Source organism: Urtica dioica, chromosome 1, assembly GCF_054948205.1.
Source record: "Urtica dioica subsp. dioica isolate 48M chromosome 1, U.dioica_male_clone48M_v1_H2, whole genome shotgun sequence".
Lineage (NCBI taxonomy): Eukaryota > Viridiplantae > Streptophyta > Magnoliopsida > Rosales > Urticaceae > Urtica > Urtica dioica.
Window position 1 is genome coordinate 55,982,567 of NC_142756.1, and position 72,089 is coordinate 56,054,655.

A 72,089-nucleotide genomic window follows, 5' to 3' on the forward strand; every position below is an offset into this window, starting at 1 on the left:
CGGGACTCGTCTCGAGGAGAACGGCTCGAGGCTCGACTCGAGGAGCGACTCGAGGATCAACTCTACGAGCACGACTCAAGGCTCGACTCGAGGAGAACAACTCAAGGCTCGGCTCGAGGAGAACAAGTCGAGGCTCGACTCTAGGAGAATGACTTGTCTTAAGGAGCAAAGCTCGACTCGAGGAGAATGACTCGACTCGAGAAGTGAAGCTCGACTCGAGGAGGATGACTCGGCTCGAGGAGCGAAGCTCCACTCGAGGAAGATGACTCGACTCGAGGAACGAGGCTCGACTCGAGGAGAATGACTCGACTCGAGGAGCGAGGCTCGACTCGAGGAGAATGACTCGACTCGAGGAGCGAGGCTCGACTCGAGGAGAATGACTCGACTCGAGGAGCGAGGCTCGACTCGAGGAGAATGACTCGACTCGAGGAGTGAGGCTCGACTCGAGGAGGAGGACTTGTCTCGAGGAGCAAAGCTCGACTCGAGGAGAATGACTCGTCTCGAGGAACAAAGCTCGACTCGAGGAGAATGACTCGACTCGAGGAGCAAGGCTCGACTCGAGGAGGATGACTCGACCCGAGGAGCGAAGCTCGACTCGAGGAGGATGACTTGACTCGAGGAGCGAAGCTCGACTCGAGGAGAATGACTCGAGGCTCAACTCGAGGACAGTGATTTGACTCGAGGAGTGAAGCTCGACTTGAGGGGAATGACTAGACTCGAGGAGCGAGGTACGACTAGAGGGGAATGGCTCGAATCGAGGAACAAGATTCAACCCGAGGAGAATGACTCGACTCGAGGAGCGAGGCTCGACTCGAGGAGAATGACTCGACTCAAGGAGTGAAGCTTGACTCAACTCCAGGAGCGACTCGAGGAACATGATTCAACACTAGGAGAATGACTCGACTCGAGGAGCGAGGCTCGACTCGAGGAGAATGACTCGACTCAAGGAGCGAAGCTTGACTCGAGGAGAATGACTCGACTCGAGGAGCGAGGCTCGACTTCGAGGAGAATGACTCGACTTAAGGAACGAAGCTCGACTCGAGGAGAATGACTCGACTCGAGGTGGAAAGCTCGACTTCGAGGAGAATGACTCGACTCAAGGAGCGAAGCTCGACTCGAGGAGAATGACTCGACTCGAGGTGGAAAGCTCGACTTGAGGAGAATGATTCGACTCGAGGAGGGAGGCTCGACTCGAGGAGAATGATTCGACTCGAGGAGCAAGGTTTGGCTCGAGAAGATTTTACATGACCTCACTCGTCGCCTGGGACTCTTCTAGGAGGAGCATGCTCGAGCGAAGTCTCAGCTAGCTCAGGCCGAGCAAAGTTCTTGCTCGGAGGCGGAGTTCATGAGTCTTTGCGAGCAGCTTCAATTAGCTCACGTGGAATGGGGAGTCTCCAAAGGCGAGTGTGATCGTGCTCAGTTGGCGGTGGCGAAGATGGCAGGACCTACCCCTTGTATGGCGGTTCAGGTGTGCCTTGTGGCGACTCCAAGTGCATTGCGATTAGTCATCACATACAACGCCTTGGGGTGACTCAGAGGGCGTCGTGAGAGACGGTTCTGTGCGTCGTTTAGTCGTCATAGGCACGTTGTGAAGGATTGCCTAGATGCGCCACGTAGGCTATTTAGGTGCGTCGCGAGGGACAACGTGGTTGCGCCATGTAGGCGTCTTACGTGCGCCATGTAGGCGTCTTAGGTGCGTCGCGAGGGACGACTTGGTTGCGCCATATAGGCTTCTTACGTACGCCATGTAGGCGTCTTAAGTACGCCATGTAGGCGTCTTGGGTGTGCCATGTAGGCGGCTTTTGTGCGCCACGAGGGACAACTTGGTTGTGCCATGTAGGTGGCTTTGGCGCGCCATGTAGGCATCTTAGGTGTGCCATGTAGGCATCTTTGGTGCGTCGCGAGGGACGGCTTTGGTGCGCCATGTAGGCGTCTTAGGTGCGTCGCGATGGACGACTTCAGCCTGCATCCCTGGGATGTCTTATGGCGCGCCGCGGAGGCGTCTTAGCCTGGATCTTTGGGGTGTCTTATGGCACGCCGCGGAGGCGTCTTGGCCTGCATTTCTGGGATGTCTTATGGCGCGCCGCGAAGGCGTCTTCAGCCTGCATCTCTGGGATGTCTTATGGCGTGTCGCGGAGGCATCTTCAGCCTGCATCTCTGGGACGTCTTATGGCGCGCCGCGGAGGCATCTTTAGCCTGCATCTCATGGATGTCTTATGGTGCGCCGCGGAGGCGTCTTTAGCCTGCACCTCATGGATGTCTTATGGCGCGCCGCGGAGGCGTCTTAGCCTGCATCTCTGGGATGTCTTATGGTGCGCCGCGGAGGCATCTTAGCCTGCATCTCAGGGATGTCTTACGGCGCGCCGCGGAGTCGTCTTAGTTGAACGCTCGTTCCCGTTTGTGTTCGGGTATTTTGTTTTGGTGGAGCGTACTTTCTTTGGGTGGAGCGTACTTTCTTGAGGATTTTGAGTGTATTTACCGTTGCCTATGTCACTAGCCCCCCGAGTTTTTTGGTTTATAAACGTTATTGAAAAACTTTGATAAAGCGGATTTTGAAAGAAAAACCTCGAACTTTATTAATATTGAAGAAATTTGGAATCATAAAACATTGGCTCGTAGGCCTTATTGAATGTTGGAAAGCAAAGAAATAAAATGGGAGGAAGCGCTGGCTACTGGTAGTACTGCCTCAAGTGTTCTGCATTCCACAGGCGACGGATCGGTGTCTCGTCCGTGTAGTATGTCTCGTCATGTATGACTTGGGAGACGTTGTGGGGTCCCTCCCTGTTTGGGATGAGGACGTCAGCACCTTGCACTTGGGTGTCATGCAGATGTCTTTGTGGATTTTGCGGAGGACCTTGGTCGACTCGACGCTATCTCTAAGCTGGGAGATCGTGTTAACCGTCTTTCTAGCGGTCTTTCCATTGATTCCTTGGATGTAGCATATTCTGGCTTGGGATTGGTCTCCAGCCATGATGCCGATTCCATCCTCGGTGGGGAACTTCACCAGTAGGTGGTATGTTGAAGTAATAGCCCTTAGTCGGTTCAGCGTGGGTCGCCCAATGATTACATTGTAGGGCGACTCTTGATCGACCACTAGGAATGGGACCATGTGAACGACTTCAATACCTACGGGAGTTCCGAAGGTGACCGGCAAATCGATGATGCCTTCGGTCATGACTCTCTCCCCAGTGAACCCGAATAGAGGCGTTTGGGTCGGAGTTGGGTGTAGCCCCCCGAGTTTCATGCGCTCTAGGGTGGACTTAAAAATTATGTCGGCAGCACTGCCGTTGTCGATGAGAACTCTTTTCACCAAGTTATTTGCCACTTGGGCCTTGAGCACAATCGCGTCATTGTGCGGATGCACAACTCGCTTGGCCTCTTCGTTGGTGAAGCACATCGGAGGTTCTTCATAGGTGAGGTTGACGTGCATAGCAGCATCTTCTTGAGCTACGGCCCTTAGGAATTTCTTCCGTTGTCGGGCTGAATCTCCATCTTGTGGGCCTCGCAATATAGTGGTCACCACGTGGAGCTGTGGATTGGCGTTGGCAGTAGCCGCGGTTCGGTCGGCAGAAGCGGCTGTTCCTCCTCCTTGGCCAGACTGTGGTCTGTTCGTGGTTGGGCCCGCAGCGCTAATCATGCGTAACACAAACTCTTTCAACTCACCTCGTTGGATCAATGCCTCGATCTACCTTTTAAGACTGTAGCATTCAGAGGTCAAGTGACCGTATTCCTGATGGAACTCACAATATCTAGATCGATCGCGAGTTGCAGGATCCTTTTTCATTGGAGCCGGGGGCGTGAACTTGTCACACGCCAGAGCCAGGATCCGTTCTGGCGCCGTGTTCAGCGGCGTGAACGATGAGTACCCTTTGAAGTTTTCCGCAAGTCGCGGCTTTTGGGGCATCGGAGGTCGACTATTAGACGTCTGACCTCCTCTGTTTCGTCTTTTACGGGAGTTGCCTTGCTCGTCGCTAGACTCATCTCGGCGGTGAGGGCTTTGATTATTGCTGTTGCGGCCATCGAGGTAATCTTCGACTCCCATGAAGGTCTTGGCTCGAGTCATTAACTCGGCCATGGTAGAAGGGACACGACCGACGATGGACTTAAGGAAATCACTTGTGCGCAAGCCTTCAATGATGGCAGTGATTGCGTCTTTGTCGTCAAAGCGGTCGACCTTATTCGATTCTTCAGTGAATCGGGCGAGGTATCGTCTAAGAGACTCGCCATTCTCTTGCCTGATTGACCACAGGTACGTCTTGGTCTTCTTTTGGACCATAGATGTAGCGAACCGTGCTAGGAACATGTCCTTCAGATCTTTGAACGAGTGGATGCTTCCTGGTCTTAAGTTCTTGAACCACTCGAAGCCGGGCCCGGCGAGGGTAAGACTAAAAGCTTGACACATAGCACCAGGAGAGACACCATGCATCGTCATCCAGGTTTCATAGTGCTGGATATGGAAAGCGGGATCTGCTTTTCCATCATAGGGAGCGAGGTTCGGGAGTTTGAAATTTCCCGTGCATACCTCGGCCAATATCTGAGCCGTGAAAGGCGAGGAATTCTCCTCAATGACCCCATAGGTGCTTCCACCTACTCCGTATTCTCGGAGATCTCACACCTCATTCCGAAGATTATGGATCATAGTGACCACATCGAGACCGGTCGTTGGAGTAACCCATTGTTCAGGAGGAGTCACCTGTAGCCTCTCGTTAGACCCTTGACCTACGCGACGGTTCCCGTTAGTTGGGGCTGCCAGCGAGACGTTGGGTCTAGAGCTTAGCCGCTCTCTCAGATCATTGCCACGCCCAATGCGTTACGCAGTAAGGCGGTCCCTAAGGTCAGGGCTGGTCGTACGAAGGCGCAAGCTTCATCTGCGACGGCGCGCTCTCCGCGTGCCCTGACTTTGCGCAACATTCTCCCTTGGACCTAGTCGGTCGAGGGCTGAACGTCGGGAATTCCCCTCTTGAGAAGCTGCTGGCGCATCGCCTGTCCGGGGTAAGGGATTCGATGGACCGGCTTCAATCACGGAGGGGAGTTCCCCGTCCTTCGTGAGAGAAGTCTCGATATCCTCCGACTCACCAGTACCCTCGTAATCAGGGTCGCGGTCACAGCTTTCCTCGTTGAGGTTCTCAGGATCCCCGTTGGGGGTCATTGTGTTATACGCGGGTTGCTTCGCAGCCAGTCGGCTGTGGTACCTCGCGTTCTTTGCCTTCAGTTGGCGGACATTCTCCTCCAACTCCAGGATGCGGTCGTCCCTGCTATCTGGAGATGGAGATGGTGAGCGGGTCGAGCTCTTTTCTTGGAGCGACTCTTCGTCACCATGCGCTCGAAAGCGCAAGAAGTACTTTTTGGTCCTCGTGATGTTATCGGGGTTGTTAACGCCCTCAGAACGTACGGGTGGTTGACTACTCATCTTTTCTCAACTTCGAGAAAGTTGAGTTTGTAGAAGAAAAGAAGAAGATGAACAGAAGGGATTTCGGGCTGAATAGGTCGGGAAGTCCCCTCCTTCTAGCGCCAAAATGTTGTCGCACGAAAATGAACAACTATTTAAAACCTCGGGCGGTTCGATCCAAGGCCGGACCAAGTGATCGCACCCGGGCCAAGAGTGTGAACTCGAAAGTCTCGAGCTAGGTTTTCTCCGATCAACCCGCCTCTCGGGAGAGGTAGGGGGTGAGGAGGAGGAGTGACCGTGCCTTGGGTGTCGGCTGCCTACGTACCCGTGTGTGGGATCAGGTCAGAACGTAGTTCAAGCGTGTAAGACGTAGTATGAGGCGTAGAACCTTGGTGGAGAAGCGTACTCGACGAAGGAGACGAGGTGCAGAGGAGTCCTCTGCGGCGTCTCAGAACTTCGGAGATCGCGTGCGCGTCTGGCGTGTTAGACGCGCAGAGGGACTCTAGTCGAGAACCCTAGGGACGTTCTTGAGCACCGGGGGGCGTTCGGTCAGAGGGAGCAACGTCCGAGAAGTCCCCGTGAGTGCTTTGGAACCTCTGAGAACGAGAAATCGAGGAGAATCCGCTTCAGGCCAAGGATGGCATCTAGAGAAGCAGAGAGAAGTCTCAAGTTCCTTGAGAATGAATGGGATGGCTTTCCGCTCAATGAGAGGGGGTATTTATAGGTGTTTGAGGGCCTTAGAAGGTCCCTTTTTCGTCCATGTGGGACTAGGGGTGCGCGCGCCGTCAAGTGGAGGCGCACGGCGCGCGCGGCGCAGGGGGCGCGGCGCGCGGGTCATCAGCCGCGGCGCGGGATACGCGGCGCACGGGCGCGCGGCGCGTGGTCTTCTGGCGCGGCGCGCGGCCTGCTGGCGCGGCGCGCGGCTTGCTGTGTGGCCGGCCGGCGCGGCGTGCTGCGCGCGCGACGCATGGCTCGTCTCGTCGGACTCTTGTGAGCCTTTAGGGGTCTTTTGGATATCATGCTTTCCACGTGAAATATGAAGGTTTCTACTTGACGAGAGTGACTCGATTTGAGGAGCAATTCGAGGCTCGACTCGAGGAGCGACTCGATGCTCGACTCGAGGAGGACGACTCGAGGCTCGACTCGAGGAGGGCGACTCGAGGAGTACGACTCGAGGAGGACGACTCAAGGCTCGACTCAAGGCTCGACTCGAGGAGGACAACTCGAGGCTCGACTCGAGTAGGACGACTCGAGGAGCGACTCGATGCTCGACTCGAGGAGGATGACTCGAGGCTCGACTCGAGGAGGACGACTCGAGGCTCGACTCGAGGAGGACGACTCGAGGAGCGTGAGATTTTGGCACGAGGACTTGCCAATCGACTCGTGACAGAAGGCTCGCCGCTCTTCAGGACCTCCGGCCTGACCATCGGCCCTTGGAACGGCGTGTCTTCTTGGCGTCTCAGGTTTTATGAAAACGACCGACAACATGCAGCTTACTAAGGAGGGAGAACCAATGGATTATCCTAAAAGATATAGAAGATTGGTCGGCAAGTTGAACTACCTCACCGGTACTCGTCCAGACATTGCATACTCCGCCAGCATAGTAAGTCAATTCTTGGCGTCCCCGAAAATTGATCATTGGGCAGCATTGGAATAGATCTTGTGTTACTTGAAGGGAGCACCAGGACGTGGAATCTTATACTCAAATCATGGTCATACTCGAATTGAATGCTTCACAGATGCAGACTATGGAGGGTTTAAGATAGACAAAAGATCAACTACTGGATATTGCGTATTTTTCGGAGGAAACTTGGTCTCATGGAAGAGCAAGAAGCAACATGTCGTATCAAGATCAAGTGCGGAGTCGGAATACAGAGCGATGGCCCAAGGAACATGCGAGATAATGTGGATACATCAGCTATTGACAGAATTAAGCTTCAACGTTACTTTGCCAGCGACATTATGGTGCGACAACCAAGCAGCCATCCATATCGCATCCAACCCAGTTTTCCATGAGAGAACAAAGCATATTGAGATCGACTGTCACTTTGTTCGTGAAAAGATTCAACAAGGCTCGATTTCCACCTCATATGTAAAAACAGGCGATCAAATAGGAGACATTTTCACGAAGGCACTTAATGGGATTCGGGTCGAATATCTTTGTAACAAGCTGGGCATGATTAACATATTTGCTCCAGCTTGAGGGGGAGTGTTATAGAATATTACTTAGTTATGATAGAATATTATGTAATTACGTAGGAGATTATTACGTAGTTATTAGAGTATATTTTGTTACCAATTACGTTATTACTTTTGTATATAAATACCTGTAACCATGAATGAGAAATACACAACTTTTACTCTCAAATTCTCTCTGATTACAGAGTCTAATAGAGGCGACATGTCGCATCTAAAAGGAGACCCGAGTTTAAAGATAAAGTCATTTTAAATTAGATTTTTAGACTTTATATGCGACATCTCGCATCTAATACTTAGAAGTGGTTTAGATAGGACATGTCGCATCTAATTTTCTTAAAAAATTTAGCAGGTCAAATTTCTCTCATTTTAATTTGACACAACTTTTAGATGCAATATTTCGCATCTAATGTTGCATTTAAAAGCTATGTCATATCGATTTACAAAATTCTTCTTCCTCGCCGAATACATTAAAAACATTTCAGAGCAAAAAAAATTTACCTATATCTCAAAATCTTCGCGACAACCCTCTCTCTCTCTCTCTGGTACTTTGTCGTGCTTCTACCCCTTCAATTATACGTATAATTCTCTCTTTCTCCCTCTCTCTCTCTCTCTCTCTCAAGTATCTATTGTCGTGCTCTTCGCCGCCCCTCGGCATCGTGCTCTCTCTCACATCACGCTCTCTCTCAGGTAAGCATTATCTCCCTTCCAGCTTCTTCTATTGCTCTCTCACACTCTCTCTCTATCTATCTCTCTCTCCATTTTCAACCATTCATGCACCCTCTGTTAATGCTCGAAAGTGGATCAACATTAAAGATCAGACTGGTTCGATCCAGGACTGGACCCTGTGACCGCACAAAGGCCAAATTAGTACGAGAATCTCCAACCCAAGCTCCACGTAGAGGAATTGTGTAACAGTTCATGAGTTTGCTAAGCTATGAGGATAATCTAGCCTTGAGGACGCTCCAGCCATGAGGATGCTCCAGCTTTGAGGAGGCTACATCTATGAGGATGCACTAGCCAATAGGGCACTCCAGGTGTTGTAATAGATCTAGGATTAAGAAAAGATTATCACTTCTAGCAAGCGGCGGAATATAAAAATTTCTTTAAAAACTCGTAAAATGTTTTTACTACCTAGACAAAGTGCATGAGCGTATAATTTAAAATTTAAAAACTACTTTGAGTTTTCACTCGGTACCAACCTTGAGAAGAGCTTGAGCGTTGAGAAGCCTTAGGAAGGTTGAATCGCTCATCTCCCCACTTCGCTTGTCTCCCTCGAGTCTTCTTGAACCTGTGAGTAACAACGAACGTTTCTACCACCAGAGTCTTTCGCGTATGCCTAGGATTTAATGTGTGCCACTTTTAAACACTATGACTCGAGAACTTGTCTCGGAGCCAAAGAGCTAAAACAAAACACTAGGTCTAATGAGAACCTAGGTGCCAAAACAAAAAGGCAACAAGAGATAGAGAGAGAGGGATGGGCGGCCACTTATTCTAGAGAGAGAAGCTCTCAATCTCTAAAATTATGTGTTGTGAATTGTGAATGAGGTGGGGTATTTATAGGAGGAGGATTGCCTTGAAGAGGTAGTTTCCTCTTTTCTATTGAATATGAAATATTCATGAGCATAATATTTATTTCCCATTCCTATAAAAATACCAAGGTTGGAAGTAGTTTCCTCTTTTCCTCATAGCCTTGGACGTCAACTTATTTGCTTCATGGAGCAAATTTGTTTCTTTTTTTTTCTTTTGGCAAGTAGCTTCATACATCAATGCACAAAATAATTTCTCTTTCTTCCTTAAGGGTGCACGAAATTGAGCTTCCAGAACATGCTTCTAGATGTTTCTTTATTTGTTCATGACAATATAAGAAAAACCCATGTAGAATTTTCACATAAAATTTCATGAAATGAAATTCAATCCTCAAGGCCCAAATTCAATAATGTTGGCCGTGTAGACTATTTCATTGTCATCATATGACCATGTAAAAAAACTTATTTATTGACATTCATACCATCTTATGTCCTAATGGACAAAATTACTCTTTAGACAATTTTCGTAAAACTTGTCTAGTTCAACATTTGAACTTGTTTTGACTTCGCTTTCTTGTTTAACTAATCCTACTCTAATGACTTGTGGTAGTGACCTCATGGATACAAATGAATAAAGCTTGAGCTAGCATACTTGGACTCAAAAGTTCACAAACCTTTTCCAAGTTCTAGCTTAATGTCAACTGACTCCACTAAAGAGTTGACACTGAAATCTCTCGGTTCAAATGAATATATTTTCTACTCAAGAATTCTTCTTAATTCTAATGAGTAGATCCTTTGAATATTATCTATGTTTACCCTTCATGAATATCATCAACTAAATGAGATTTACAAAATTACCATTTTACCCTTTTAGTTGTATTTCCTCATCTCATTTGCCGCTTGTGAATAAGTTAGAAACAATGTATTGACAAGGAGCTAACAAGTCACATTGATTCATCCAAAAGAGTCATGACTCAATTTGGACACTGGCCAGTTCATTTATTCACATTCCAAGGAACAAAGCATGAGGTGATATACATTGCATTTCAGCAATCTCTCGTACATGAATTCCGTATCTATGAGATCTTAACAAAGTTGTTCATGTCGTCTTCATAACTTTGTACTTCACCAATAAGTCTTGTCTATATCACTAAGTGAATCTAGAACTCTGACTTTCTCAAATGAAAATACATAAGCTATGAAATGACTAGTCTGAGACAGAAGAGGTTAAATGGTTTGTTCTTACAATGTCTCTAGAAGTGCACTGGTCAATTTAGTACCTTCAGAAGATACCTAGGAAGAACTATAGAGTCTCCAACTCTCTATGTCTCCTAACAATAATACTGAGATCAATAGCCCTTTGATCATTGGATTGTGAATACACTGTTTTAAGCAAACCATGAAGATTTTGTTTATGCAAATCTATATTTGACTCTTCATTTGTTGTTAGGTTTGTTTAAGGAATAAAGGCTATAGTTTATCATAAAGCTTCAAACAGACAATGAAGAATGAATGACTGTTTCAACTTTTATTAATTATTCATCAGTTACAAGCAAGTGTCTTCGTGAGACTTTATTACATCAAATGTATAAAAGTAATGACCACTACTCTTCTTGTGGGCACTATTGACAACATGAGGATGGTCCACCCATCTCCAGCAATGCTTATGTGCTCCGAATAGACAAAAACACTTGAATTATTGGGGTGCGAATGCAGTGCCTCTGGTGCGCTCTCCGACGGTCAATGTTAGTGTGATTACATAGGTTTCTTATGAATTCTCATGGAGCAAGGTCAGTGAGAATCAATTTCAGTAGAGCTTAGGTATAGAGAGTTATCGTTACCTCACCCTTCGTTGAGAGGGACTATAAAAGGCGTTCGAGGAGTTAGGGACTCCTTGCCCTTGTCTTGGGCGGCAACGTAGTGGCCAAGTCGGCGATGTGTCAACGGGTCGACAAGGAGATGGCTGACTGGTCTACGTTATGTGGCCGGCCGATTGTAGCAGGAGAGGGGCCAGCCGATGCCAAGTGACCGGTTGGCTGTGTCAAGGTAAGGCCGGCTAAGGCTTAGGAGGCCAGCGTGGAATGGAGCTGGCGTGGCTTGGCCGGCCATCCATGAGGCCGGCCATGGAATGAGGCCAGCCAAGGCATGAGGTCGACCAAGGCTTGGGAGGCCAGCGCATCAAGGAGCTGATGTGGCAGGGCCAACTTGAGGCCGGCCAAGGCTTAGGTGGCCGACTTTAGTGCGTGGTGAGAGACGGTTTTGATGCGCCGCGACGGACAGCTTTGGTGCGTCGTGAATGAAGGCTTGTGCGCCGTTAAGGGTGTCTTAATGTACCCTATATATAGCGGCGTACATGCACTGTGTATGGAAACTCAAATGCATCGGAGTCCACCCGAGGACTCGCTTTGAAGTCTCCACGAAGACTCGATAGTCAACACGTGGACTTGAGATTTGACTCGAAGAGTTGAGAGTCGACTTTAGAAATCTTCTTTAGAGTCAGCACCAGAACTTGAGAGTCAATTTGCGAACCCGCTTTTGAGTCAACACGAGGGTTCGAGTGTAACCTCATGGCTTGCCTGGGGTTGTCATGAGGATTTAAGAGTCGACTCATGGACTAGACTTGAGGTCGGCAGAAGGACTCTAGAGTCGACCTGTGGACTTGGAGTTTGACTCCAGAAGCATCTTGAATTAGATTCAACGAGAGGAAGAGATAGTCGACTCGTGGACTTGAGTAGGTGTCGTCACGAGGATTCAAGAGTTGAATTGAGGAATATTTCTTGGACGCCACTTGAGGACGTCAAAGTTCACTTGATGACTCGCTTTGATGTCGCCACGAGGACTCGATAGTCAACTTGTGGACTTGAGATTTGACTCGAGAAGTTGGAAATCGACTCAAAGAATCTTCTTTGGAGTCAGCACGGATTTGAGAGTTAATTTGTGAATCTTGCTTTTATGTCGACACAAGGACTCGATAGTCAACTCGTGGATTTGCTACTAAGTCAACACAAGGAGTAGAGAGTAAACTCGTAGACTTGAGATTCGACTCGATGACTCACCATTCGACTCAAGGAATCTTGCATCTAAGTCCACACGAGGACTCGAGAGTCAAATCGTGGACTTGAGCTTAAGTCAACACGGGGAGTCAAGAGTCAACTCATGGACTAGCTCCTAAGTCAACATGAGGGTTCAAGTGTAACCTAGCGGACTTGCTCCTAAGTCGACACGAGGACTCGAGGGTCCTTGTGCACGAGATTTGACTCGAGAACTCGCTAGTTGACTCGAGGAATCTTACTTTATGTCTACACGAGGACTCGATAATCAACTCGTGGAGTCGTTCCTAAGTTGACAAGAGAACTCATGAGTCAACTGGTGGACTTGAGTTTCGACTCGAGGACTCGCCAATCAACTCAACGAATCTTCCTCTTATGTCGACAAGATGACTCGATAGTCAACTCGTGGATTTGCTGCGAAGTCCACACAAGGACTAGAGAGTGAACTCGTGGATTTGGGATTCGACGCGAGGATTCGCTTGTTGAGTCAACGAATCTCGCTTCTATGTCAACACGAGGAATTGAGAGTCAACTAGTGGGTTTGAGCCTAAGTCAACACGACTCGAGAAACAACTTGTGGATTCGCTCATAAGTTAACACGAGGACTTGAGAGTCACCTCATGGACTTGAGATTCAGCTCATGGAATTGCCAATCGACTCGAGAAATAAGTTGACATTGTTGGGAATTATTATCCCTATAACCGTGCACAATATAAATAATTACGCTACTATGGCTAATTAATTAAACGATTATATAAACAATCTATATTTGCTAATTGAATACTAACAAGTGTTGTCGCACGAAAATGAACAACGATTATATACCTCGGGCGGTTCGATCCAAGGCCGGACCAAGTGATTGCACTTGGGCCAAAAATGTGAACTCGTGGACCTAGTTGCACCCTCCCGACCCTGAGATGTGTTTTGGAGGGTGTGAACGTGCCAAAGGTAGGCTGCCTACGTACCCGTTTGTTGGGATCAGGTCAGAACGTAGTTCAATGTGAATGTGGGGGGCTATCTTGGGCTCAGAGGTTGAGAATCCAAGGCTTTAGAGAAAGACCTGGCTCGTAGCTTCTAGAGAAGATTTTAGAGGGGTTGCTTGTATCGTAGCTCGGAGTTCTAACTCAAGGGCCAAGAAGCAGGAGTGCAACTTCTGCACTGTAGAGACTCGGGTCACAGAAGAGGAGCGCGCTCCCTCTCGTGGAGGGGAGTCCTTGAGTTTCTGAGCGGAGGGAGGAGGAGAGCGCGCGCTCTTGGAATGTGACAAGAGCGCGGACAGAGAGGAGAGTTCTTCAGAGGACGCAAGCTAGAGGTCCGAGTGAAGAAGAATTGGTGTTGGGATTTTTTGGATGCCCTTTCGCCCCCTCCCCCCCCCCCAAAGGGGGGTATTTATAGGTTTGGAGGAGGCCTTGGGCCGGCCCCCTTGAGGCCCGCCTGATGGCCGGGCGCGGGGCGTGATGCCTGGACAGGCGCGGGGCGCGCGGGGCGTGACACTTGGACGGGCGCGGGACGTGATGCCCGGAAGGGCGCGGCGACCGACAGGTGTCGGGGATGCCTAGCCAAGGCGGCATGGACGCTCTGCCGAGGCAGCAAGGGCACCCGGCCGAGGCAGCAGGAGCGCCCGACTGAAGCAGCAGGGCACTCGGCCGAGGAAGCAGGAGCACCCGGCCGAGGCACCAGGGCGCTCGGCCGAGGCAGCAAGAGCACCCGGCCGAGGCAGCAGAACACTCGGCCGAGGCAGCAGGAGCACCCGGCCAAGGCAGCATGGGCGCTCGGCCGAGGCAGCAGGAGCTCCCGGCCGAGGGAGCGCTGTGCGCGCGCAGGAGAGGCGGCCGGGGGCGCAGGCGCGCACGCAGGCCGGATAGCCGGGAGCGTAGGTACGCGCGCGGGCCAGACGGCCGGGGGAGCACTGGTGCGCGCGCTGGCCGGAGGGCCGAGGGCGCTGGAGCGCGCGCGGGCCGAACGGCCGGGGGCGCCGGGTGCGCGTTCGGGCCGGTGCGGCCGGGGGCGCAGGTGTGCGCGCAGGCCGGGGCGTGAGTGCGCTAGGGCACGCGCGGGCCCAGTGGGATGGGGGTGCGAGTGCGCTAGGGCGCGCGCGGGCCCAGTGGGCCGGGGGCGCGGGTGAGCCAAGGCGCGGGTGAGCCAGGGCGCGCATGGGCTAAGTGGGCCGGGGGTGCTAGGGCGCGTGGGGTGTGACGCTTGGACGGGCGCGGGGCGCGCGGGATGTGACGCCCGGACGGGCGCGGCGACCGACTGGTGTCGGGGTTGCTTCGCCATGGCGGCATGGACGCTCGGCCGAGGCAGCAAGCTCACCCGGCCGAGGCAGTAGGGCGCTTGACCTAGGCAGCAGGAGCACCTGGCAGAGGCAGCAGGGCGCTCGACCGAGGCAGCAGGAGCACCCGGCCGAGGTAGCAGGGCGCTCGGTCGAGGCAACAGGAGCACCCGGCCGAGGCAGCAGGGGCGCTCGGCCGAGGCAGCAGGAGCTCCCGGGCGAGAGAGCGCTGTGCGCGCGCGGGCGAGGCGGCCGGAAGCGCAGGCGCGCGCGCGGGCCGCGTGGCGAGGGGCGTGGGAGCGTTTTTTAATTTCCGGTTTGCTGAAAACGACCGGTAACAACAAGTGGAGAGCAATTTTAACCATGCGATGTATAAGAGACGAAGGGATTTTTAGAATACTTACGTGTTTGGTATTCAGCTACTAAAAACTTTGTTAGAGTTCTTCGTGAACCAACTATGAGCTCCAATTACTCAATCTTTAATCTTTGATCTTCAGTCTTGAATATTTGCTTTTTATGAATCTGGTTCGCCTTTTTTTATTCTGAAACTTTGGGAACGTTGACAGGACTTTCGTCGATATGATCTCCAATGGTGACACCGTAGTCTTCCAAGCTGTAATCCCCCGTCTCGCCTCCTGGACTAGCCCCCCGCCCGCTCCGGTACGTCCCCCTCTCTCTCTCTCCATCTCACCGTCTGTCAATCTCTCTCTCTCTCTCTCTCTCTCTCTCTCTCTCTCTCTCTCTCTCTCTCTCTCTCTCTCTCTCTCTCTCTCTCTCTCTCTCTCTCTCTCTCTCTCTCTCTCTCTCTCTCTCTCTCTCTCTCTCTCTCTCTCTCTCTCTCTCAGCCAGCCCCCTGCCCCGCGCCCCGCCGGCCGTGACCAGCCTCCCTCACCCCACCTGCCTGCATCAGCCCCTCGCCCCCCCCCCCCCCCCCGCCTGCACCAGCCCCCGCCCCAACCGACGCGTACTTGACCCGAGCCACGCGCCTCAGCTGAGCCCGACCCCCGCGACGAGGTATGGGTTCCCCTCGTTGATGTTTTGGTCTCGGAATTTGTTTTGTTGGCCATGTAGTTTAGGAATTGATTTTGGATTAGACTTTTTTTTGGAACATGAGGTTCTTAATGCTTGGGTAAGGATTAACAATCATGTTTTGATTAGATTGGTTAGAGATTTTGGATTGGTGAGATTTTGGATTGGTGAGGTTAATTCGTTACGTTTATGTGAAGTTGAATTGGAATGTTTAATTTAGTTTTAGTTTTAGATTATCGTAATTATTTGAATTGAAATGTTTATGTGATTGTTACTTAGTAATTTCGTTAGTTAAGTTGAATTAAAATGTTTAATTTAGTTTCGTTTTAGATTATCGTAATTATTTGAATTGAAATTGAAATGTTTATGTGATTGTTAATTAGTAGTTTAATTAGTTATGTTGAATTGAAATGTAAAATTTAGTTTAGTTTTAGATTATCGTAATTATTTGAATTAAAATTGAAATTGAAATGTTTAGATAGGTTAATTAGTAATATATATGAATAGGATAGTCTTGGTTGGTTAGATATGTTGTTTGTTTTTAAATTGCAGATTTTGGTTAGTCAATATTATAGGGGAAACTCTGCCGAATTTCTGGTAGAATAAAACGTATTTGTCAAAAAAACTAACTCTTTCGACAATATGTTTTAACGAATTAACTAATTTTTCGAAATTGGTTAACTCGTTATTGAAATCAGTAGAGAAGTGAATTTGTATTAATGATTCACTCTCAATTTCATAACAATTCACTCTAAATTTCAAATATTAATGATTCACTCTCAATTTTACCTCTCAATTTCTTAATAATTCACTCTTACAAAATGAATTCTAACGATTCATTTTTATCTCTCAATTTCCTGTCTCATTCAGCAAAATGTCAAATCCAAGTACAGATTGGATTACCGAGAACAATCGGTTGAGTTTGCAATATAAAACATGGATTAACGAGTTTATCCGCCTCGCAAGCAAACTCCCGAACGAAAACGGTCATTATCGTTGTCCTTGTAAGTCTTGCAATAACGTGAGATGGCTGGCATCGGGGTCGTAAAAAATCACCTTTTGAACAAGGGGTTTACCCCGGGATACACCGAATGGTATCATCAAGGCGAACATCATGTGCTTACCCAAGTAGAAGATGCCAACGAAACTAACCAGAGAGGAATCGGTGGATTGCACGATGCTCTCCATGATATAATGGATCACGATGACTTCGACAATTTTACGGATCTGACTCCGAGTGAAGTGTGTGTAGAGGAGCAAGTGGAAGAGTTGTTCGTCGAGTTTGAAGCAGAATTGTACCCTAGATGCAAAGAGTTTTCGTCTTTGTCGTTCTTGGTTTTGTTGATGCACATCAAAGTCACGAACCATTGGAAGAACAAGTTGTTTACAGAATTGTTGCAGCTCTTGAGGAAGTCTCATCCAATTGGTAACTGAATTCCGGAAAAACACTACGAGGTAAAGGCGAAGCTGAAGCGTTTCGGCATGGGATACGATATGATCGACGCGTGCATCAACGATTTTGTGTTACTTCGAAAAGATCTCGAGAAAGCTGAAGTGTGCCTAATTTGCATCGAGAGCAGATGGAAGCCAACCGGGAAGAATGTATCACAAAAGATATTACGATACTTTCCCTTGAAAGATCGATTGAAGCGATTGTACGCTTATCGACACACGTCGCTTGAGATGCAGTGGCACGAACGAGATCGCGTCAAAGAAGAAGGCATTTTGCGACATCCTACGGATGGTTCGACGTGGAAGAATCTAGACGAGAGATACTCAAATTTTGCTGCAGAGCCTCGTAACGTACGTCTAGGACTAGCTTCTAATGGGTTCAACCCGTTTGGGGAAATGAGTCTAGCGTATAGTATGTGGCCCGTGGTACGAATTGCGTACAACTTGCCACCTTGGTTGTGCATGAAAAAAGAGTATTTGATGCCGACGCTTCTGATACCTAGACCGTGTTTTTAGACATGGACGTGTTTGATGCCGACGTCCATGGGATACGATATGACCGATTGGAAAAGACATGGACGTGTTTTTAGAACCATTAGTTGAAGAGCTGTAAGAATTGTGGGATACTGAGTTCCAAGTACAAGATGGGGCGAACGATGAAGTGTTTTTGTTACGTTCCGCAATTCTATGGACAATAAATGACTTTCCGGCTCGATCGTATTTGTCGGGATGGAGTGGCCAAGGGTATCTTGCGTGCCCCGTGTGCAACCTTGAGACGCCATCTATGAAATTCAGAAACAGGATCATCTACTATGACAATCGTCGATTCTTGCATACGCCTCACCGATTGAGAAAAAGCATTGATCACTACGTAGATTGCCACGAGAAGCGCCGTAAACCTGTAAAGTTGATTGGGCAAGACATACTCGATCAGTTGGCTAGTGTTTCTTCCAAGACAACTGACAAAAATGACGGTAAACAAAAACGTGTTGAGTGCGAATTGAATTGGACCAAAAAGAGCATCTTCTATGAGTTGTCTTACTGGTCAGAGTTGGAGTTGAAGCACAACATGGACGTCATGCATATAGAGAAGAACGTGTGCGAGAATCTTCTCGGGACGATGCTCAGCTTGGAAAAGAAGAACTATGATACGGAGAAGTCGATTTTTGACTTGATGGACTTGAAAATCAAGTCTTCTCTGCACTTGAGACAACAAAGGAATGGGTGGTACAAACCGCCAGCAGCGTACACGTTAACCCTTGAGCAGAGAGTCTGGTTTACCGAGTTCCTCTAATCTGTTAAATTCCCAGACGGGCTCGCTGGAAATTTGAAGAAAAATGTGACTGCTGACGGGAAGCTCACAGGGTTGAAGTCGCACGATTGTCACGTGATCTTGCAGAGGCTGTTGGCTGATGGTATTCGCCCTTTTGTGCCAAAACCGATACAGGAGACGGTCTCCAGCTCTGCAACATTTTCAAGTTGATCAGTTCTAGAACCCTAAGAGTGGAGGATCTCGAAAAAGCGCAAGATTCAACCATTGAGATATTGTGTAAGCTTGAGATGATATTTTCCCCAGCTTTTTTCACGATCATGGTTCACGTGGCAATTCATCTACCAGATGAAGCGTTGTGTAGCGGTCCGGTGCATATGCGATGGATGTACCCATTTGAGAGATACCTTGGAACGTTAAAAAAATTTGTCAGAAATAGAGCTAGGCATTGACATTTGTTGTGAAGGCTCCATTGCGGAAGCGTACGTTGTAGAAGAGGCATTGACATTTGTTGCAAGGTATCTCGAAGATAAGAAAACTCTCGATGAAGTCCAAGTGCGGGAACTTAATGTTTTCCTGTCCGAAAACTGTGTGCCTTACGGGATGATGAAGCCGATAGTTTTAGACGACGACCAGAAAGAGAAGGCGGAGTGGTACAGCTATACCAATTGTCCAGAAATCGATCCGTATTTGATGTAAGGGAATCGTTCATTTAAATATGTACATTATCTAGCTCATTGATTTACATCTAATTACGTAACGTTAACAGTGAGCATTTGGAACTTATACAAAATAACTCTAAAGCGGGAACTGCATATTCTCATATCGAAGCAATGCATAGAAAAGAATTCAAAATTTGGTTTGCGAAAAAGGTAAACTGAAATGATTCATTTGCTGAAAGCATACTAAAACTGCTAATGACATCATCTTAATTTGCATATTCCAGATTTATGACATGAAAGTTAGTGGTTCCGACGTGTCTGAAGAGTTTTACGCAGTCTACGGGATCTATGCAAATTGCTCACTAGTATCCGAGTTGCTTTGTGAATGGCGTGAAGTTCATCACTCGTCGTCGTGATAACCAACGAATCACCCAGAATAGCGGTATTTGTGTGCCCGTGAACGAGTTCAACTTTTACAGTCGAATGGAAGACATAATGGTGTTGAACTATACACATAACTGTCGTGTCGTACTGTTCAAATGCATATGGTATGGTGACAAGTATAATTCAGGAAGTATAGTGCACGTTGATAAGACCACCGGATCGGGACGTTCCAAATTCGTTGATCGGGACGTTCCAAAACCGATTAGGAAACCTGATCAAGAGTACCATTCTAGTCGACCTCCCAGACTGGAATCATGTGCCTGCGCAGAGTGTGGCGGCTCTTATGAACTCGATTCATAACAAGTACCGCTTCGTTTACGCTCATCCCGATACTGGCGAGCTTGTGTCTGCATATCCTATTCGCAACGAGATTGATATGGCTATCATTCGCGATGCGAAGAGGATGCGCCGTGACCAGAAGTCGAGGTTGTCGCAGCTCTTCTTCAAGACGTTTTGCAGGAGTAAGGATCTCGCTTAAAATGAAACTCCCAAAGGCTATAACCAGGAAGCCTGGTTGAAGGCAATAGAGATGTTCGATTCGCCGGAGCATAAGGTATGAGTTGAACTTCCGATGGTTATTTGAATTTCTTAATATTGAACTTAACGAATTTATGTCTCGCATGCAAAGTCTATCCGTAACCGGGAAAATACGAAGAAGAAGAAGACGAAGGCGAGACAATGGTCGCTTAGTTTTTTTGGTCATCGCTCGAGGAACGTAAGTCGCTTAATATTAATATGCAATATATATGTGATTCATATTTTAATGTTGAAAAATTACAGCGAAAGGAAGATGGGAGTATGGGCTCGGCTTTGGCGATATGGTCAGAAAAACACCATGACGCTAAGGGATCGTGGACGACGGACTTCGCGCAGTCGCAATTTGTAAGTTATTTGTTTTATTTACTATATTTAATTACTTAAATTATTCTTATCTGATAAGTTTTTGTGGTTTTTGTTTTTTAAGGATCACCGCCCAGACAATAGATATTTTGCGGCAAACGGAGGAGCAAAACACCATGATCTCCTAAGAAGATGCAGAGATGTACGTGATGCGCGACGTTTTGGGAGTACGCAGAGACTGGGAAGTCGGTTTAGGGCCATCGCTCCCAAGGTCATCGATGGGTGTTGCCCGAGCGCTAGATAGAGGCTCGTCAAGTTCGTCATCTCAGACGGATCCATAGGTTGCCGAGATGCAAGCTCAGATGGATGCCTAAGAAGCCGAGCAGCAAGAGATGCGGTAACAGATCGCCTTCCTCACCCAGATGCACAACCAGCCTCCTACGCCTCTGCAACCTCCGCTTGCACCACAACCAGGTGGTAGTGCTCAGCAGACGTCAGGTTCCACGCCAGGTTCTACTCCTGGTTCTATGGATTTCTTGCGAGACCGTCCTTACGGAAGCGGCGGAACGAGCGGCAACGCGTCAGGCAGCGGCGGACGAGGACGCGGAAGTGGTTCCCGAAGTTCTGGCAACTTTTTCGGTAAAGGGAATTCTACTATCGATAAGTTGTATAGAAAAAAAAATTAGGAATTAATTTTTTTCGTTTTTGTTAGAATGAATTTGTATTTTTAATTAAGAATTCTATTTTCATAATATTATTTCCAATTTAGAATTTTTTTTAATTAATTTTTATCTAATTCTAGATGAATTTTGATTTAATTTTCTAATTTCTAATTTTGTAATTTTTTTAATTAAAATAACATATTCGGTGCGACATGTCGCACCGAATATTGTAGCGGGAAGAGTATTAGGTGCGACAATGTCGCACCCGATATGAATTTACCCGCCAATTTTTATAAATTTGGCATGAAAATAGCTTGGGCATTTGGTGCGACATGTCGCACCTAAAATTGTCATACCTAAAGGTATGATTATTCGGTGCGACATGTCGCACCTAATGCCTTTAGCGACGGACTTTTAGGTGCGACTTTGTCGCACCGAAAATCGCACCTAATAAACTATTTTTGTCCTAGTGAGCGTGAAAGCCCTAGACATCTGCAACGCCGCCAGGGACGGAATCGAAAAAAGTCCGACAATGCCAGAGGCACCTCGATATCGCCCTCTCGGCTCTGGGCCCACCAAGCGGCCGGTCCGTCGGCGAGGCCCAAATCAGCCAGGCTCACAAAGCCCTCCTCGACCTCGCTCTAGCCATGCTCGCAGGAAAGAAAAAAACGCAGATGCAGAGAACAAAAGAAGAAGAAAGGAGAGAGAGAGAGAGAGAGAGAGAGAGAGAGAGAGAGAGAGAGAGAGAGAGAGAGAGAGAGTAATAGAAATATTTAATTATTTAATAACAATTAATATATTTGATAACAATATTTAAATCTTAAAAGTATTTAGAATAATAGAAAATACTATTATACCATTTTAAATCTTGTCACGTCATCAAAACGTGAAACTTAACGTTCAAATACTGACGGAAGTGAGACTTTGTAACACGTGTTTGAGTTGTGAGTTGAGTTTTGCAACATTTTCGAGTCCAAAGGGCGAAATGTAACTGAGATACGAGTGCAGGGAGTAAAAATAAGATTTATTCTATTATTTATTAGAGGTGTCTAGTCACGTTTTTTTTTTTTTAAATTCTTAGTTATTATTCCCAATTATTCAAAAAAAAAGTTATTATTATGATTCCCCCTTCACACAAACAAACAAAAAAAAAACATTATTTTTCAATACTATGGTGTCGTTTTTCGTGTAAATCATTATAATACCATTTTTACGCAGAATAAAGTAGGGTCAAGCGGCTAAATGGCCAAATAGAACTTAAGGATTTGCAAAATAGCCAAAGTTTATCAAGTATAAGCAAAATAGCCAAGCTGCGATTATTAATCCAGGCAGGATTAAATTTAATCCAGACAAGATATCGGGATTAAATTTAATCCAGGCAGGATTAATTTAGTCCAGAGATTTTATTCAGCCTTAAAATTTAATCCTCGACCTTCTCCGATCTTCTTCTTCTCAGACCTCCTTCCAGTCACTGCAATCGCACAGATCTTACCTCCCGTCGGACTCTCCGTCACGGCGGCGAAGGCGAGGAGATCGACGGAGATTCGTGACTCTCCGTCACGCTACGGCGACGAGGCGGGTTTCCTCGCTGGAAAGGTTCGTCGCCGGAGCTCCTGCCCTCCCTCGCCGGCGAGATAGTCGCCGCCGCCCGCCACATGGCCGACCACCGCCCGCGGTCGGGCCCCGCGGTGCTGCGCATGGAAGTCGAGATGGTCCTCCCGGTCGACAGAATCCCCGGCGGCGAGGCGATCGAGAATCTGCAGAGAGTGGTGGCTATTTTGGCTAACCTAATGAAACTATGGCTATTTTGCAAAAACCATAGTTTGAATTGGCTAGTTCATGCCATTTTTCCAATAAAGTATTGCAAGTTGTCGTTACCACGGTCCACCGTAAAATAAGGTGTACACTTCTTTCTTTCTTTGTAAAACTAAAGTATCTATATCGAAAGAGTGTTATTACGTATCTCCTCAACTACTACATTAAATATTCTCAAAATGGTTATTTTGTTTTCCTGAAGCAAGATTTCTCAATACGATATTAAATGTCATTAAAGTATCAATATATCAAGCTAATAACTCACTTAAACAATTTAAAATATGTATCTTTATAGTTGTTATTTATCGTAAAATAGTACTGCTATAATTTTTTATAGAGAAATAGTACTACTATATTGTGTGTTTTTCTTAATATGATATGCATCCTTATTTGAGCATTACTACTCTAAAAAAAAACAATTATTGTAGTGGTTAAAGTATACACAGGGTAATACTGATAAACAACTTTTTTACTAAGGACTAACTCAGTGGTAAGAAGATTGCCCCCTCAATTGCTCCGATGACCATCTTCAACCCCACGCCATTTTACCGTGGTAAGTGATGAGTTTAGTGGTGATTTTGTTTCAACTCACACTATTTTTTACACCAAAATAATAATAAAAATGGTGTGTTGGATAATGTATCACAAAATTTAGTGTTACACGATTCACCCATATTATTTTAGTGCAACAGTTTTTTTATTTGCACAATAATTCCCAAAAAATATACTTTATAATTTCGACTTATTTTATGAAATAACTTACATATCATTAACTAAAAAAGAGTAAATAACATCATAATAATAATGTATATAATGTATTACATTAATTAAACCACAATACATATTTAATAAAACACAAGTGTATCGAATATAATATTAAACTTTATGTAATGTTTAATATATAAAAATGTGATTAATTTATATAAATGTAATATTTAATATTATTAAAAAGAGAATAATATAATATTTATAAGTTTATTATTGACATAAAAAATTAATAGAAGAGTTTATATGCAAATGAAAGGACGTGATTTCAATCCTTTTATATTTTTTTTATGTGAAAAATGTTGTCGCACGAAAATGAACAACTATTGAAAACCTCGGGCGGTTCGATCCAAGGCCGGACCAAGTGATCGCCCCCGGGTCAAAAGTGTAAACTCGTAAGTCTCGAGCTAGGTTTTCTCCGATCAACCCGCCTCTCGGGAGAGGTAGGGGGTGAGGAGGAGGAGTGACCGTGCCTTGGCTATCGGCTGCCTACGTACCCGTGTGTGGGATCAGGTCAGAACGTAGTTCAAGCGTGTATGTAACGCAGTGTGAGGCGTAGAACCTTGGTGGAGAGGCGTACTCGACGAAGGAGACGGGGCATAAGGAGTCCTTGGTGGCGTCTCAGAACCTCGGAGATCGCGTCCGCGCCTAGCGTGTTAGACGCGTGAGGGGGACTCTAGTCGAGAACCCTAGGGGCGTGCTTGAGCACCGGAGGGCGTTCGATCAGAGGGAGCGACGTCCGGGAAGTCCCCGAGAGTGCTTCAGAACCTCTGAGAACGAGAAATCGAGGAGAATCTGCTTCAGGCCAAGGATGGCATCCAGAGAAGCAAAGAGAAGTCTCAAGTTCCTTGAGAATGAATGGGATGGCATTCCTCTCAATGAGAGGGGGTATTTATAGGTGTTTGGGGGCCTTAGAAGGTCCCTTTTTCGTCCATGTGGGACTATGGGCGCGCGCGCCGTCAAGTGGAGGCGCACGGCGCGCGCGGCGCACAGGTCACTGGGCGCGGCGCGGGATGCGCGGTGCATGGAGCGCGCGGCACGGGCGCGTCTTGGTGCGGCGCGATGAGGGCTGCGCGGCGCGCGGTCGGCGCGCTGCTTGCTGTGAGCGGTGGCCGGCGCACGGCCTGTTTTGTCAGATTTTTGTGGGCCTTTAGGGGTCTTCGGATACCACGATTGCCACGTGAAATATGAAGGTTTTTACTTGACGAGAGTGACTCGATTCGAGGAGCAATTCGAGGCTCGACTCGAGGAGGCCGACTCAAGGAGAACGACCCGAGGCTCGACCCGAGAAGAATGACTCGAGGCTCGACTCGAGGAGAACGACTCGAGGCTCCACTCGAGGAGAACGACTCGAGGCACTGAGGAGAACGACTCGAGGCTCGACTCGAGTAGAACGACTCGAGGAGCGACTCGAGGCTCGACTCGAGGAACGACTCGAGGCTCGACTCGAGGAGAATGACTCGAGGCTCGACTCAAGGAACGTGAGGATTTGGCACGAGGATTTTCCAGTCGACTCGTGACAGAAGGCTTGCCGCTCTTCAGGACCTCCGGCCTTACCATCAGCCCTCTGAACGGCGTGTCTTCTTGGCGTCTCGCGTTATCCGAAAACGACCGACAACATTAGCCCCCCCAAGTTTATCGCTCGGGAGGCCCGGGCGGTGAACTTTTAGTTGTTTCCGCCGGGTGTTTGAGGAAAATTTATCTCCCAGGGCTTCGCCGTCGCGAAGCTTTTGAGATTTATATAGAACGTTCTCACAATTGCAAGTGCTTTCTCTCGCTTTTCCGTCTCTCTCAACACGAGTGTGTGATCAACATGTGGAGGAGGATCCAAGCGGATGAGAGGCGTAGCTCAACGCGGGCGAGGCTGACACGTTCGCATCCATCGCTCTAGCCCCGGAGCAGCGGGGACATGCGCAGGCAGGTAGGGCATGCATTCCTGCAGAGGCGCGCCGGCGTGTCGTGGCTTGTTGATCTTTTGGTGAGATTACGCTCAAGTCTTTCTTCGATCGCGTTTTGTTTGACGATACCTTCGACCCGGAGTCCATGGGACTCGACGGTGACTAGCAGGGCGACGATTGTGTAATCGTGACCTATTAGGAAAAGATCATGGCTTCTGTCTCGGCCAGCTTGGAAGGCGACTGCACTTTTGCGTTTGTTGTGGGCTGATGCTTCGAGAAGACGGAGTGGCACCTGGCGGAAGCCTCTGCCGCACCGGAGGGTTCGACAGCTCGGGGATCAGTACTCAAAGTTCGATCACGCACCGAGCATAAGTCGGTCTCACGGGGTATCCGCCATTCCAGCTTTGGTGACGCTTCCCCGTCTGCATTCGAAAGATCGGCCCTTATTCCCCAGGCGTGAGTGCGAGTCTCTGTTAAAGATGCGGAGGGACATTGTAACGAGTAATGATGTAGACTTCTCTTGTCATGGCGTTTTCCACGCTCAGAGGGCAAGTTTTCCTCTGTTTGTCTTTTTGCTTTATTTTGCAATTGTCTTGCTTCGGCTAGCCTGTTCTTCAAATCGTTACAGGTGGTTACTCGAGGAACGGGACTCGACTCGAGGAGAATGGCTGGACTCAAGGAGCAAGGCTCGACTCAAGGAGAGTGACTCAACTCGAGGAGCAAGGCTCGATACAAGGAGAATGACTCGACTCGAGGAGAAAGGCTCGACTCGAGGAAAATGACTCGACTCGAGGAGCGAGGCTCGACTCGAGGAGAATGACTCAACTCGGGGAGCGAAGCTCGACTCGAGGGAAATGACTCGACTTGAGGAGCGAGGCTCGACTCGAGGAGAATGACTCGACTCGAGGAGCGGAGCTCGACTCGAGGAGAATGACTCGACTCGGGGAGCGAAGCTCGATTGGAGGAGAATGACTCGACTCGAGGAGCAAGGCTTGACTCGAGGAGAATGACTCGACTCGAGGAGCAAGGCTCGACTCGAGGAGGATGACTCGACTCGGGGAGCGAAGCTCGACTCGAGTAGAATGACTCGACTCGGGGAGCGAAGCTCGACTCGAGGGAAATGACTCGTCTTGAGGAGCGAGGCTCGACTCGAGGAGGATGACTCGACTCGGGGAGCGAAGCTCGACTCGAGGAGATTCTACACGACCTCATTCGTTGCTTGGGACTCTTCCGAGAGGTGCTTGCTCGAGCGAAGTCTCAGCTAGCTCAGGCCAAGCGAGGTTCTTGCTCAGAGGCGGAGTTCGAGAGTCTTTGCGAGCAGCTTCCATTAGCTCGCATGGAATCGGGAGTCTCCCAAGGTGAGTGTGATCGCGCTCAGCTGACGGTGGCAAAGATGGCAGGACCTATGCCTTGTATGGCGGTTTAGGTGCGCCTTGTGGAAGTTCAAGTGCATTGCGATTAGTCATCACATACAACGCCTTGTGGCGACTCAGAGGGCGTCGTGAGAGACGGTTTTGTGCGTCGTTTAGGCGTCATAGGCACGTCGCGAAGCTTGGCCTAGATGCGCCGCGTAGGCTATTTAGGTGTGTCGCGAGGGACGACGTCATTGCGCCATGTAGGCGTCTTACGTGCGCCACGTAGGTGTCTTAGGTGCGTCGCGAGGGACGACTTGGTTACGCCATGTAGTCGTCTTACGTGCGCCATGTAGGCGTCTTAGGTGCATCACGAGGGACGACGTGGTAGCGCCATGTAGGCGTCTTACGTGCGCCATGTAGGCGTCTTAGGTGCGCCATGTAGGCGTCTTAAGTGCGTCGCGAGGGACGACTTGAGTGCGCCATGTAGGCAGCTTTGGTGCGCCACGTAGGCGTCTTTGGTGCGCCATGTAGGCGTCTATGGTGCGTCGCGAGGGACGGCTTTGGTGCGCCATGTAGGCGTCTTAGGTGCGTCGCGAGGGACGACTTCAGCCTGCATCTCTGGGATGTCTTATGGCGCGCCGCGAAGGCGTCTTAGCCTGCATCTCTGGGATGTCTTATGGCGCGCCGCGGAGGCGTCTTAGCCTGCATCTCTGGGATGTCTTATGGCGCGCCGCGGAGGCGTCTTCAGCCTGCATCTCTGGGATGTCTTATGACGCGCCGCGGAGGCGTCTTCAGACTGCATCTCATGGATGTCTTATGGCGCGCCGCGGAGGCGTCTTAGCCTGCATCTCTGGGATGTCTTATGGCGCACCGCGGAGGCGTCTTAGCCTGCATCTCTGGGATGTCTTATGGCGCGCCGCGGAGGCATCTTCAGCCTGCATCTCTGGGATGTCTTATGGCGCGCCGCGGAGGCGTCTTCAGCCTGCATCTCTGGGATGTCTTATGGCGCGCCGCGGGGGCGTCTTAGTTGAACGCCGTTCCCGTTTATGTTCGGGTGTTCTGTTTTGGTGGAGCGTTCTTTCTTTTTGTGAAGCGTACTTTCTTGAGGGTTTTGAGTGTACTTGTCGTTGCCTATGTCACTAGCCCCCCTAGTTTTTGGGTTTACGATCGTATTTTGATGACTGAAAATCTTTGATAAAGTGGATTTTGAAAGAAAAACCTCAAACTTTATTAATATTGCAAAAATTTGAAATCCTAAAGCATTGGCTCGTAGGCCTTATTGAATGTTGGAAAGCAAAGAAATAAAATGGGGGGAAGCGCTGGCTACTGGTAGTACTGCCTCACGTGTTCCGCATTCCACATGCGATAGATCGGTGTTTCGTTTGTGTATTTGATGTAGTAGGTCCCGTCATGTATGACTTGGAGGACTCTGTAGGGTCCCTCTCTGCTTGGGATGAGGTCGCCGGCACCTTGCACTTGAGTGTCATGCAGAGGTCTTCGTGGATTTCGTGAAGGACCTTGGTCGACTCGACGCTATCTCTGAATTGGGAGATCGTGTTAACCGTCTTTCTAGCGGTCTTTCCATCGATTCCTTAGATGTAGCGTACTCTGGCTTGGGATTGGTCTCCAGCCATGATGCATCCTCGGTGGGGAACTTCACCAGTAGGTGGTATGTTGAAGTAATGGCCCTTAGTCGGTTCAGCGTGGGTCGCCCAATGATTACATTGTAGGGCGACTCTTGATCGACCACTAGGAATGGGACCATGTGAACGACTTCAATGCCTCCGGGAGTTCCGAAGGTGACCGGCAAATCGATGATGCCCTCGGTCATGACTCTCTCCCCAGTGAACCCGAATAGAGGCGTTTAGGTCGGAGTTGGGCGTAGCCCCCCGAGCTTCATGCGCTCTAGGGTGGACTTGACAACTATGTCAGCAGCACTGTCGTTGTCGATGAGAACTCTGTTCACCAAGTTATTAGCTACTTGGGCTTTGAGCACAATCGCGTCATTATGCGGATGCACAACTCGCTTGGCCTCTTTGTTGGTGAAATGCATCGTCTTGTGAGGCACGGACGGAGGTTCTTCATACGTAAGGTTGACGTGCATAGCAGTGTCTTCTTAGGCCACGGCCCTTAGGAACTTTTTCCGTTGTCGGGCCGAATCTCCATCTTGTGGACCTCCCAATATGGTGGTCACAACGTGGAGTTGTGGATTGGCATTGGCAGTAGCCATGGTTCGGTCGGCAGAAGCGGCTGTTCCTCCTCCCTTGCCAGACTGTGGTCTGTTCGAGGTGGGGCCCGCAGTGCTAATCATGCGTAACACGAACTCTTTTAGCTCACCCCGTTGGATCAATGCCTCGATCTGCATTTTAAGACTGTAGCATTCAGAGGTCAAGTGACTGTATTCCTGATGGAACTCACAATATTTAGATCTATCGCGAGTCGCGAGATCTTTGCTTATTGGAGCCTGGGGAGTGAACTTGTCACGTGCCAAAGCCAGGATCCGCTCTGGCGGCGTGTTCAGCGGTGTGAACGACGAGTAGCCCTTAAAGTCTTCCGCAAGTCGTGGCTTTTGGGGCATCGGAGGTCGGCTATTAGAAGTCTGACCCCCTCTATTTCGTCTTTTACGGGAGTTGCCTTGCTCGTTGCTAGGCTCGTCTCGGCGGTGATGGCTTTGATTATCGTCCTTGCGGCCATCGAGGTAATCTTCGACTCCCATGATGGTCTTGCCTCGAGTCATTAACTCGGCCATGGTAGAAGGGACACGGCCGACGATGGACTTAAGGAAGTCACTTCTGTGCAAGCCTTCAATGATGGCAGTGATTGCGTCTTTGTCGTCAAAGCGGTCAACCTTATTCGATTCTTCAGTGAATCGGGCGAGGTATCGTCTAAGAGACTCGTCATTCTCTTGCCTGATCGACCACAGGTACATCTTGGTCTTCTTTTGGACCATAGATGTAGCGAAGCGTGCTAGGAACATGTCCTTCAGGTCTTTGAACGATTGGATGCTTCCCTGCCTTAAGTTCTTGAACCACTCGAAGCCGGGTCCGGCGAGGGTAAGACTGAAAGCTTGGCACATGGCGCCGGGAGCGACACCCTGCATCGTCATCCAGGTTTCATAGTGCTGGATATGGTAAGCGGGATCCGTTTTTCCATCGTAGGGAGAGAGGTTCGGGAGTTTGAAATTTCCCGTGCATACCTCGGCCAATATATGAGCCGTGAAAAGTGAGGAACTCTCCTCAACAAGCCCATAGGCACTTCCGCCTATTCCATGTTCTCGGAGATCTCGTACTTCATTTCGAAGATTGTGGATCATTGTGATCACATCGAGACCGGTAGTCGGAGTAACTCCTTGTTCGGGAGGAGTCACCTGTCGTCTTTCATTTGACCTTTGATCCGTGCGGCGGTTCCCGTTAGTTGGGGCTGCTACGGGGATGTTTGGCCGAGAGCTTAGTCACTCTCTTAGGTCATCGCCACGCTCGATGCGTTGGGCGGTGAGGTGATCCCTAAGATCAGGGCTGGTCGTACGGAGGCGCGGGCTTCGTCTATGACGGCGCGCTCTCCGCGTGCCCTGACTTTTCGCAACATTCTCCCTTTGATCAAGTCGGTCGAGGGCTGAACGTCGGGAGTTCCCCTCTAGAGAAGCTACTGGCGCGTCACCTGTCCAGGGTAGGGGATTCGATGGACTAGCTTCAAACACGGCGGGGGGTCCCCCGTCCTTCGTGAGAGAAGTCTCGATATCCTCCGAATCGCCAGTACCCTCGTAGTCAGGGTCGCGGCCGCGGCTTTCCTCGTTGAGGTTCTCAGGATCCCCGTTGGGGATTATTGTGTTATGCGCGGGTTGCTTCGCAGCCAGTCGGCTGTGGTACCTCGCGTTTTTCGCCTTCAGTTGGCGGACATTCTCCTCCAACTCCATGATGCGGTTGTCCCTGCTATCTGGAGATGGAGATAGTGAGCAGGTCGAGCTCTTTTCGTGGAGCGACTCTTCGTCACCATGCGCTTGGGAGCGCAAGAAGTACTTTTTGGTCCCCGTGATATTATCGAGGTTGTTAACGCCCTCAGAACGTACGGGTGGTTGACTACTCATATTTTCTCAAGTTCGAGAAAGTTGAGTTTGTAGAAGAAAAGAAGAAGATGAGCAGAAGGGATTTCGGGCTGAACAGGTCGGGAAGTCCCCTCCTTCTAGCGCCAAAATGTTATCGCACGAAAATGAAAAACTATTGAAAACCTCGGGCAGTTCGATCCAAGGCCGGACCAAGTGATCGCACCCGGGCCAAAAGTGTGAACTTGAAAGTCTCGAGCTAGGTTTTCTCCGATCAACCCGCCTCTCGGGAGAGGTAGGGGGTCAGGAAGAGGAGTGACCGTGCCTTGGCTATCGGCTGCCTACGTACCCGTGTGTGGGATCAGGTCAGAACGTAGTTCAAGCGTGTATGTTACGCAATGTGAGGCGTAGAACCTTGGTGGAGAGGCGTACTCGACAAAGGAGACGGGGCACAAGGAGTCCTTGGCGGCGTCTCAGAACCTCGGAGTTCGCGTGCGCGCCTAGCATGTTAGACGCGTGAGGGGGACTCTAGTCGAGAACCCTAGGGGCGTGCTTGAGCACCGGAGGGCGTTCGATCAGAGGGAGCGACGTCTGGGAAGTCCCCGAGAGTGCTTCAGAACCTCTGAGAACGAGAAATCGAGGAGAATCTGCTTCAGGCCAAGGATGGCATCCAGAGAAGCAAAGAGTAGTCTCAAGTTCCCGAGAATGAATGGGATGGCTTTCCCCTCAATGAGAGGGGGTATTTATAGGTGTTTCGGGGCCTTAGAAGGTCCCTTTTTCGTCCATGTGGGACTATGGGCGCGCGAGCCGTCAAGTGGAGGCGCACGGCGCGCGCGGCGCGCGGCGCGGGGGGCGCAGCACGCAGGTCACTAGGCATGGCGCGGGATGCGCGGCACATGGAGCGCGCGGCGCGGGCGCGTCTTGGCGCGGCACGCGGCCTGCCTAGCGCGGCGCGATGAGGGCTGCGCGGCGCGCGGCCGGCGCGCTGCTTGCTGTGAGCGGTGGCCGGCGCACGGCCTGTTTTGTCGGATTTTTGTGGGCCTTTAGGGGTCTTCGGATACCACGCTTGCCACGTGAAATATGAAGGTTTCTTCTTGACGAGAGTGACTCGATTCGAGGAGCAATTTGAGGCTCGACTCGAGGAGGACGACTCGAGGCTCGACTCGAGGAGAACGACCCGAGGCTCGACTCGAGGAGAACGACTCGAGGCTCGACTCGAGGAGAACGACTCGAGGCTCGACTCGAGGAGCGACTCGAGGCTCGACTTGAGGAATGACTCGAGGCTCGACTCGAGGACAACGACTCGAGGACAACGACTCGAGGCTCGACTCGAGGAGAACGACTCGAGGAACGTGAGGATTTGGCACGAGTACTTGCCAGTCGACTCGTGACAGAAGGCTTGCCGCTCTTCAGGACCTCCGGCCTGACCATCAGCCCTCTGAACGACGTGTCTTCTTGGCATCTCGGGTTTTCCGAAAACGACCGACAACAAAAAATAGTGTCATAGATCGGAGATAACAATTATTTTCGTGCAAAGTTGCACCACTTTATTATAAAAGTTGTATATTTTTGTGATGTGAGTTGGAGATAGTAGGCTATTATTCATAAAGAAATAAAATATTTTTAACAAAATAGTTTATTGTTAAAAATAAAAATAACTATGTGATAGATAGATAATTAGAAGAGTTAATAAAGCTGCGCATTTAAAAACCATGCACAACCAAATTGAATGTTTACCTTCATGAAAACAGCATCATCTTTGGGCACACTCTGAAACATATCACCACATGGCCACTCCGGGATACTCTGGCGCGGTGGCGACCACGGGAGGCAGATCGAAGTTAATACCTTCCACGCACGGATTCGCTCTGACGATCTCCGACCGGCATTTTCGGTCCCACCACCGACCTCAATCCCCGAAACCCTTGGTACTGCACGAGAATCGCCTTCATCAGCGCCCTAGCCATACACTCCATACCCTCATTGAACATCATATTAAACCTTGGATTCTCCGCCGCGTAGTCCCATATCTCCTTCCCGTGAGCCAGCTCAAAGGCGGCTCCCCCATGCTTGAAGCGGTCGGCTAAGATTCCCAACGGAGCCATTAACTCAGCACCAGTCTCCATCAGGACCTTAAAAAAAATGAAACTATATAAGAAAAAAAGTAAGAGTGATAAATTAAAAGACAAAAGAAGTGTAGGTAGATCTTCCTCTAACCATGGGAGTGAGGGTGAGCCTTGTCGATGACGTGTCGTCGTTACGAAGGAGCCACGTGGAAGAGGGCGTGAGGCCGTAATGGGGCTCTGATTCTTCGTCACTGTGGGCAGAGAAGATTTTGCGGCGGACGAGGAGTCTCATTATGCGGGCGAGACAGGCAGTGTCCGGCGAGGCGTCGCCGGAGAATTTGGTGGCTATCTGGGTGAGTGTGATCGGACCGCCGTTGGGTGAGTTTTTTATGATGTCTGGTATTCAAAGCTCCACCGCACATCTCAACGCCATAGAGTCTACAAAGCCGAACATTAACTTCCATATATCGGCTTGGCCGACAACACTTGCGTTGCCTTGATCGGCTGCCATAGTAGTAGTATTTATGTTGGCGTATTCTTATCTTACATCTTCGTGTCTCTCACTTCAAGAAGTATAAATAAGCTCACGTGAACCGTGGTTAGGCCGTGGCTCTCTTTCAAAGGTTAAATTATCCAATTCACAAACATAAATATACAATAAATTAATTATTTTGTTTATAAATTAGTATAATTACGAGAATAAACTGAATTTGTGGGAGAGAAGAGAGAGAGATGATGAGAACGATGATTGAAATTCTCATTAACCTTCTTGAGCAATTGTCAACATGAAATAATACTAATTACGAGTCGGTCAACTTAACTAGCACCTAACAACTAACCAATCAGAGTATAGTTACGATTCAATGGCCATGTAATAGACTCATGTTCACTAGTTGTACAGGCTGAGCATCTTGAAGCGAGCTTCAGGTAATGACTTTGTAAATAGATCAGCTAGCTGATCCTCTGTTGGAATGTATCTAATCTCTACAGCTTTGTCCACTATCAAGTCCCGAATGAGCACATCAACTACGATGTGTTTAGTTCGAGCGTGGAATAACGGATTGGAGGCAAGAGAGCCTATGTCTTGGTTATCACACCAAATAACAGATGTGGACGATGAAAGAGGGATGTTGAGTTCATCGAGAAGTGAGCAAAGCCACACGACTTCATTGCTTGTTTGAGCGATGGCTCGATATTCTGACTTGGTGCTGGACCGAGAGACGACTTTTTGCTTTCGAGCACGCCAGACCACTAGTTTGTTGAACGTCGATCTAATACGGCCCGAGATTTGGATCTTGTAACAGGAGCCGTGTTTGTGAGTGAATGGTGTTTGTGTGTGAACTGTGTTTCTTTCAAAGAAAACCTAGTCTTTCTTATTCTAAGAAAGACTAAGTTTATTTGGCTTAAAGATGGTTTTCGAGTTAAATTTAAGGTCTCTGAAATAGACATACGTTTATAACTTAACGGGCTGGCCCAAACCATGTACCTAGTTGCATAATAAAACTCTAAACTTACTTAATTAACTTAAATTCGTAATGATAAAAATACATAATTAAAAATCCTAATTGCAAGATTTAAAAACCTTAATTTAAAATTTAAAAGCCCTAATTTTCTTATTTAAAACCATAAATAACTAAATTCAAACTAAGTACGTATCATTACTCTGACAGCCCAATTTGTTCTCAGTTTTCTTTTAGCTTGTCCTCAAGCTCAAGCTTCGATTAAGAGCAGTAATCTACCCTCGTCTTCATCTTCTACCTCATGCTCTTCCCACTTCTCGCTCAGCACAAGAAAGAATAACCTCATGCAGCGATGACCCAAAGTGAACAATTCGTCACAGTTGAAACAAAGTTCATTTGTGCAACGATCGGCCATCTCTTGGTTGTTGATCTCCATAAAGATTTACGGCTCACCACGTTTCGGTGACGATATCCGCCTACTAGACGCATCTCCGCTTTGCAAGTACATATATTTACTAACCTAGACAAAGAGCAAGTACATATAATTTAAAACATTAATGAGCATTATATATTTACCAACCTTTGAGAAGCTTGAACGTTGAGAAACCTTCGGAAGGATGAAACGTTCGTCTCCCCTTGCAGCACGTCTCTCTTTTTTCCTCGGGAACTCGAGCAACCACGAAAGTTTTTATCACTAAAATCACTCGAGAAAGAAAAGAATTAGTGTGTGGGCACTTTTAAACATGACGACTTGAGAACAAGTCTCAAAGTCGAAGAGCTAAAACACTAGGTCAAATGTGGACCTAGGTGCCAAAACAAAAACGAAATAAAACTAGAGAGAGAGAGGGAAGGGGCGGCCAAGCTAGAGAGAGAAGCTCTCAATCTCTAAAACTTGGGATGAATGAAATGTGAAGAATGAGAGCTATATTTATAGGAGAGGTTTTACCTTCAATAAGGTAGTTTCCTCTTCTATAGAATATGACATATTCATGACCAAAATTTGCTCTCCTTCCCTTTATTCCACACGGCCAAGAGAGCTTCTAGAAGCCCTTGGATTTGTTTCCTCTTTTGTTCCCTCCCTTGCCTTGGCCGCATTCCCTCTTGCCTTGTAGAGGAAATTTGTTTCCTCTTTTTCTTTTGGCAAGTATCTTCATGCATTAATGCACAAAAACTCTCTCTTTTTCTCCATGGGTTGGGCGGCCAAGAAGGTGTTTCTAGATTTTCTTCACTTGTTCATGACAATATAAGAAAAACCCATTAAGAATTTTCAAGTAAAATTCTATGAAATGAAATTAATCCACAAGGCCCAATAAACTTGTTATGGCCGAGTATTAATATGTCATCATATGACATTGTCAAAAAATTTATTGACATTCATTTCATCTTATGTCCAAAAAGATAAAAATACCCTAAAGACAATTTTCGTAAAACTCGTCTCGTTCTTGTTTTGACTTCGCTTCTAGTTTAACTATTCCTACTCGATATGATTTGTGATAGTGACCTCATGGATCCAAATGAACAAAGCTTGAGTAAAATACTTGGACTCAAAAGTTCAGAAACTTTTTCCAAGTTTAGCTTAATGTCAACTGACTCCACTAAAGAGTTGACACTAAGAATCTCTCGGTTCAAATGAATTCATTTTCTACTCATGAATTCAACTAAATTGTGATGAGTGGATCCACTGAATATTATCTATGTTTACCCTTCATGAATATCATCAGCTAGTCGGGATTTACAAAATTACCATTTTACCCTTCTAGTTGTTATTTCCTCAACTCCTTTGTCGCTTGTGAAAAAGTTAGAAACAATGTATTGACGAGGAGCTAACAAGTCACATTGTTTCATCCAAAAGAGTCAAGACTCAATTTGGACACTGGCCAGTTCATTTATTCACATTCCAAGGAACAAAGCATGAGGTGATATACATTGCATTTCAGCAATCTTGTACATGAATTCCATATCTATGAGAACTTCACAAAGTTAGTCATGACATCTTCATAACTTAGTACTTCACCAATAGGTCTTGTTAAGAATCACATAGTGAATTCGAACTCTGACTTTCTCAAATGAGAATACGTAAGCTATGAAATGGCATGTCTCATTTCAGGATTGAGGTAAGCATGATGCAATTCATACGTAGTGACCTCGAGACATAAGAGCTTAAATGGTTTGTTCTTATCTTGTCTCTAGAAGTGCACTGGTCAATTCAGTACCTTCGTAAGATACCTAGAAGAACTATAGAGTCTCCAACTCTCAATGTTCCATAACCAGACATCATAGATTCTCCTAACAATCATACTGAGATCAATAGTCCTTTGATCCTTAGATTGCGAATATATTGTTTTAAGCAAACCATAAGAAGTTTGGTCATGCAAATCTACATTTGTCTCTTCATGTGTTGTTAGGTTTGTTTATGGACTAAAGACTAGGGTTTTTATCATAAAGCTTCACACAAGGAATAATGAATGAACATTTCAACTTTTTACTAATAAATAAGCAATTACAAGCAAGAGTCTTCGTGAGACTTTATTACATAAAATGTACAAAAGTAAAGACTACAACTCTTCTTGTGGGCACCATTAACAACACTTGGCTTTTACAAGAAAGTCGTACACATATTTGGACTGTGTAAGAAGAATACCATCAGCATCACGAATCGATTTGAAGGTAAGGAAGTGGCTTGACAAGCCAAGAGAACCCAGGGACTTAAGGGCAAATGTCTAATTTAAATCAGTGATAATACATTAAATTTATGCAGAATCACTGTCGGTAATGAGAATATCTTCGACGTACACTATCAAAAATAGTGTTGTATTGCCCTGGCCTCAGTGAAACAAAGAAGTATCACACTTGGTATTGAGAAATCCCCAATCAACGAGATCATCACGATGTTTATCATACCATGCTCGCGGAGCTTATTTAAGTCCGTAAAGGGCTTTAGCAAGCTTGCAAACATGGAGTGGCTACTTCGGGTCAGAAAAACCATTGGTTTGACAAGTGTACACCATCTCTTGAAGATCGCCGTACAAGAAGGCGTTGTTGACGTCGATTTGTTGAATATCCCACTCATTTGTTACAACGAGAGTGAGAATAATTCTTATTGTGTATTGCTTAGTAACCGGATGGAAAATTTGAAATGGTCTAGGCCAGCAGTTTGTTATAAACCTTTTGTGACCAATCGAGCTTTGAACCGGCTCACATTCCCATCTAGTTTGTATTTAACCCGATAGATCCACCAATTCTCAACAAGCGGCATATCAAGGGTATATGGGACAAGATACTAAGTCGATTGTTCTTTAGAGCAGTGAACTCATCAAGCATCATAACGTTCTAGCAAGAATCATCAATGCTAATCCAAACTGGTAGGGAAGGATTTAGGTTTGAAGATGACATCTTTGGTTCGAGTGGTCATTTGATGGTTAAATTTTTTTAATGGTCGAAATATGGAGGGAAAATGGATTCTGATGGGTAGAATTTGATGTAGATGGGATATGTTGTAGAACAGGGACAATAGCAGTATATGATAGTTGAAAGGGTATGGTATTATCATCATCATGGGATGGGGATGAGAGAGGATGAGATGGTTGCAGAGATGTCGAGTCAGGGAAGAGTAAGTTTGGATTTGTGGTGGTGTCATTTGTTGGTAACTTTATAGGGTGGGAGTTTTCATTTGTGGCTTGTGTTATAGGATTTGAATAAGGGAAGCTTGATTTGTATGGATAAGCTAGTTCATCGAAGATAATAATGCGTGCAATATAAATCCGACCCGAGGGAGGGATGAAGTCATTGAAGATAATAACCTTTCGTGGAGAGTGGTACGAACAAATCACACACGCAATCGTACGTGTCGCCCAAATTATATAGTGTATAAGAAGTACGAGTATAGATCCCACGCGGACTATTAATTTTAACGATATCTTTAGTTTGACGCGAATCGATTCCAAAAGTAAGAGTAGGATTATTTTAAACGATTACAAAAATAATTAAAGCAAGAGACAATTAATCTAACGAGTTTAAACAAAGAGAAATGCAGGACCACGACTTCACCACGAACCGACTACGTTAGCTATCCCTAATTTGTCTATTGTTTCCTCGATCTTATGTTACCAATCTCACTTTTTCTAACTTATTCACTAGGCTCTCTCTAGTGTTCATGCAAACCTATGCAATTGAAAAATTACTATCATCTCGGCCTCTAATCCTATTAAAACAATCCCACGCATTAAGAACAAGAATTCAAATTGCGATTGCATTTTCGCATAGAGTTTTCTACTAACCTAGTTCGATCATGAAGATTATAGCAAAAGCATGATAAATTTACTCTCTATCGAGTAGCAAACAAATCATGTAGAATAATTCAAATGTAGCTAATCAATGAGTTAAGACCAAGCATGGCTAATTATCAAGCAAACAAAATTAGGAATGAGCAATAGACAAGTATTAGAGAATCATCAATGTGTTAACATCGCCTTCGGCTACATCGCAGTCCCATAAAAATCTAGCCACTAAAGAAATCCAAAAACGAAGGCAAGCATAAAATAATAATCAAAAGAAAAAGAACAAACAATAAAACCACAAAAAAAATTCATATGAAATAAACGATATATAACAATAATCTTGAGCAACTAAATAAATAAAAGAACAGAAGAAAGAAGAACAATTGAGTTAGAGTTCAAGAGATTCGTCAAAGGCGTCGATTTGAACGAGGAACATTTTTTCTCACTTCAAAAAATTCCGCAAAGTAGCAAAACACAATAGGAGAAACTAAACTAATGCCAAATAAATGTTTTTTAGAGCCTAAATTCGTATATAGGTTTTGGGTAATTTTTGGAGCTATTTGGACACTTAGATAAGATTTTAGGGTTAAAATCACTTAAAAAATCGGGAAATTGACAAAAACAGGGTTTTTTTGGCATCGCAGCGCGGTGATGGTCGTGTCTCGGCACGGTCTGTCTCAGTAATTTCAGCGGAGCGCGATGGAATCAGACAGCTTGGCAGTGATTTGGAATTGGCCGTAAGTTCTTGCTCCAATGCCCGATATCATAAATAAACATGTGTTGGAATGCTACGAGAAATCTCTATCAAATGGTGTAAATAATTCATCCAAGATCTTCACTTCAAAATCTTAAATCATGTAGAAGAAGATGCCATATTTCTTTATTAGCTCCCGAAAACTCTTCAAATCATCAAAAATTGCTGATTGTTCTCAAAACACTTTATGCTCATAAAAAACCTATAAATTCATAGAAAAATATAAAAATATATAATAAAAAAACCTAAGGATTCTCTCCTATTCAAGCCTGGAAACGAGCAATTTATACGTATAAAACACACTCATTAAATACCCCAAAACTTGAACCGTTGATTGTCCTCAAGTAACACACAAAACTATGCAATAAATAAACACACCAAAGAAGTTATACTAAAAAAGAATAGTGATCACAAAATTAGCAACGGTGTCAAATATTTTATTTAATGCCTCAACCTATAAAATTTTCGAATTTGAGTCAATTCGCATGTGAGATAAAAAAAAAAGAGTTAGATTGACTAAGTGGCCTTTGAAACATATTTCTGATTAAAAAAATCTCGTGTAAAATGTGTCCCAAAAATTGAAAGTTATGTCATGCCCTCTAATGTCTAATGCTCAAATAATAAATGAAATACGTGACTCGAACACCATAATGTTTTTCGCCACTCACTCTCCACTAATGCAAGACACTTACCGGTGAAATCAATAGGGCTTCGTCGGCTTGTAATGTTAGGCCAGGGTCAACGGTAGGATAGGATAAAATGTAAATATCAACCTAGCGACTCAAATCTCACCAAAATCACCAACTCTCATATGAATATTATTACTCACCCCGCATGAAATTTCTCCTTTATAGAGCATTTTCTTTTCTCGAGTCTTTATTTTCCAGTGTTTTGCCCCAAATTTGAACTATGCAACGATCTAGTGTCTAAAACTAATATCACATAATACCACGCCAAAAAGTAATAATACATAGATTAAAAAAAACGCAAAAATTAAGCATATTTTTTTTTTCTTTTTTTTTTCTTTTTCTGATACAAAATAATAAAATTAAAACAAAAAATACCGGTGTGGTGTCTTATGAACTATAGAACATGTAAAGACTAGTAACAAAATATGTCAAAACCTCGAAATAAAATTCACTCAGAAGTCGCTCAAGAGTCGCTAAGTTAACGTGGTTTTTTGTGGGATTTCAAACGTTTTTGGCTCAACTTTTTTTACTAAGTATCGAGAAAGGAATATCGTTTGTTTGTTTGTTTTTTCCCCTGAAAATGGTGCTCAAGGATAGTAGTACGGATTGGCTTTTTGGCTCTGATCGGTCAAAATGAGGCCTATATCATCTTCCCAAGGTTCTTGTCAGGTTATTTCACCTCGAAGAGCGCTAGAGCGGTTCTTAATGTCCGTGAGCTAAAATTCATTTAAAAACATGATCGAACCCCTAAAATACTACTCAAACCCCGGGATGGATGTGTGTGCATAAACGTGAAAAATCAACCAAGATAGTGCTACTGAAACCACTAGTCAATCACAATGAAACACAAAAAATTTAAAAGTGACTCAAACTCGGATTTCTTCAAAAATTTGGTATCATAGGAAAATAACGAGAGAGAACACTTTAACACTATCACTGACAAGTAATTACCAACCAAAATTAAGAAAATACAAATTAAATAAAAACAACATAATCTAACAAAATTCTCCCGCAAAGTAGTTCATCCCCCCAAACTTAATATTTACATTGTCCACAATGTAGACCCATAAAAACACGTCACAGAGAAATCTTACTTCGCGGGGGTGGTTGAACACCCCTACTCATCGTCGTTGCACTCAAGTGGAGGTGAACTTCTTTTTAATCTTGGCGCTCAATATAATCCTTTTTTCTTCTACCTCTCTTTGAACGGTGTCGACCACTTTCCTCGCTATGGTTTGAATGGAGGCTTCTATTGTCAATGGTGCCCACAAGAAGAGTTGTAATCTTTATATTGTACATTTGATGTAATAAAGTCTCATGAAGACTCTTGCTTGTAATTGTTTTATTCATTAATAAAAAGTTGAAACGTTCATTCAATCTTCCTTGTTTCAAGCTTTATGATAAAACCTTAGTCTTTAGTCCATAAACAAACTAAACAACTTACGAAGAGACAAATGTAGATTTGCATGAACAAACTCTTCGTAGTTTGCTTAAAACGATATATTCGCAATCTAAGGGTCAAAGGACTATTGACCTCAGTATGATTGTTAGAAGAATCTATGATGTCTGGTTATGAGACATTGAGAGTTGGAGACTCTATAGTTCTTCTAGGTATCTTCCGAATGTACTGAATTGACCAGTGCACTTCTAGAGACAAGATAAGAACAAACCATTTAACCTCTTATGTCTCGAAGTCACTACGTATGAATTGCATCGTGCTTACCTTAATCCTGAAATGAGACATGTCATTTCACCCCTTAGTATTCTCATTTGAGAAAGTCATTGTTCGGACTCACTATGTGATTCCGAACAAGGCCTACTGGTGAAGTACTATGTTGTGAGAATGTCATGAGTAACTTTGTGAAGTTCTCATAGATATGGAATTCATGTACAAGATTGCTGAAATGCAATGTATATCACTTCATGCTTTGTTCCTTGGAGTGTGAATAAATGAACTGGCCAGTGTCCAAATTGAGTCTTGACTCTTTTGGATGAAACAATGTGACTTGTTAGCTCCTCGTCAATACATTGTTTCTAACTTATTCACAAGCGACAAAGGAGTTGAGGAAATAACAGCTAGAATGGTAAAATGGTAATTTAGTAAATCCCGACTAGCTGATGATATTCATGAAGGGTAAACACTGATAATATTCTGTGGATCCACTCATTACAATTAGGTTGAATTCTTGAGTAGAAAATAAATTCATTTGAACCGAGAGATTTTCAGTGTCAACTCTTTAGTGGAGTCAGTTGACATTAAGCTAAACTTGGAAAAGGTTTGTGAACTTTTGAGTCCAAGTATTTTAGCTCAAGCTTTGTCCATTTGGATCCATGAGGTCACTGTCACGAATCACATCGATTAGGAATAGTTAAACTGGAAGCTAAGTCAAAACAAGAACGAAAATTGTCAAAAGGGTATTTTTGTCTTTTGAGACATAGGATGAAATGAATGTCAATAAATTTTTTGACAAGGTCATTTGATTACTTGATAATACTCGGCCATGACTTGATCATTGGGCCTTGTGGATTAATTTCATTTCATAAGAATTTTATTGAAAATTCTTAATGGGTCTTTCTCATGTTGTCATGAACAAATAAAGAACCTTCTAGAAGCTCCTTCTAGAGACCATTTGGGCGCCTACCCTATAGAGAAATTGGAGAGATTATTTTGTGCATAAATGTATCAAGATACTTGCCAAAAGAAAAAGAGGAAACAAATTTGCATAAGGATGCTTAAGAATTTCGGCCAAGTTGAGAAAAAGGCAAGGCATGGAACAAAAAAGGAAACAAATCCAATGCTTAATGAAGCCTTTATGTTGGCCGAGCATCTCAAGAGAAAAAAAGAGGAAATTGGCTGATTCTATAGAAGATGAAACTACCTTATTGAATGTGAGACCTCTCCTATAAATAGGAGCCTCATTCTTCTCATTTTTCTCATTCCACATAAGTTAGAGATTGAGAGCCTCTCTCTCTAGAACTTGTGGCCGGCCATCTCCTCTCTCTCTCTAGTCAATTTCGTTTTATTGTTTTGGCACCTAGGTCCTCATTTGACCAAGAGTTTAGCTCTGCGACTTCAAGACTCGTTCTTAAGTCGTAGTGTTTAAAAGTGCCCACTCACTGATTCCTTTTATTTCGAGTGATTTAGTGATAGAAACTTTCGTGGTTGCTCGAGGTGCCGAGGAAAGAAAGAGAGACGTGCTGCGAGGAGACGAGCGTTGCAACTTTCCAAAAGCTTCTCAAAGTTCAAGCTTCAAGAAAGGTTAGTAAACTTCTTAGCTCATAATAGTTTTTATTTATATGTACTTGCTCTTTGTCTAGGTTAGTAAAAAACTGTTTTTACTTTGAAAAGAAAATTTTTAAAATTCTGCCGCTTTGCGAAGCGTTAAACTTTTTCTTAAACCCTAGATCAATTCCAACAGCTTCGGCGTGAACCCTTGCTCATGCATTTCTCGGGTCTGTCAGGAGGAGCACGTGGCGGTGGTGAGGGCTGTGGAGGCATATCTTTGTCCATTTCGAGGACATAGACCTCTTCCTTTTCTTTTGCGCGCTTTCAGGCCTTGTCTCTTTCTCATTCTTCACTCGCGTCTTCAGCTCGCCTTTTTGCACATCTATGTGAGTATCACATGTGGCTAAGAAAGCCTTTCCCTGGAGTATGGAGATGTCGCGGTCTTCGTCCATGTCGATGTTGAAGAAGTCAGCTAAAAATGTGATTTTTTTACCTTCGAGGATGACTTCCATGAAGCCGTGTGAGTGTCTTATGGATCAGACCGCTAATTGAAGAGTTGTGTGCGTGGACTTTAGTTCACCCACCCCGATTTCGTTGAAGATTATGGAGGCATGAGATTGATGCTTGCACATAGGTTGTACAATGCATTGTTGATGTAGACATCTTCTATGGTGCACGGTAATGTAAATTGGTTCGGGTCCTTCGACTTTGGCGGGAACTCTTGTTGTAGAAGCGTGTTGCACTCTGTAGAGAGTGCCATCGTGAGCCTTTGTGGGAATGGAAGTGGTGGCTTGGTAGGTGTGGACTGGCATGGGCGGCTTAGGAGATTTGGTGATTGGGGAAGCCTTTTCTTCTTCTTCTTAGTTTGGGCTCTCGACAACTAAAACGCATTGATGTAAAACGGCATTGCAATTGCTCCATCAGGTTCACTTCGGAGTGTTCGGAAGTGTGCCATGGGGCCGCGTGTAGATGGCGATTGTGAGTTGTCCCACATGTACCTCGAGAATCCAGATTTGAGCCGATTGAGTTTAGAGCATTGCTCGTGTCTAGGTCATGAACGTGTTGGTAGTGGTGGCCATCTGCTTGCGAAGCCGCTTGCATAGGCATACTCCTCGCGCCCGCGTTAAGCAATTCTGGTTGGCCGTGTAGTTCACTTGTTCACGGTTTGCTCCGTACGCACATGGCTCGGTCGATGGGGCGTAGATGGCATGGGCTGCTGCTTTTTGGCCGTGGACAGTCTTGGTGAGGTTGGCCACTTACGCATGGAGCGTCTTCATCAACTCCATCTCCGGTGTGACCAGATCTTTCTTCCTGATTCTTCACTTGGATGTACATTTATTGTTGTAGTAGGTGAACTCTTTAAGGATGGCATAGGTCTCCTATTTGGTCTTCTAGAAAAATGACCCTCCCGACGCTGTATTGACGAGGGTGCATGATGATGGAGAGAGCCCGCTGTAAAATATTTGCACCGTCATCCACCCTTGGATGCCATGGTTGGGGCACTTTCGCTCAAGCTCTTTGAAGCGCGCTCACGTCTCGTGGAGTGATTCTCCATCATATTGTGCATCTTTGGTTGATCTTCTTAAAGGGGAAGAACTTGGAGATGAACTTTATGTGCAAGTCTGCCCAATAGCTGATGGAGCCCGTAAGTAGCGAGTAGAGCCAAGCTTTGGCCCGGTCCAATAGAGATAATGGGAAAAAGTGGAGATGGATAGCTTCGTCGGAGGCGTTGTGAAGCTTGGATGTGTTGCTTGTCTCCATGAAGTTTGTGATGTGGTCTTGGGATCTTCGGTGGACAGCCCCACGAATTGGGTTTGTTGAATTAATATAGATCACCCTCGTCGTAATCTCGAAGTTTGGTTCCCATTAATGGTCAGGATCACGATGGCTGTTTGCATCGTACCGGCCTGCGGTAAGCCAAACTCAAAGAGAGTCTTCAGCGCGTCTCCCATCTCTTGTACTTAAGCTTCTTTCTAATGTCTTTTACACTTCTTTTCTATCTCGAGATCTAGCGAAAGAAGCCTCTCGGTACAATCCTTTCGCATGCACCTTCAAAAGATAAAGTGAACAAAAACGTTACAAAACAAAATAAAAAAATTGCAGAAATAAGCTATTTCTATCGCTAAATTAAAATAATCCTTGGCAACGGCACCAAAACCTTGTTGCGAACAAATCACATACGTAAGTGCACGTGTCGCCCAAATAATAATGTATAAGAAGTACGATTATCGATTCCACGAGGACAAGTAATTTTAACAATATCTTTAGCTTGACGCGAATTGATTCCAAAAGTAAGAGTTGTTGTCAATGGTGCCCACAAGAAGAGTTTAGTCTTTACTTTTGTACATTTGATGTAATAAAGTCTCACGAAGACTCTCGCTTGTAATTGCTTATTTATTAATAAAAAGTTGAAACGTTCATTCATTATTCCTTTGTGCGAAGCTTTATGATAAAACTTTAGTCTTTAGTCCATAAACAAACCTAACAACACATGAACAAACAAATGTAGATTTGCATGAATAAACTCTTCATGGTTTGCTTAAAACAATATATTCACAATCTAAGGATCAAAGGACTATTGATCTCAGTACGATTGTTAGGAGAATCTATGATGTCTGGTTATGAGACATTGAGAGTTTGAGACTCTATAGTTCTTCTAGGTATCTTCCAAAGGTACTGAATTGATCAGTGCACTTCTAGAGACAAGATAAGAACAAACCATTTAACCCCTTATGTCTCAAAGTCACTACTTACGAATTGCATCATGCTTACCTCAATCCTGAAATGAGACATGACATTTCATAGCTTACGTATTCTAATTTGAGAAAATCAGAGATCGGATTCACTATGTGATTCTTAACAAGACCTACTGGTGAAGTACTAAGTTATGAAGATGTCATGAGTAACTTTGTGAAGTTCTCATAGATATGGAATTCATGTACAAGATTGCTAAAATTCAATGTATATCACCTCATGCTTTGTTCCTTGAAATGTGAATGAATGAACTGGCCAGTGTCCAAATTGAGTCCTGACTCTTTTGGATGAATCAATGTGACTTGTTAGCTCCTCGTCAATACATTGTTTCTAACATATTCACAAACGACAAAGGAGTTGAGGAAATAATAGCTAGAAGGGTAAAATGGTAATTTTGTAAATCCCGACTAGCTGATGATATTCATGAAGGGTAAACATAGATAATATTTAGTGGATTCACTCATCACATTTTAGTTGAATTCTCGAGTAGAAAATAAATTCATTTGAACCGAGAGATTCTCAGTGTCAACTCTTTAGTGGAGTCAGTTGGCATTAAGCTAAACTTGGAAAAGGTTTGTGAACTTTCGAGTCCAAGTATTTTAGCTCAAGCTTTGTTCATTTGGATCGATGAGGTCACTGTCACAAATCATATCGAGTAGAAATAGTTAAACTAGAAGCTGAGTCAAAACAAGAACGAGACAAGTTTTACGAAAATTGTCTAAAAGGTATTTTTGTCTGTTTTAGACATAGGATGAAATGAATATCAATAAGTTTTTTGACATTGTCATATGATGACAAATGAAATAAATTTTACTCGGACAAGTTAAGTCAATTGGGCCTTGAGGATTAATTTCATTTAATGAAATTTTACTTGAAAATTCTTAATGGGTTTTTCTTATGTTGTCATGAACAAATATAGAAACATCTAGAAGCATGTTCTAGAGTGCCCAAACCCTCCAACCCAAGGCAAGAGAGAGGAATTATTTTGTGCATTAATGTATGAAGATACTTGCCAAAAGAAAAAGAGGAAACAAATTTGCTTCTAGAAGCAAGTATACTTTCGGCCAACTAAGGAGCAAGTAAATGAGGAAACAAATCCAATGTGTCATGTGAACATCTTGAACGTGCAACATAGTGGGAAAAGAGGAAATTACATTTTCTCATGAATATGTGATATTCTATAGAAAAGGGGAAACTACCTTTTGAAAGTAATCCTCCTCCTATAAATACCCCACCTCATTCTCATTGTTTCTCATCCCACATAAGTTAGAAATTGAAAGCTTCTCTCTCTAGACCTTGTGGCCGCCCCTCTTCCTCTCTCTCTCTCTAGTTTTCTTTCATTTTTGTTTTGGCACCTAGGTCCACATTTGACCTAGTGTTTTAGCTCTTCGACTTTTAGACTTGTTCTTGAGTCGTCGTGTTTAAAGTGCCCACACACTAATTCCTTTCTTTCTCGAGTGATTATTGTGATAAAAACTTTCGTGGTTGCTCGAGTTCCCGAGGAAAGAAGAGAGACGTGCTGCGAGGGGAGACGAGCATTTCGACCTTCCTAAGGCTTCTCAACGTTCATGCTTCTCAAAGGTTAGTAAACCCTAGATCAATTCCAACAAGAGTATGATGGTTTTAAATTGAAAAGAATAATTAAAAGCAAGAAACAATTAATCTAACGAGTGTAAACAAAGAGAAAAGCAGGGCCACGACTTCACCTTGAAGTGATTACGTCAACTATCCCTAATTTGTCTATTGTTGCATCTTTCCTATGTTACCAATCTCACTATTTCTAACTTATTCACTAGCCTATCTTGAGTGTTCTAGCAAACTTATGCAATTGACGGATTGTTATCCTTTCGACGCCTAATCTTATAAAAATAATTACACACATTCAGATCAAGAATTCAAACGATTGCGCTTTCTCCTACAGTTTTGTACTACCTTAGGTCGATCATGAAGATTATAGAAAAAGCATTATAAATTTACTCTCTATCGAGTAGCATACAAATCGTGTAGAATTATTCAAATGTAGCTAATCAACGAGTTAAGAAGAAGCATGGCTAATTATCAAACAAACAAAATTGGGAACGAGCAATAGACAAATATTAGAGAATCATCAATGTGTTAACATCGGCTTGGGCCACGTCGCAGTCCCATAAAAATCTAGCTAATCAAATGTAGCTAGATTTACTCTTTATCGAGTAGCATACAAATCGTGTAGAATTATTCAAATGTAGCTAATCAATGAGTTAAGAAGAAGCATGGCTAATTATCAAGCAAACAAAATTGGGAACGAGCAATAGACAAATATTAGAGAATCATCAATGTGTTAACATCGGTTTGGGCCACATCGCAGTCCCATAAAAATCTAGCCGCTAAATGAATCCATAAACGAAGCCAAGCATAAAATAATAATCAAAAGCAAAAGAACAAACAATAAAACCAAAAACAAAATCATATTAAATAAACGATGACGATAATCTAGAGCAACAAAATAAATAAAAGAAGAGAAGAAAGAAGAACGGTTGAGTTAGAGTTCAAGATATTCGTCTAATGCGTCGATTCCAATGAAAAACAATTTTTCTCTCTTCAAAAACTCTCTAAAGTAGCAAAACACAATATGAGAAACTAAAATAATGTCAATGATGTGTTTTAGAGAGTCTAAATTCGTATGTAAATAGGATTTTGGATAATTTTCGAAGCTATTACGACCCTTAGATGAGATCCTAGGGTTAAAAACACTTAGAAATTGGAAAATTGATGAAAACATGGTTATTGGGCACTGCGGCGCGGTGATGGTCGTGTCTGGGCGCGGTCTATCTCAAGAATTTCAGCACGACGCTCTGAAACTGGACAGCTGCCACGTGATTTTGATTCGGTCGTAACTTCTTGCTCCGATGTTCGATATTTAAGCGTAAACATGCGTTGGAAAGCTAAGAGAAAGCTCAATTAAATGGTATAAATAATTAATCCAAAATTGTCACTTAAAAATATTAAATAATGCAGAAGACGACGCCATGTTTCATGATTAGCTCTATCAAGTGGCGTCGAGGCATATAAATCTGAATGAGAATATGCAACATGATGGGATTTTCCAACGTGACAAGAATAAAAACACTCATTTCGGCTAAGATTATAATCTTTAATTTGCATCTGTTTTACACTTCAAGAGAACACTTTGGCACACAAATGACCTAACCACTTGTGCCAAAGATTAGTTTGATCTCTAGTGTTAGTGACACTTTAAGATTAAAATACTACAAGCTTGAAACCTTGTGCAATAGGTAATTGAAAAGCTACAGGTTTGAAACCTTGAAAAATATGTAAATAATGCTAAGGTTGTAGACTTTGACTTGTGAGCTGGTGCAGAGTTGGACTTGTCTCTTCTTTGAATCTTTGACAAGTCCAAATTGTATGAATCTTCCTTAACTGTTCCTGTGAGAACAACTCACTTCGAATGCTTGTCCTTGATAAGGCAATGATCATAGGAGAATTCAGCAATAACATCATTACCTTTCATAATCTTTGACACTCTAACAATATTCTTTGTGATTCTCGAAATGTGTAAGATTTGAATGAGCATCAGTTTCTTTGGCTAAGTATGAATAACATAATTTCCAATATTAACGATGAGAATGGATTTACCATTTGTGACAATTACTTTATATTTTCCAATTTGTAGTTCTTGGAAACAATCAGGTTATCGAGGCTTAAAAGAGATGTGATTTGTAGCGCCCGCCGTCAATGTACCAGGATGGATCATTGATGGTCTCCTGAATTTCTAGATGTGGATTGAGGATGAGGACGAGTTGTTGGAATAGATATAGGATTAAGAAATGATTATCGTTTCTAGCAAGCGGCAGAATATAAACATTTCTTTAAAAACTCGTAAAACGTTTTTACTACGTAGACAAAGTGCATGAGCGTGTAATTTAAAATTTCAAAACTACTTTGAGTTTTCACTCGGTACCAACCTTGAATAGAGCTTGAGTGTTGAGAAGCCTTAGGAAGGTAGAATCGCTCATCTCCCCACTTAACTCGCCTCCATCGAGTCTTCTTGAACCTATGAGTAACCACAAATGTTTCTACCACTAGAGTCTTTCGAGTATGGTTAGGATTTAGTGTATGAGCACTTTTAAACAGTATGACTCAAGAACTTGTGTTGGAGCAAAAGAGCTCAAACAAAACACTAGGTCTAATGAAGACCTAGGTGCCAAAACAAAAGAACAAGAAGAGAGAGAGAGAGAGAGAGAGAGAGAGAGAGAGAGAGAGAGAGAGAGAGAGAGAAGCTCTCAATCTCTAAAACTTTTGTGTTCAACATTGTGAATGAGATGAGGTATTTAGAGGAGGAGGGATTGCCTTGAAGGGGCAGTATACTTTTCTCTATTGAATATCAAATATTCATGAGCATAATCTTTATTTCCAATTCCTATCAAAATACGAAGGTTGGAAGTAGTTTCCTCTTTTCTTCCATGATTGGCCGCCCAATTTCTTAAGTTGGCCGTGTGACGACAATGTCAAAAAACTTGTTTATTGACATTCACACAATCCTATGTCCAAAAGGACAAAATTACCATTTAGACAATTTTCGTAAAACTTGTCTAGTTCTTGTTTTGACTTATCTTTCTTGTTTAACTAATCGTACTCTAATGACTTGTGGTAGTGAGCTCATGGATCCAAATGAACAAAGCTTGAGCTAGCATACTTGGACTCAAAAGTTCACAAACCTTTTCCAAATTCAAATTTAATGTCAACTGGCTCCACTAAAGAGTTGACACTGAAATATCTCGTTCCAAATGGATATATTTTCTACTCAAGAATTATTCTTAATTGTGATAAGTGGATCCATTGAATATTATCTATGTTTACCCCTCATGAATATCATCAACTAGATGGGATTTACAAAAGAACCATTTTACCTTTCTAGTTGTTATTTCCCCAACTCCTTTGTCGCTTGTGAATAAGTTAGAAACAATGTATTGACGAGGAGCTAACAAGTCACATTGATTCATCCAAAAGAGTCATGACTCAATTTGGACATTAGCCAGTTCATTTATTCACATCCCAAGGAACAAAGCATGAGGTGATATACATTGCATTTCAGCAATCTTGTACATGAATTTCATATCTATGAGATCTTCACAAAGTTGTTCATGACATCATCATAACTTAGTACTTCACCAAAAAAATCTTGTCTATATCACATAGTGAATCTAGAACTCTGATTTTCTCAAATGAGAATACGTAAGCTATGAAATGACATGTCTCATTTCAGGATTGAGGTAAGCATGATGCAATTCATACATATTGACTTTGAGACAGAAGAGGTTAAATGGTTTGTTCTTAAAATGTCTCTAGAAGTGCACTGGTCAATTTAGTATCTTCAGAAGATACCCAGGAAGAACTATAGAGTCTCCAACTCTCTATGTCTCATAACCAGACATCATAGATTCTCCTAACAATCACTGAGATCAATATCTCTTTGATCCTTATATTGTTAATAAACTGTTTTAAGCAAAACCATAAAGAGTTTGTTCATGCAAATATATATTTGACTCTTCATATGTTGTTAGGTTTGTTTAAGGACTAAAGACTATAGTTTATCTAAAGCTTTAAATAGACAAAGAAGAATGAATGAACGTTTAAACTTTAATTAATTATTCAGCAGTTACAAGCAAGAGTCTTCGTGAGAATTTATTACATCAAATCTATATAAGTAATGACTACTACTCTTCTTGTGGGCACCATTGACAACAAACTCCCACTTGACTCAACGAAGATGTGAGTAGTCATTCGTGTCTAATCCCTCCCGATGCTTGTCGAAGACCTTGTTGGCTAAAGCTTTGGTGAATGGATCTGTCAGGTTGTCCACCGTCGAGTTCTTCTTCACCACCACGTCTCCGTGATGCATGATCTCTCGAATCAAATGATATTTCCTCTCAATATGCTTAGAGCGCTTATGGCTTCGAGGTTCCTTTGAGTTAGCAGTAGTCCCACTATTATCACAATAAAGTATTATGGGCTTGTCGACATTTGGAACGACTTCACAAACACATAAAAATGCATAATGCAGGCGCATATGATTCAAGAGCATGCCTAACGCGGGGCCTCGCTCTACGCTATCACTTGTCATTCCACAAGGTTATACAACATCCACTGCTATAACCCTTGGAATGACAAGAAGCCAACCTCAAACTTCGAGCAGTAGTCATCAGTGGCTTAGTGTTTTAAGACTGTCTGGGATCCACTAGTGGTACCATCTTCGTCAGGCGCCGACGCTACGTGCCGTCATGACACAGCAAATGGGCTTGTCGGGACGACATTTCCCATTGCTAGAACGGGGTGCTCTCAGCAACGCCCGTGGAGTACTCAACGCCATCAGGACCGTCTTAGTCCTCAACACGAGTCGAAACTCGTGGGTACCACCGACAACATTATTTATTATTTGGATACTCTAGCCTATAGAGTATAGAACTAATTACCAACAGGAGAGCGTATCGGGATTAATCCTGAAAGAATTATGGTTTCCCTTTCATGCTCGTTAAGTGTTTTAGATCGAAGACTCAAGACGTGACTCCTAGTACTTCTACCCTCGGCTCGAATCCGAGAGTCCAACTTGCTCTCTTGTCACCTCCGATCTAGACAAACTCTATGGTTAGCAGATGGATCTAACTACAACAAAGTAGAAACGTGGCTGGTTCAAGTTAGCGTTTGAACCTATGGGTAAAACAACCCAACTAAAATTTTCCATAAAGAGTGGCCGAAGCCTTAATCTTTAGTGTTTGTGTCTTTTAAGGCTTTTTCTACTCTTTATAATTATTAACACGTAAATGCACGTAAACAGGATTATTCCCTTGGTAAGTAGTTGACTTATGTCTTCACACTTACCTGGAATAGTCAAACTCTTTGACTCGCGCATCCCAACGCTTCACCTTGCATTACTCGTCTCGGCACGCTCCTCGAAAGAACTTGGCACGTCCTGGAATTCTTTAAGAATATCAAAATTCTTCACTGAGGCTTCGTTAATTATTGGGCTCAGGAAAAAGAGAGTTGAATCTCGGATCGTTAACGGAACAAATGCGTTTTAATTTGATATTCGAGAATTTAATTTATTAATTTACGGTCCTCGGAAATTAATCGTTATTTAAGACCCGTCATAGACCAAAGGTACCGTAAAACGATACGAAAAATAATTTTTACTTGGCAAGAGTCGAGCGATTGTTTATTTACTGCTTAACCCTTTTTCGGGCCTTAAATAAAAATCTAAAAATCCTTTAAGCCTATATTTTCAGATTATCGATCAATTAAATTTTCGAACGTCGAAAGAATAATCATAAAATACGAGAGAAATTAAACGCTATTTAAGCGAATAATATTACTCACGTTCTAGTCGAGATCGAAAGCTCGTCTTCGATTTCTCATTATTCCTCGCGTGTCGTCCCAGTTCTTTCACGCCATTCTATAAGGTTAAACATAACCAAACCGATCGTCAGATTCTCAAACCTCAAAATGAATCACCATTGCTAACCGAGACCCAAATAATTAACACTGACTTAGTCTCATATTCGATTTATTATTTTTCCGGGACTATTGTTCGGCCAAGTGAATCATGAAATTTCGCCGTAATTAAATGGTGATATCTCTGAAAAGAAAAACTCATGCCAAAACAACATACAAAACACAGCGACATAACAAGTCACAAAATCCTTAACTTGTCACAAAATTCACGGCCCGACCATTCGGCTCGTACCGATTCGGACAGCGACTGGAAATTGAATCATAACTTCAGCTACACAAACTCAAATCAAACGATTCCAATTCCATGAGAAAGACAACTTCCGTAGGTTTCTAAAAACATATTATAAGACCAATTTCAAGAATCATAGCTATCTGAAAAACTGTCCGCAATTTCGGGTCGCTGTTCTGGAAATTCACAGTTCACAGCTTTGAATACCAGATTTCAAACATTCATAACTCTTTCAATACTCCACGGATTTACACGTTCTTGGTCATTTTAGAAAGCCCATAACGTCTACTTTTCAGGAAAAATACTAACAAAAATAATCTCATAACACATCGGACTGCTCACGTCCGTTTTATCACCATGTCCGAAACATATTCATTTCGTCCAAAAATTCAAACAAAATTCCAACAGCGATCTCAAACAACACCCGAGCACCAGACGAGTCAAAAAACGTCTCATAAACCTCAACTAACACGCACGAACAAAAACCCCAAAAAAATCAAACCATAAACCCTCGTTCATGGAAAATTTCGGCCAAATCATCACCACACCAAGCAAATTCACGTTCAATTGACAAAATCAAGCCATAACTAACAATAACCGAGTTCAATGAACAATCAAAACCAACCAAAATCTCAGATTTCATCTCGGATCAAAAACCCCCAATTCTCCAAGAACCTTAGATTTCAATCCAACCAAGGAGAAGAAATTACCACTTCCAAACGTGAGATTAAGCTTCCTTGGCGAGTCACCACGCCTTCCCCGGCTTTTTCTCTTGCTCCGGCGTCGCCGTGGCTCTCGGCGACTTCGTCTTTCTTCTCAGGTGGCGCCCGCGGAGGAGATACTCGGCTGGAGAAGATGGAGCTCGGCGAAGAGAGAGGAAGAAGAGAGGTAGAAGATGGCGGTGATGAAGGACTTATGGCCGAGCTTTGCTCTTGCTGCTGTGTAGAATTTTTTTTTTCTTTTTCAGGTGTGGAGCTCGCGTGAGAAGAAGGAGAGAAGAAAGGAAGAAGAAGAAGAAAGAAAGAGAAATGGGGGGTTACGTGGCCGGATGGGAGAGGAGAAAAGAAGAGGATAAGACCGTCACGTGGCAGCACTCCATTAGGCCACATGTCTCCTGAAACAACCTCTCTTAAATCTTTTTCTTTCACCCTCGTCCCTCACGTTGTTGCACTTAAGTCCTTTCCAAGTAAATCCTCTCAAACTCGTCCTTAATTAATACAAAAAAATAATCTTGAAAAATAACCGAGAATTTCTTATTAATTCCAGTCATCTTAAATATATTTAAGAGACTTCGAAATTTACTTTCACTCTTGAGATTTTAAGTCTCCGAGTACGTTCCGAATAATTTTATTCGGAAAATAATATCGAGTTTACTCGAATATCTTTATTCCGAAATTCCATCGTCCTTAAGTATATTTATTATTATTATTATTTATTTTTTCAAGATTTTTAAAAATTAAGGACGTCTCATGTGCAACAAGAATTTGATTCGAAATAAAACTCGATTATTTTATTCAAATTCGTAAGTCGAGCGTTACAAAAGTTCGTATATTACAATCCATACCCCCTTAGAAGAGTTTCGTCCTCGAAACTTAGAACAAGGCAGGGTATTTCTTTTGCATTTCGCTCTCAAGCTCCCAAGTAGCTTCTTCCGCGGAGTGTTTCTTCCATAGTACTTTGACTAGAGGTATAGTCTTATTCCTCAAGACTTTCTTGCATAGTAACCTCTTGATCTTGCAGTACATGCGAATGGTCAGATACGTACTTCCCTAACATGGACACGTGGAATACATCATGGAGGTTGGACATAGACGGCGGTAACGCCAAGTGATAAGTTGTCTTACCTACACACTCAAGGATCTCAAAAGGCTCGACATACATTGGATTGAGCTTTTCTTTCTTTCTACATCTCATTACCCCTCGCATCATTGAGACTTTTAGGAAGACTTTCTCTCCTGCCTAAAACTCTAGAGGCCTTCTACGCTTATCTGTGTAGTTTTTTCTGACGACTTTGTGCTGTCTTCATCCGGCTTGAATTTTCTTGATTGCTTCGGTGGTCTGCTCGAGCAATTCAGGCCCGATGAACTGGCTCTCCCAGCTTCATCCCAATGAATTGGAGAGCGACACTTTCACCCATAAAGAGCTTCATAGGGTGCCATCCCAATCGTCGCTTGGTAACTATTATTGTACGAGAACTCGACCAAGGGAAGATAACGACTCCACGAGCTGTGGAACTCCAAAACACACGCTCGGAGCATATCTTCTAACACTTGGATCGTGCGTTCACTCTGGCTGTCAGTTTGGGGATGAAATGCAGTGCTGAATTTCAGTCGCGTCCCCAAATGCCGTTGCAAACTCTTCCAAAATTTGGACGTGAAACGAGCGTCACGGTCAGAGACAATTGAGCTAGGAACTCCATGTAGGCGTACAATCTCCTTAATATAGAGCTCATCAAGCTTATCCACGGTGTGACTGGTCTTTATAGGTAGAAAATGGACTGATTTAGTCAATCTGTCAATAATAACCCAAATTGAATCCTGACCAGTGGTGGTTTTAGGTAAACCAGACACGAAATCCATCGTTATTTGCTCCCATTTCTATTGCGGAATTTCTAAAGGTCGCAGCATTCCCACTGGGGTTTTTTTTTTTGGTGTTCCGCCTTAATTTGTTGACAAGTAAAACATTTTTGAACAAATTCAGTTACATCTTTCTTCATTCCTGGTCACCAGTAGACTTTCTTCAAGTCTTGATACATCTTTGTCACACCTGGATGTATAGAATATGGTGTTCCATGAGCTTCTTCCATCAATTGTCTTTTGATCATCTTGTTGGACGGTATAAAAACTCTGTCGTTGCACTTAAGAATTTCCTTCTAAACCAGCTTAAATTCACCTTATACGCCATTCTGCGCCTGAAATATCTTCCCAAGAAGATACTCATCAGCATCTTGATCATCCTTGATTTGTTCCAGCAACATCGGACGTACGCTGAGAGCAGCTAATCTTCCAATGATCAGCTGAAGCTCTAGCTGCTGAATATCATTTTTTTAGTTGAAGAGACGTTTCAACCAAACTTGTTAAGGATGCTACAGATTTGCAGTTAAGCGCATCTGCGAATTTATTTGCCTTACCAGGATGATAATGCAAGTCAAAGTCATAGTCATTCAGAAGTTTCATCCAACGTCCTTGGCGCATGCTCAGGTCTTTTTGAGTAAAGAGATATTTCAGCGTCTTATGGTCCATATAAATATCGCAGTGAACTCCATACAGAAAGTTTCTCCATATTTTCAGAGCAAAAACGACAGGTGCAAGCTCTAGATTGTGCTTAGGGTACCGAATCTCATAATCCTTCAGCTGTCGAGAGGCATATGCTATGACTTTCCCATGCTACATCAGTACTGCGCCTAAACCTTGCTTAGATGCATCACAGAAGATAGCCAATCCATCGTCTCCCTGGGGAATTGTGAGCACTGGCGCCGTTGTCAGCCGATTTTTTAGTTCTTGAAAGCTTTTCTCACACGTCTCGAACCAGATAAACTTCTGTCATTTACGAGTCAATTGGGTCAGAGGCATGGCTAATTTAGAAAATCCATCCATGAACTTTCTATAATAGCCCGCTAGGCCGAAAAAAAAAACTTCTTATTTCAGTTACCGTTTTCGGTTGACTCCATTGCTTCACAGCTTTCACTTTGGCCGGATCTACCATGATTCCTGCGCTACTGACCACATGGCCGAGAAAAACAACATGCTCCAGCCAAAATTCACACTTGGAAAACTTGGCATGTAGTTGCTTTTCCCTCAGCCTGCGTAGCGCTAGCTCCAGATGTTGTTCATGCTATTCTTTAGTCTTTGAGTATATTAAAATGTCATTGATGAACACGATCACAAACTTATCCAGAAAATCCTCAACACTCGGTTCATCAAGTTCATGAACGCTACAGGCGCATTAGTCAATCCAAACGACATAACTAAAAACTCGTAATGACCATAACGAGTACGAAAAGCAGTTTTCGGGATGTCTTCGTTTCAAACTTTTAGCTGATTATACCCAGAACGGAAGTCGATCTTAGAGAATATAGTTTCTCCAACGAGTTGATCGAAGAGGTCATCAATACGCGGCAACGGATATTTGTTCTTGATCGTCACTTGGTTCAGAACACGGTAATCAATACAGAGCCGTAGTGAGCCATCTGCCTTCCTGACGAACAATACCGGCGCTCCCCAAGGCGAATGGCTCGGTCGAATGAACCCTTTATCAAGCAAATCCTGAAGCTGTGTCTTGTGTTCTTTCAATTCTGCTGGAGCCATACGGTATGGGGATTTAGATATTTGATTTGTGCTTGAGATGAGTTCAATATTGAACTCTACCTCGCGATCAAGAGGTAGGCCATGAAGATCTTCCAAAAAATCGTTGAGAAAAACTCTAACAATTGGAATGTCTTGCGGCTGCGGCTTAACAGTCTTTGTGACGTCTACCACACTTGCAAGATATCCAATGCATCCTTGATGCATCATCTTCACAAGTTTTGGCGCTGATATAATCGGGAAAGTTGATTTCCGAGAAGAACCTTGGAACTGGAACGGTTCAAGTCTTGGGTTGTTTTTTTTAACAAAACAGACTTCCTCCGACAATCGATAAATGCATGGTAGTTACTTAACCCATCCACTCCAAAGATCACATCATAATCTACCATCTCCAGTTCGATCAAGTTTTCTCTTAGTGTCCAATTTTGGACCTAAATCTTCACATTCTCATACCAGTACATCGACTGATATTTATCTGCGAAAAACATAACCATCACAAATGAATACGAGAACTTCTTCCTACAACGACAGTGGACGATCCAGCTCGAACTTCCTCTTCGGGATAAATAAGATCCGTGCATTGGCCTTCGGTTGTTCTTTCAATGTTGGAGGCTTTTCAACAAGACTACGGCATACTTTTGACAAATGACCATCCTTACCACAACGGTAACATACCAATGTCCGAGCATAACAGTCGCCCTCATGAGTTCCGCCACACCTTCGGCATAAATATGGGGTCTAGTATCATCGCTATCAACGTGGCTCACAACATTCACGTTAAGACCGTGCATATATTTCATCTTGCGAGCCTGATTTGTGGGTACCAGGGAAGGAGTGAAGCTTGCCAACGAATCGAACTTCGCAGTGTACTTTGAGACAGACATCGAACCTCGACGAGGAGTCAAGAACTCATGTACCTTGTTTAATAAGTTGCCTTCGCTTAAATACTTCCCATGAAACAGATTCAGAAAGTGCACCGTGCACCCACATCATTGTGTTGACATCCTCATATGAAGCCACTATCTCCCACCAACCCCTCGCTTTGTCCTCCAACTGATTAACAGACACGCCACTTTCTAGGTGTCTGACAGCTGTATATAATTACCAATCTTCTAGATCTTCTTTGGCCATTTTCTTGGCCGCAGCTGGCTCAACGTTGCCGTAAAAAAATCGGAGGCTTATGCTTCTGAAACCTCTTGTACACCGGTTCACCTACCGGAGGAACGACGTCTGGTATTTGGAAGTTCAATTCTTCCAGAGGATCCACATGCACTTGTGGTGGCTTCTCGCGTCGTTCTTCCTGAGCTGGAGGTTCAGGGTTTGGCTGGGGTGGTACGTTCAATCTCGTCGATTCCGCAATCATGCGGTTATGCTGCTCTATCCGTTGAGTAGAGCTCGATTTTGACGCTCTTTATGCTCGTCTCATCGGGCAGCATCAACTCATATTTTTCAGGATGCGTCTAATCTCTGAGAGATCCGCAGCTGAAACATTCTCGGCATTAGACGTATCTCTCTAAACCTCACTTCCTTCTTATTTTCACATATAAGAGGATGGGCATGGTTGAGCATCACAATAAACCATAACGAGAATGCATAACCAATATGGACTAGCCTCTCAAGGCCTAGTCGAACAAGAGACTTAAACACAAAACGCTAGTTCTCTCGTTACAGACACAAAGCAACCACTCTCGTGGTTGACAAGCAAACGTCTACACAGCTGGGTCGGCCGGAGGCTCAGTGAGATCCTCCTCGAAATCTCCCTCGTCACGATCAACCTTCTCGTCATCATTAGGAACAACCACCGAAAAAGTAATCATCGGGGGTAAGGTACTCATATACCACATCGCTTCATGACGAGGAACTCAGTCTGTAATTTCGAGACAACGTACGAGGAACAATTTGATACCAGCATCGAATCTCGAAGCTCTACGTGAAGCCCCCAAAAATCGATACTTGGCTGGAATCTATCCTTGAGCACAACGGGAACCGGTCCAGAATTTTTGGACAAATCAGTCTCTATATAAGACAACCGTTTCAAGGCCGAGCTGGTAGAATCTGTAAGCTTGCTTTTCCCATTCATCTCTCTCCCCTGGCCCCAAACGTGTTTTATATCACCTTATGGAACATCTCCCAATCTCGGCTGATATCACCATCAGTGGTGAAACGAGTCCATCGACTCAACGTTGGGCCATAAGGAGGGGTCATCGCGATACTCGTACGGGAGCAATGAAGCGTCAAGACGACACTCATCCACTCACAAGTCAGACCGGTCCACCGACCCCTAAGCGATGGTGCCTCTCATGAAACTGAACGTACTTGCGGTCGAAGGAATTTGCGTGACCGCATTGCGGTACATACGAATATCATCGGGGAAGAGAGATATAACTCATAGCAACTCATCATGCATCATGTCGAACTTATCTCTAGACAGTTTGACTCTAAGCACAACACTATCACATGGCATACTCGCGACCTATACCGAGAACACGTATCCCAAGTCTACAGAACGGCTAAACCTGGGGCTCTGCTACCACAAAATTTATCACAACTGGCGAGCGACAGCTCGGCCACGAGCCGCGACCAATCGACTCCAATATCATACATATTAAACAATAGATCATAATACTTTTATATATTAAAATAGTTTGCGAAAATCCGGAGAAATTTTTCTCTTTTATAACTTAGAGTCTTATAGCAACTCCTATACAAATACGTTCCGGAACGTTTTAACAAAAGACACTAACCCCCCGTTAAGAAACCCCATAGCCCGTAGGTCAAGGCAATACGTGCTCGGTCTCGGTCTTCGATCTTGTTTCCCGCTTACAAGGTTTTCCCTTATCTACATTACCAAGGGTCATAAAACTATGAGTCGATTGACTCAATAAGTGGGAGTCTAACTTATGAAAAGAAAAAACAACTAATGCCATGTGACGTGCAAAAAACCACATAAAATTGCAGAATGCATGCGCATATGATTCAAGAGCATGCCTAACGCGGGGCCTCGCTCTACGCTATCACTTGTCATTCCACAAGGTTATACAACATCCACTGCTATAACCCTTGGAATGACAAGAAGCCAACCTCAGACTTCGAGCAGTAGTCATCAGTGGCTTAGTGTTTTAAGACTGTCTAGGATCCACTAGTGGTACCATCTTCGTTAGGCGCCGGCGCTACGTGCCGTCATGACACAGCAAATGGGCTCGCCGGGGCGACCTTTCCCATTGCTAGAACGGGGTGCTCTCAGCAGCGCCCGTGGAGTACTCAACGCCATCAGGACCGTCTTAGTCCTCAACACGAGTCGGAACTCGTGGGTACCACCGAAAACATTATTTATTATTTGGATACTCTAGCTTATAGAGTATACAACTAATTACAAACAGGAGAGCGTATCGGGATTAATCGCGAAAGAATTATGGTTTCCCTTTCATGCTCGTTAAGTGTTTTAGATCGAAGACTCAAGACGTGACTCCTGGTACTTCTACCCTCGGCTCGAATCCGAGAGTCCAACCTTCTCTCTTGTCACATCAGATCTAGCCAAACTCTATGGTTAGCAGAGGGATCTAACTACAACAAAGTAGCAACGTGGCTGGTTCAAGTTAGCGTTTGAACCTATGGGTAAAAAAACCCAACTAAAATTTTCCATAAAGAGTGGCCGAAGCCTTAATCTTTAGTGTTTGTGTCTTTTTAAGCTTTTTCTACTCTTTATAATTATTAACACGTAAATGCACGTAAACATGATTATTCTCTTGGTAAGTAGTTGACTTATTCTCCACACTTACCTGGAATAGTCAAACTCTTTGACTCGCGCGTCCCAACGCTTCACCTAGCATTACTCGTCTCGGCACGCTCCTCGAAAGAGCTTGGCACGTCCTGAATTCGTTAAGAATATCGAAATTCTTCACTGAGGCTTCGTTAATTATTGGGCTCGGGAAAAAGAGAGTTGAATCTCGGATCGTTAACGGAACAAACGCGTTTTAATTTGATATTCACGAATTTAATTTATTAATATCCGGTCCTCGGAAATTAATCGTTATTTAAGACCCATCATAGACCAAAGGTACCGTAAAACGGTACGAAAAATAATTTATACTTGACAAGAGTCGAGCGATTATTTATTTACCGCTTAACCCTTTTCCGGGCCTTAAATAAAAATCTAAAAATCCTTTAAGCCTATATTATCAGATTATCGATCAATTAAATTTTCGAACGTCGAAAGAATAATCATAAAATAAGAGAGAAATTAAACGCTATTTAAGCGAATAATATTACTCACGTTCTAGTCGAGATCGAAACCTCGTCTTCGATTTCTCATTATTCCTCGCGTGTCGTCCCAGTTCGTTCACGCCATTCTATAAGGTTAAACATAACCAAACCGATCGTCAGATTCTCAAACCTCAAAATGAATCACCATTGCTAACCGAGACCCAAATAATTAACACTGACTTAGTCTCAGATTCGATTTATTATTTTTCCGGGACTATTGTTCGGCCGAGTGAATCATGAAATTTCGCCGTAATTAAATGGTGATATCTCTGAAAAGAAAAACTCATGCCAAAACAACATACAAAACACAGCGACATAACAAGTCACAAAATCCTTAACTTGTCACAAAATTCACGGCCCGACCATTCGGCTCGTACCGATTCGGACAGCGACTGGAAATTGAATCATAACTTCAGCTACACAAACTCAAATCAAACGATTCCAATTCCATGAGAAAGACAACTTCCGTAGGTTTCTAAAAAAATATTATAAGACCAATTTCAAGAATCATAGCTATCTGAAAAACTGTCCGCAATTTCGGGTTGCTGTTCTGGAAATTCACAGTTCACAGCTTTGAATACCAGATTTCAAAAATTCATAACTCTTTCAATACTCCACGGATTTACACGTTCTTGGTCATTTTAGAAAGCCCATAACGTCTACTTTCCAGAAAAAATACCAAAAAAATAATCTCATAAAACATCGGACTGCTCACGTCCGTTTTATCACCATGTCCGAAACATATTCATTTCGTCCAAAAATTCAAACAAAATTCCAACAGCGATCTCAAACAACACCCGAGCACCAAACGAGTCACAAAGCGTCTCATAAACATCAACTAACACGCACGAACAAAAACCCCAAAAAAATCAAACCATAAACCCTCATTCATGGAAAATTTCGGCCAAATCATCACCACACCAAGCAAATTCACGTTCAATTGACAAAATCAAGCCATAACTAACAATAACCGAGGTCAATGAACAATCAAAACCAACCAAAATCTCAGATTTCTTCTCGGATAAAAAAACCTCCCAATTCTCCAAGAACCCTAGATTTCAATCCAACCAAGGAGAAGAAATTACCACTTCCAAACGTGAGATTAAGCTTCCTTGGCGAGAAGAAATTTGGTTGAATTTTATTTTTCTTTTCAGGTGTGGAGCTCGCGTGAGAAGGAGAGAAGAAAGGAAGAAGAAGAAGAAATAAAGAGAAATGGGGGGTTACGTGGCCGAATGGGAGAGAAGAAAAGAAGAGGATAAGACCGTCATGTGGCAGCACTCCATTGGGCCACATGTCTCCTGAAACAACCCCTCATAAATCTTTTTCTTTCACTCTCGTCTCACACGTTGTTGCACTTAAGACCTTTCCAAGTAAATCCTCTCAAACTCGTCCTTAATTAATACAAAAAAATATACTTGAAAAATAACCGAGAATTTCTTATTAATTCCCGTCATCTTAAATATATTTAAGGGACTTCGGAATTTGCTTTCACTCTTGAGATTTTAAGTCTCCGAGTACGTTCCGAATAATTTTATTCGGAAAATAATATCGAGTATACTCGAATATCCTTATTCCGAAATTCCATCGTCCTTAAATATATCCATTATTATTATTATATTTTTTTCAAGATTTTTAAAAATTATGGACGTCTCATGTGCAACAAGAATTTGATTCGAAATAAAACTCGTTTATTTTATTCAAAGTCTTAAGTCGAGCGTTACAAAAGTTCGAATATTACAGAAGATACTTAAGAACATGCTTAACAGCAATCCAGTGCTTGGGTCCCGGGTTGGATCGAAAGCGGCTTACTACGTCAACTACAAAGCAGATATCTGGTCTAATACAAAGCATAGCATACATGAGACTTCCCACAGCTGAGGCGTAAGGAATTTTTCTCTTGTCCTCAATCTCTTGTGCAGTCTAGGGAGACTGGCCCTGAGACTCCATGCCTAAATGGTGTTTGGCCCTTCTTGGGGTCTTGCATCGAGAAGCGATCAATCACCTTATCAATATAAGGTGCTTGAGAGAGCGACACAGTCCGGTTCTTGTGATCTCGAAAGATTTGGATCCCCATAATGTATGCGGCTTCTCCTAGATCCTTCATATCGAATTGCTTTGCTAGCCAGATTTTAACCTCAGATAATTTACCCACATCATTACCTATGAGTAATATATCATCGACATATAATACCAGAAACACAACCTTGCCCTCGTGTATTAACTTGTAAACAGATGGCTCATCTATTGACTGTTTAAAACTGAAGCTCTTCACAGTTTAATCGAATCTAATATTCCATGACCTAGATGCTTGCTTTAATCTATAAATGGACTTAAGCAACTCACAAACCTTGGTCTCTTGACCTTCTTCCACGAAACCATCTGGTTAAGCCATATAAATGCGCTCGTCAAGATTGCAATTCAGGAAGACAGCCTTAACATCGATATGCGGGTGGATTAAAGCATCGCGACTGGCGAGAAGGTATCCTCATAGTCAATACCTTCCTTTTGGGTATAACCCTTAGCCACTAGTCGTGCTTTGAACGTCTCGACGTTCCCATCTGGACCCATTTTCTTCTTGTATATTGTCACGCCCCAGGAAAATGGGGTGTGATTAGAATATAATTGAACAGTAATAAACTTTACAAAACTAACCCATGGTGCATACTCAGTTATTTACTTTACAAGTCCAAAGATAAAAGAAAGAAAACAAAAAATAAAACCAACCTTCGACACTTGATAGTCTATCCAGCGAAAACCTTCAAACTCTCGATCACACTTAATCCCGAGGTCTTCCTAACCCTTCTCCTTCTCATATCCTGATTATAAGAAAAATTTGAGGGAAATAGGGGTAAGCCTGAGGCTCAGTAGGTGCTATAGTAATGGTTTGATTTTTAAAAAGATTTTCGAAAATAATACTTACTTTATAATAATACTACTCTTGTCACGTGTAAATCACCATACACGTACAAGTATACCTTGCAGAAATGTAAATTGCAGAAATGTAAATGACAGAAATTTAAATTGTGTCTCTAGATACATCTACAACGTGTACTATCTCCTGAGCCGCCTGCCAACTTAACCCGTGGCAGTCCTCTGATCAGAGCAAGGTGCACTCTCCGCACCGTATACATGTGTGTGTGAAATCGGCTTATCCAGGATATACGAAACATTTCCTTTCGTAAATACGGGATATATGTATAATATCGAAAATATTCTCAGCTTCATTATCGGATATCCCGAGTTGAAGTTCCGCCACATTTTCTAAAAACGGTTCTGGGTTTCGTGGCACGTTCACAAACATTTTCATTTCGAAAATAATATATACTTGAGGCCAAACCATAAAATCAGGAGAGAAGGGTTATAATAACCAACCTCGAGAATAAGCGTCTATGTCGCTCTTCCACGAGACGTTTGCTCGTCCTGTGAACCTGAACGTTCATTAAAATCGAGACTCCAGACGTTCACTTACTCCGTGAACCCTCTAAATGACTTTTCAGTCTTGAGTCCTATCACGGTAAATCAAACCGATCCTGAATCAGAATCCTATGAGTAGTCCACAATAGTCAAACTCAAACGTACGATTTAATAATTGTAGAACCCAAAGACATATCCAATTATAAGGAAACCAAGTCCTCGAAACAAAACTTCAAACGCTATGAGAACGTGTAAACTCGACCGAAAACTACGATCAATCTCGAAACCCGAGAATAATTCTAATAAGCAAGCCTCGTTCTTCTCTTTTCCGAATTCCAAAGGAAAATATCCAAACTTATTATTATTAAGCTCGCGTAACCGACAATTCGAACACTAAAACAAGATCGAGTCTTAACTCTCAAAATCCATAAACGAGCTTAATAATAAGAACGAATAATCTATATTTTTTTCCCTTTTCAACTTACATCGAAACCGACTTAAAAAATAAAATATAACGCACTAACTCGAACCGATCCGTACAAAATAACTTTAAACTTCATAATTATAAGATAATAAATAAGTAACTCGATAAATTTTTAAACGGAAGCTCCGCGAGTCTCCCAGCCTAAACCGAAACGCCGTTATCCACCCGACGTTCTCTCGGTTCTACCCGGGCTCGCCTCACCGATGCTCGTGCGGCAGCCCCGTCATGTCTCGGCAGCGTCCTCACCGTCCCGACCAGCCATTGTGGGCTCTGCGTAGCCCGCCTAAGATGACCCTAGACCCTCGATAACAAAACTCAAACGAAGACCAAACAAAATCCATAACAACTCAGTTACACACGACCAAAAAACAACATACACGGCCAAGGCCAAGTCTCACGGCCAATACCAAATCACGTCCAAACTCGTTCAAAAACCAATAACAACCACAATTCCAAGCATGAAGCAATCCATGAACATCTGAACACGTCCAGAAAATCAAAACCCCCAAATACAAGGTCACATAAACCCTAATTCTCTAATTTCGTTCAAAAATCCAAATAAAATTCCAACAATCCATCTCAAATTCATAACTTCAAACAATAAACATTACCAACCGAGTCTAATCAATATCCAAAACCAGTCAATTTCCCGAAATCACTCAAGAAACTCAAAAATCCCAAATTCACTTTCAAACCCTAGATTCCAAAATTCATTCGGGTTTGATTTCTTTTACCTTGTTTTCGGGAGATTCAATCTTCCTCGGTGTGTGTCCTTCTTTCCCGGCGTTCGTTTCCCGGTCGGCGGCTCACGGCGGTGATTCTTCTCGGCCAAGGCGCGCGGATTCACGGAGAGCGCGAGTCATCAACTCCTCGCCGATCTCTTCTTCGTCGTCCATCTCCGCCGCCCACCTCGCCGGAGACTCTTTCTCTCTTCCTTTCCTTTTCTTTTCTCGGCCACTCCTCAGACGAAACTCTCTCAGTCGCCGTCGCGCGCTCTCTCTCTCTCAGTCGGTCCATCTCTCTGTCCTTCTCTCTCGGTCTCTCTTTCTTTCTCACGCTCATTTTTCTCTCTCCTTCCCTTCTCTCTTTTTTTCTCATTTTTTTTCCTGGTTTGGTGGCTTCTTTGGTCGGCCAAGAGATAATCACAAATGAAGAAGATGATTCCTTAAGGTAAGTGGTAATGATGACATGGCATAAAATGAGTGGATGAAGATAAGGCGAGAGATAAGACCAAGAGAGCATATCTTCGAGAATTACAACACAGCCCTTCTTTATAAATTCTCTTCAAATAGGTTTTGAAAATTGTTACAATTATATCCTTCATCGCCTAATTATATAATTAAATCTGTAACCAATTGGACTTTTAACTATATGTTTCAAACCGAGAATTTTCTCGTTCGTTCTCGATTAATCCAAATATATTCAAGGTTTCTCGAAATTAATTATCGTCCTTGAGAGTTTATTTTCTTAAATTAAATTCCGGAATATCTCCTCGGAAAAATAATTTATTATTCGAGACGAACTCGATAAATCCTTCATTTTATTCCGAGATTTCTCCTTACCTTAATATATTTAAACTAATTCAATAAACGTGTTATTCCAACCTAAAAATGATGGAAATGATTCTTAGAAAATTAATAACATAATTTTCTCGTCTTTTTGATGAACTTAATTTACAACATTAAGCTTAAATTTCGAGTCGCTACAGTTCTCCCCTCCTCAGAGAAATTTCGTCTCGAAATTTAAGATCTAACTGGGCGCATGGAATAAGTACGGATACGTTTCCATCATATAACTCTCCAACTCCCAAGTCACTTCTTCGCTTCCGTGATGTGTCCACATAACATTCACCAACGGAATCTCACGGTTACGAAGACTTTTCATTTTTTTTCTATCGACAACTTTGGTTGGAACTTCATCGTAAGTGACATCCTGTTGGATTGATACATTTTCAAATTGAACGATAGCTGTAGGATCAGGTTCGCTCTTCCGAAGCATTGACATATGAAAAACATCGTGCACAAACGATAGTTTTGGAGGTAGAGCAAGTGGATAAGCCACAAGACCTACTCGTGCAGTAATCTGAAAAGGTCCTACATATCGAGGAGACAATTTCCCTTTCTTTCCAAAACGGGAAATACCTTTACATGGAGATACTTTCAAAAGTACGTAGTCTCCTACCTCAAATTCGAGTGGCCTTCGTCTCTTATCAGCATAGCTCATCTGTCGACTTTGAGCTGTCTTCAATCGCTGCTGAATGATCGCGATCTTCTCATTAGTTTCTTCGATAATCATAGCTCCTGTCTGAACACGATCTTTTGGTTCAATCCAACACACATGAGATCTACATGGTCTTCTATATAAAGCTTCAAAAGGGGCCATGCCTATGCTGGACTGAAAACTATTGTTGTATGGGAATTCAGCAAATGAGAGATTTTCTTTCCATTTGTTACCAAAATCCAAAGCACACGCTCTCAACATGTCTTCTAGGATTTGAATAACTCTCTCAGATTACCCATCTGTCTGAGGGTGAAAAGCAGTACTGAAATTCAATATGGTTCCCATGGCTTCCTGGAAACTTCTCCAATAATGAGCAGCGAATCGTGTATCACGATCTGAAGTAATGCTCAGAGGAACACCGTGATATTTCACCACGTTTTCTAGATACACTTCAGCTAGTTTCCTCTTGGAGTACGTTACCTTGATGGGAATGAAATGTGCAGACTTTGTAAGTCGATCCACGATTACCCAAATCGTATCAAAGCCTTCCTGCGACTTTGGTAGATTTGTGAGAAAATTCATGGTTATCTCTTCCCATTTCCATTCAGGTATGGGTAACGGTTGCAACATTCCTCCTGGCTTCTGTCGCTCAGCTTTCACTTTGAGACAATTTTGGCAACTCTTGACATAGTCGAGGACGTCTCTTTTCATATTGCGCCACCAGAATTATTTCTTCAGATTCTGGTACATTTTATTGGCTCCAGGATGAATGGCATAACGAGACTTATGAGTTTCTTCCATAATCGCTTTCTTAATCTCGTTTACTAGCGGAACAACTAAGCTATTCTTAAAATAAAAGCTTTCATCCCCTTAAACATTCCAATGTTCTAGCGTCTCACTGTTCTTCAATCTTGTCAGAACGCTCAGAAGATGCTTATCTTGCTGCTGATTCTCTTTAACTTGTTGGACCAAGTACGATGGATCTACCAGATTATAAATCACCGTTGAATCACGACTCTCGAAAAGCTTGAGATTGTAATCCCCAATTACCATTTCTCTTTTCCAATCGAGCAACGCTAGCGCTGCTAAAACACATGCACCTTTCCTACTCAGTGCATCAGCTACAACATTAGCCTTTCTAGGATGATACTCGAGAGTGAAGTAGTAATCTTCCATACATTCAATCTATCGACGTTGTCTCGGGTTCAGATATTTCTGGGTGAAGAGATATTTCAAACTCTTATGGTCAGAGAAGAACTGAAATCTTACCCCGTAAAGGTAGCATCTCCATATCTTCAACACAAAGATGATGGCTTCTAATTCCAGATCATAAATTGGGTAGTTCTTCTCATGAGGCTTCAGTTGACGAGAACCATAACCAACTACGCGTCCATTTTGCATCAAAATGCACCTCAGACCTTCTTTAGAAGCATCTGAGTAAACCTGACTATATCAAATAATGAATCTAGAACTCTGACTTTCTCAAATGAGAATACGTAAGCTATGAAATGACATGTCTCATTTCAGGATTGAGGTAACCATGATGTAATTCATACATATTGACTTTGAGACAGAAGAGGTTAAATGATTTGTTCTTACAATGTCTCTAGAAGTGCACTGGTCAATTCAGTAGCTTCAGAAGATACCTTGGAAGAACTATAGAGCCTCCAACTCTCTATTTCTCATAATCAGACATCATAGATTCTCCTAACAATCATACTGAGATCTATAGCCCTTTGATCCTTAGATTGTGAATATACTGTTTTAAGCAAAGCATAAAGAGTTTGTTCATGCAAATCTATATTTGACTCTTCATGTGTTGTTAGGTTTGTTTAAGGACTAATGACTATAGTTTTTCATAAAGCTTCAAACAGACAAGAAAGAATGAATGAACGCTTCAAGTTTTATTAATTATTCAGCAGTTACAAGCAAGAGTCTTCGTGACTACTACTCTTCTTCTGGGCACCATTGACAACAAAAAAAAACTCTTAATCTTGTTGTTATTCAAATTGCATACCTTGTCAAACATTGTGGCACGTTTTGGTCGACTAGCCATAGGAACAGTGGAAGTTGAATTTGGCCGACATTTAGCTCTCGCTCTGCCCTCGGATGCTCGCTGAACATCCCCGACTCTGCCATAATCACTAGTAATGCTCGACTCCAATTTTACGTTAACATAATAATGTAAGATAATAAGCATTAAGTTCAGTAGAGTATTTTAAATTTTACTAACCTCCATCATCGTGTTGAAATCAACTGAATTGTGTTGCATATGCACAATATCTTTCTCGCAATCTAAGACGGTTATGGTCTACTCTTGGAGATCGACCCAGAAAGTGAACCAATGCATGTTCTTGAAGTTGACGACATACAAAATCTCTTGCGCACTATTCCACGGAATGACTTGGGAATCTCTGCAGCCAGTCGTCGGGTCCAACACGACTCTGTGATCTCATTCTACGAGCTCCACCTCTATGCCTTGTTCAACTGCTATCTTCTTGTTCTCCTCTTGCTTTGTATAACGACCGTATACGTTTTGGACCCACCGGATATCCATGACACAGACATTTTGATGATACTCCGCATACTGTCCTTGGCATCTCCGAAGCATATCCAGAATAGCATCAATATGTTGTGATCGTGTATGAAACAACAAACATATTAATTAACTTTTTATTTAAACAACAAACATATTAATTAACTTTTTATTTAAAAACGTATTCAAAGAAATGTAACTCGACTTACCATATCTGCTAGCCATTTTCCGTCAGTAGGATCTTGAAGAACTCGGTCTCCACATCGGCGACCTTCACATAAACTCGGCCCAAGAACTTCCCATTAAGTTTAGAAGTGTGGGTCCACTTCACGCAGTCATTAAAACAGAAGTTTTTGGATCCTTCAAAGGTCTGAACGGCGTTGTCACGACCCGCGACCTCTCATCGGCGACTCACGGGCCGAGACGGTTGGGGTTACGTCTCAGATCTCAACATCAACATATATATAACAATATATCTCATATCAACATAATTAGAATAAATACCCATAATACTCATAACGCTTATATTAAATATGTTACGATGATATATAAGTGTTATAAGTGGTTATACGAAAAGCTGGGTAAATTTTTCGCGTTTAGAGTTTAGGAATTAGAGCCTTATAGCGACGCTTATTTATACACAAGCTCTCGAATTTTAAGTATATATACGAGGGATAGTTTGGGGATCATAGTTTACGGAAGGGGTTCAACAAAATATAGATTTTATTATAGAAGGGTTTGAACCCGGGTGAGTTCCCATTAGCCCAAAGGTCAAGAGATACACGTCCGGTCTTCATCTTCAACTTCTTTGTTCACATCGGCACCTTGCCCTTCTCTACATTACCAAGGGTCATAAAACTATGAGTCGATTGACTCAGTAAGTGGGAGTCTAACCTAGAAAAATAAAGCGACTAATGCCATGTGATAACATGTGACGTGCAAACAGGCACATAAGAATGCATGGATGCAAATCTAACAAGTTCTAGAGCATGACTCATGTGTACACACTCTAACTAGTACTTGTCGTCTTTAAGGTTACACACATCCCCCGCTATAACCTCTAGAACGACAAGATACCAGCCTTAGACTTCGAGCAGCAGTCGTCCGGCGGCCTAAGAGTTCTAACATCTATCTGGGATCCACTAATGGTACCACTTCATTCGACGTCGGCGCCACCCCCAGGTCCTCATAGCCCGTCAAGGTGCATTCTTCAGGCCTTCATAACCTGGTAACAAGG

General features: G+C 43.7%; 1 long non-coding RNA gene and 1 pseudogene across 4 annotated transcripts; both read right to left on the reverse strand.

The window, feature by feature from the left end:
* Positions 1–32,353: 32,353 nt before the first annotated feature.
* LOC149408157 ((R,S)-reticuline 7-O-methyltransferase-like) lies at positions 32,354–33,244 on the reverse strand (annotated as a pseudogene).
* A 14,653-nt stretch (positions 33,245–47,897) lies between these two features.
* LOC149408158 (uncharacterized) lies at positions 47,898–54,651 on the reverse strand. 4 transcript variants are annotated; one of them, XR_016299125.1, is made up of 4 exons: positions 54,342–54,651; positions 53,268–53,343; positions 52,773–52,863; positions 49,358–51,880 (listed from the first exon to the last, which is right to left on the reverse strand). It is a non-coding gene; the product is annotated as an uncharacterized LOC149408158 (long non-coding RNA). The 4 variants fall into 4 exon arrangements; XR_016299137.1 differs by lacking the exons at positions 49,358–51,880; positions 52,773–52,863 and adding an exon at positions 47,898–48,817; XR_016299131.1 differs by lacking the exon at positions 52,773–52,863.
* Between the last annotated feature and the right edge of the window lie 17,438 nt (positions 54,652–72,089).